Genomic DNA, 72,089 nt, shown 5'->3' on the forward strand with positions numbered 1-72,089 from the left:
AAGTTAAAGATAACAATTAAGTTTTTCACTAACGTAATTAGCTTAAATTTACGTTTTTGTTTCGTCCTTCACATGTTTAGCCAGTGATGTGATAACTTGCAACGGAAGTTTTCTTAGAAGGTTCCAACATACATGAGCACGAATATTCCATTAAGATCTATTATGATTCATTATTTAACAATCACTGATACAACATTATACACGAAATTATTCTTTATTTTAAATGTTCATTACTAAACGTGTTTGTGTCAAATGTTTTATTATATTTATTTGTTTTAAAGGAGCCTGTTCACAGATTTCGTCATTTTTTAACTTATTCATTAAATGCTTTATATCGATAAATGTAAACCTTGGATCGTAAAAGCTCCAGTAAAAAATCAAGACTAAAATTTAAAAAAGGAATAGAACATTGCCCGGACCAGGTTTCGAACCAGTTACCCCTGGAGTCCTGCCAGAGTCCTGAAGTAAAAACGCTTTAGCCAACTGAGCTATTCCGCCGAGTACACGTACGGATCGTTTTTTATACCTTATATAAGCAATCTTCGTAGTTTCACAAAATTTAACGACAAAAACAGAACTCTCCAAATTATTCAATCGTTTCGCGTTGCAACGCTTTATAATTTTTAGGTTTTAAAATCGTCAAAAGATGCATATAACGGCTATATTAGACCATGGTAAATGTTCAGTATTACTGTTTCCTCACAAATATCATAACTAAAACGAAAATGTGCGATTCTGAAACAATTTTTTTCAATTTTGTCAATTTACCAAAGCGTGAAAAGATCCCTTTAAGCGTTTAAACACACCGTTTAGAACTCTATGTTAGCGAATATCTCAAGTTATAAATATACATTTGCAAAATTCGTTAGTGCATACAAGACAGTTTTTCTTGCAGTGTGCGCCGATATATTAAGATTTAAAAATAAATTCTTTTACACGTCTGATATCGGTGCCAAAATTTCAAGTTGCGTGCAAAAAAACCGTGTTCATGAATGCTGTACACATCGAATATTCGGCAAAGAACACTGGCTTATTAAATAAGAAATTATGATTACATGTATTTCACATTTCCCTAAGCAGCATAGAAACTGTCTTTAAGCACTAGTTCAAATTCTTAAGAAAAAAATGCTTTAAAAAAGTTATTTGAACAAAGGCATCACGAATTGGTATGTTTACATCCATTAACGTTTAATTGTGAATCTCACAAAGTCACGTGACCCTTCATTCTGGATATGTTTGAATGATCGACGTCAGCTGGGAACTAGGAAGTCATTTTGATCAATTTACTAGATTTGTCGATTACGATGGAAAGCGATATCTTTATTCGTTGCACCCACATAACATTAAGAATTCACTTAAAACAATATACTGTGAACATTATGAACATATCAGTGAATGAATTCATTATGTGTAGTCTAAACGCATGGGTGTTTAAGCAAAACTTAACGTAATCAAATATCTTGCAAGGAATGCCGCGATGCAATTAGGAAGGGTAAAGATTGAATTTTACATAATGGTTTTCGATTCGTAATAGCGGTTCAAAGTCAGCAATATGCAATTCGATCTATCCTTTTGTATTAAATAAGCGCAACAAATTTGCCCTTTGAAATACTATCCATATATATTGTGGACATGTTTTCAAAATTAACCGGCTGCATACAACGAATTGTTATTGCATCGAGGTGGTAGACTATATAAACATACAAGTCAATATACTTGTGCGTTCATGGAATTTGTTTGGCATAAGAGGATCAAACAAAGAGTAAAATAATGAATTATATTATATGGATTTCTTTTACGTTCGTTATTCTCTCCACGCAAAACTGTTGCTGCTTCGTGCGGACTGATGTGGATATTACTGGATACACGAAATGGAACGGAACAGGTAACTTAGTTTGAACATAATTTCTTTTAAAGTGGATTGAAAGTTGAATAATTTGATTATGTACGCCATTAAATGCATCAAAACTAGATATCGGTAGAGCATATTATTTTAACTTTCGTCCTTAAAAAAATGCATTTTAGATAATCATTTATTTGTATGCGCGTGTGTATTATAAGAGGGAGAATCGCGTGCCAAACAAGATGGTGACGTCCATGCCTAGACAGATATTTTTCGCCGTCTTATACCCTTTATTAATTATATTAATTCTTATCGGCAAGAAAGTAATACGTTTTTATATCGTATAAATAGTCGCTCAATATCACGACTTTACTACTAGCGGAATTTCTGAGCGGGTCACAAAATAACAGCTTCTGCTAAGAAAATTCGCAGCGAGTAAAGACGAGATAAAGAGCGAATATTAATACGAAATAAACGCTAATCATTTTCTTGCTGTTATGGCTGGAAAGTGAGCGGCATTTAAATTATTAATATAAGTAATAAAGGGTATAAAACGGCGAAAAACACCTGTCTCGGAATGGACGTCGCCATCTTTTTTGGCACATGATTATCCCTTTTGATTATCTCGAGTCTAAACAAGCGCAGAAGCCAGCTGTGAATTTGATTAGCGGTTTGATTGTCAGTTGAGACAAGTATATCTGTGATGTCCGACAAATTAACTGTGCACGTTTCGGGTGCAAACTCTAGCTGTTTGACTGTTTGTTGTAGGAGGGTATCTGTTCGTATTTTTTGAAGGTTTGTGACAAGTTTTCAGGTCTGATTCATTTTTTAATATTTTCATAAAATCGGCTTATGATCGTTTGTGGTTCCTTGCCGTGTATCCCTTTGGTCTCTTATCACAAACGTATGTTTTGTTCATTCTATTATAACCGCATTGCTAATTATTCATTACCGTTAATGTTTTCATGATGACTATTTAATTCTTTTTTTTCGGATTAAATGTTTTGCGATTTTATGAGTTTAGCCATGTTTTCTTTACAGTGCAAGGAATCCACTTATCAGGTGAAGTTTGTTTCAGAAACGTAACGCTGAGCCGCTTGGCAATAACATTAGACCATTATTCTAATTTGGTCTTCAAAGTGTTCATTTACTCGTTTATTGGGCAGATGTTTTAATACTGTCACAAAGAGCTTCTTTTAGGGAAATGGTCAGCGCTGATGAGTGTGTGGGTAAGCTGGCGACGATAGTTAAACTCGCTTTATCCTGTCGACGTTTTGTCATAATGCCACTCAATAGCGCTGACAATGTAGTGGCCATCGGAACACTTTTTCTGCGCGGTTGGTTACACGGCTTTAATGATAGATTCATGTTGAATTAATATCGCATTGGTAAACTCGCTTTAATATTTCTTTGTTGAGTTGTGACTAAAACCTACACTACAATACTACAAAATACACTATTATCTTATTACAGGTGGGGTGCACACGTACTTGTACTGCGACGACTTTTGCATAACACCTGACCAAGAAATGGAGCATGAGCAGTGCTGTGCATGTACATCAAAAACATGTTGGGACGTTGCTGCAGATGACCCTTCAGTTAAATGCGGTGTTACGCTTTTAGATTATGTCATAGAACTAACATTACCAACAAAAGGTGTAGTGATTTGCAATGGAATTGATGCACACGTTACCGTCACTGTGTTATATCGATTGCAAAGCAATAATGGCAGGTTATTGTATTTGCCTGAAAATATATGTGCTCAGTCAAATAAATTAATACACATTGATATGTCGGAAAATGGCTTGAGAGAAATTGATGCTTTAAAATGCATGCATAATCTGGATTATTTAAAACTGAGAAATAACAGAATCAATCACGTCGACAACACAACGTTTAACTCCATGAGCTATCTGCGTATCCTGGACCTGCATGGCAACCCCATGTTGAGATAAGAGCCAAACACACTAATGAAAAAGCATGGTAATATTTTAAAGGTCGACCTTTCAAGTATTAATTTTCAAGCTATTCATATAAGCGATCTGCATCGAATCGGAACATACTGTGAAATAGATTTAACGAATTGCGCAATCGCTTCATTATACAGTGACAACTTCATGTTTAACGAAAGCACTGTTTATGGACCAGGTGACTGGCTTTTAAATAATGCAACAGGACTTAATCTGATAAACTACACAGCAACGGGGGTATCTGACTATACAGATTTAGGAAAAATGTTTCATGGTAAAATTTATAACAAAAACTCTGCCTATATCTGTGATTGTTCATTGGTTCCTTTTTTGAAAAAGGCGAAAGATTGGTTTATTGTTTTCAAAGATATGGACAATAGCAAAGATTATTGTGAGGAACCAGCCAATCTTAGAGGTACCTTATTGATTGATTTAGTTCAAAGTGGAGACTATAGCCAACTGACGTGCAACCTTGTAGAATGTCCGCATCCACCAGATCCGAACTGCGATTCAGCAAGTTGTAAAGAACGCCCTGTTTGCACGTGTACTGATAACCAGCTACTGTCCACAGTTGTTGTGAATTGTTCAAATCTAGAAGAAATGCCACCGTTTGTACCATATGGACATTGGGCAAACGCAAATATTGAACTCATCGTTGAAAACGGGAGCATGAAATTATCAAATCCCACAGACTACATCAGCAGGATAAGTAGACTTTCTTAACGATCAACGATCTTAGAAATGCACCCTGCATTTCTTAGTGGCTTAAAATCAGATATTAAAATACAATTTTCCCCACAAGAGATGAGAGAAATACCGATCGAATTTTATTCCCTGGATCCTAATAAATTGAACTTTGGAACGAGTCCGGTAATATGTGATTGTAGCAATCTTTGGGTTGGGGAATGGATTCGCAACAGAGGTCGGGAGAATCAACTGTTTTGTACAACGGATCAAGATGTGTATGACGCAGTTCATGTTACTGAAGAACGGTTAAATTGTCGTGATGAAAACGTTGGCAATGCAACCCAAAAGGCGGTAATTGCAACTGGGATAATTTTGTGTTTAACGTTGTGCCTTGGTATAGTCGGTTTTTATTACCGATATGAGATTTTCATATTGAAGCGCTCATTCAGCAAAAATAATACTCACAATCAAAACATGTTTGCTTTCGATGTATTTCTATCTTATTCATCAAACAGTTCGTATGTGAACAAACTAATAGAACACGAAGTTCGGCCTATGTTAAATGCGTCGAACTATGCAGTGTTTTCAACGTACTTCAATATTTCATATGTAGATGACTTGGAATCGTCGATTCTGAAGGCAATCGATGCGAGTAGGACTTTTGTTGTTTTTGTTTGCGACAATTATCAAACCGACGAACGTTCCGTCATCGAATTCAATGGTATTTGGGCCTGCTTTAAAAAGCAACTCGGACGGAATATCCTGATTGTTAATGTGAACTCTTATGAGTCCAAACGTATGCATGACCGGAGAATTAAAGCCTTCGTTAGACTTGGCCTTGACCTAAATTTCACAGAACGTAACAGCAAACTTGTACAACGACTTAAGACTCGTATAGGTAGACCATCTTGCAAAGCGACAAACATTGGGGGTTCAGATTTTAATCTTGATGACGCCGATATAAAGGTTACACGGAGAGCTGCTATTTATGTCAAAGAATTGTCGGACATTGACATGAATGTACCAGGCACATCCACAACATAAACATGTATACAAGAGACAATGTAGCTTGTTTTCAAACATATTGGGGTATAATGTTTCATACACACATTACTCTGCCACTTGATGATTTTGATAATGCAAATTGTGTTTTATTTATTACCGCATAGCAATTCATTCTGCATTACTTGCTTGTGCTTCCTTTGTCTTAGATCGTAACGATATGTTAAAATTGATTGCTATATTCAAGCCATATATATCGTATTGTATGCTCTGGTTGTAAGGTATTAGTATACCTGAAGGGTATGGTAGTTTTAGACTAAGTCGTATAAGACAATTTATATGTTTATATATATGTGAACACTTGCTCTAATTCAATTAAATATGCGCCAAAGTTAAACCCAAAAGAAAGATCCACAAGAAAAAGAACAAACCCGTTTAATTCAGTAGATCTTTTTCATAAATAGATACCTAAAACGTTGAATTAGGGGGATTACTAAACGTTCTTAATTCTGCATGCACATTTTCAAATACGCTTGATATGCAAGCCTTACTTTACGAGAAAGAGATTCTAATGAAGATTGCAGATATAATAAGAAATTAATAAGATATTCTTTCTTGTATAATCATCTACGTTATGATTTCGAGTAAACAAAACCAAGCATTAAAGTTGCTAAGCATAACATGCCTTTAAGATTTCTCTTAACGACTACATTATGACACCCACCAAGCGTGCATTCATGGTCAAAACGAGTTTATGGAAAAAGGTTATTGCGAGTTGTTGTTCGTGTATCCAGTAATATTCACATCAGTTGTTAATATGATATGTTCGCTTAAACTTAAACTACTAGCTTTATTTATACATGCTTTATTTCAATTGTACAAATTTAATATGATTGACTAGCAGCTTCATTTTACTTTTTTAAAGATAATTATTAAGTAATTTGGTCATCTGTTATGCTGCAGTAGATTGAAATAATTAGAAGTTGCGATTGTGTTTACCAAGTTTGAAACCAACCATTGGTTAGTTTAATATTAAAGCTCGACCTGTCAATTATGAAGTCTAATTAACATAATGTTACTCTTGACTTGTTTTCTTAACTTGCAGTATGTTTCGTTTAATAATGTTTTGCATGAGTTGAAAAGACCATACTATTTTGCATGTACTGATAGAAGTGCGCTTTTTTCGATTTTAATCGCTATTTGTACGGAATGTAATACATTCATCGTAATGGTATTTTGACATATCCATGCATAACGGTTGGTGCCAGGTTAATGTTTGCGCTCCACAAAAAAAACTCTTGGTCGTGTAAAGCTGTTAAGATTAAACACTCATGCTTATTATGTCGATATGTGAATCTCCGTATGTTTTTATAATCAATGATTGGCGAGTAAATTAGCGTTAATCCCCTTGTTTATCAGGGAAAATAAAACACCTCAGCTCTTGTGTTTAGAAGGAAAGTGTACCCTTTCATGAGAGAAAAAAGAAATTCATAATTTGACAGCCAGCTGGGTGTGGGCACGTAAATCTTTCACCGAGTGTGCGTCTTAGGAGTGTGTATATGCCAATATGTACATTGTTTTTATTCATTTTAGGTAATGCTTATTACATTTCGTTTGAAACGTCAAGAGTGTGCACGTGTCATTTCATATCAATATTGTGCAGTGTGACGTTAACCTCTCATGAACCACGTTTAATTTTTAGCTCTGCTTTAGTGGCGGGGTTTTCCGAGTTTGTGTATTTTTGTAATTGCTGTAGGATGTGTACATGTGTTTTGTGCTTGATTGCTTAGCAATGTGCTAAACATTCATTTTTTCCTCCTGTTATTTTTGCATTCCTAAAGATTAAGTTACCGTTTCCTCAAGATCAGTATAAAAAGACCATTCATATAACATTGGCTTATGCATCTTGTTTAGTATTTTATAGCAAAATTGGTATGATTTGTTTGTCTTGTTATTTTTTTGATTTTATTTTCGACAATTGCTACTAGTTTCTGTGCTTAAGCATGGTCTTACCATGATAAAACGCAATGAAAAGATAATTATTTGAATATTTAAGTAAAAACAAATAGTTGTGTTTACCTGTTAGTTTTAATGCTTTATATCAAAAGTGATACAAATAACAACTTTTTTTAACAAAATAAAGACCAAACATAATGATAAGAAACATGCTATAATTCAAGTTGGCTAGTGATTTTGCTTAAATTGATCAGATTTAAAAAAATGTATGATATCAAATTTGGTTCATTCGTTTGTTAGTCTTGATAAATGCTTGAAATAATTGTCATGACATTTTAGGAACTGTAGCGTAATAAATACGACATCTAATTTGTTGTTATAAAATAGTCACAACGATAGCTTGATAAATTTACGAATGTAAATTGTGTTCCTCTTATATAAAGACATCGCGATGTACAATCTATGTGTATTGAATTGTCCTTCATGCATCGGTGAATGAGCCTCATTCAATGAGCCTGTACATACATAAGGAGCTACTACCTCTAACTCTTAACCGACACTTAAGAGTTGTTAATATAATTATTGTTTTTTTTTTTTTAATCAAATCAACGAATGGAATTAGTTCGCATTTGATATTGATTTTATTATTTAATATTAATAATGAATAAATTAAAAGTTCATGAATATACCATAACACAACACATTTTAACGAACACAGCCACATTATTTTAATGATCAGAAAGTACAACTGTTTAGCACCATTATATAGAAACATTTACTAAATTTAAATGGAACACACAATTTCGGCTCGATTTATGTCATAAGAAGAGAAAACGTATTGTTTTTTTGTTTTAAAAAGTGTGTTTATTAATAAAAATTAATCCTCTTTCATTAATGCCTAATGTTTCTTATAAATGTTGCAATTCAGTGTAAGTTTTGCCTTTATAGACGATCACTAATCTTTTTATCGCCTTCTTCTAAAACATTCGCCGGCTTAATGTTGTTTTTAACACTTTATCAGTGATGAAGATCAATTGACTTTGTCACGTGCTCATGCGTTATGCCTGCAGCCAATAAATGCTACTAGTGCACATTGTTATTGTTAATTTCACCTTTTTCATGCAACAAAAATGCAAATTCATCAATAATGGTGAGAAAACTCTGACATATTTTATTTTGAAGATACCCACTTAATTATCCCCGGAAAACAAAACTTCTCAACGCCCTGTTTTTGTTAACTCGCAGCGGGTCGCTATTATCATATCAAAGGCAATTACCGCCATCAGATGCTTTACCTGCAAAATAGATGAACAAATGATGTGCTGTATTTTTACTTTTCGCGACTCGAAACGACTGATGCATGACCGTTGTTACATGTTAAAACAAGACTTGCGGAGTGAAATATACTGGCCGTTGGCCGTTATGGACGATTGACCGTAATTCTCAAGTGTAATATAGAGCGAGTTTCGTCGGTGGGAATCCAAACTGACCTTTGTCTGCAGTTGACCGTTATTCTCAAGTGACCATTAGGTCAGTTTTGACTGTATATGACTTTTGAATGAAAGCGCGCTATGAATTTACTCAAATTACCAATATGATGTCGCGCGGTGATACCATTGCTTAATTGTGTGTACGTATCGTAATCAGTAGTTGAAAATAAATGTTAAGCCCCATAAAGACTCACGATAGATTGGCTTCGAGCAGCGTCGGAATACGACGTAATTCTCATGAGCTGCCCGAAGCCATTCTCGCGTTCGCTCGTAAGTGTTCGGATATCGTCGCGGGAAATTGACATGGAATATATTGGCGAGAGCAGTGACAAACGTGTTCGCTGTGATTTGGAATACAGAGTTCCGAAATACCATCGATGTCGCATAATACTAAAAAGTTTCTTCAAATAAATTCCTGATAAAAGTAATAACTTAAACACAAAAAATAAGTCTACATTTTGCGCATAAAGACCCGTATAATAATACTTTTTTAAAGATAATTCCAAGCGAAATGATTTGCACAATAAAAAGATAGGTCATTTGATACGTATGAAAGATTTCGACCCGAATCAACCAACGGTAACTGTTTTCGGCCATCTATTTACCGGTTGCACTCCAGCTGAAGAATAAACTGCCAAATGTCATCACGTGGTCTAAAACCGTTAAACAAAACTGAATTGGTAGCACACAACAGCGATTTTTCTACCACATGCACACAGGTGTATTCGAAATAATGTATCCGAGTGCATATGCAGAGCATTGTGTCTTCAAATCACTGTTGTTGACTATTTTCAAATTAAAGAGTGCACACCGAAACAATTTAGTATACTGTCCCCTTTACTACGGATAACTATGCGATATACTTCTCTAAATATTGCTTTATACTAATTTACGCCGTGGGAATGCTAAATATTGCTGAGTCAGGTCAGAGAAGTAATTAAATGAAGATGAACGTTTATACTTAGGGAGAGGAGCATAGTTTGTAGTATAGTTGTGCATAGTGCATGCGTATTCACGGCCGTTAACCACGGGCGCCACCTCTTTTTGCGATGCATTAATAAATGAGCCAATGCTACTTTCGAGATGGCGCTAAGGCGTAGCATTTGATATAGTTGAGAATGGTGCATGCGTAAATATGTTGTGGTTTTCACAGCTGAGTGTAGAGTAATACTGTGTATAGAACTATTTTCAGGTGTTTAGCGTATTACGGTTGCGCTTTTTGTTCAATATGTCAACCTCGCTCTTACTATAAGCGATCATACTATTTCCGTATACATGATATACAACGTTTGATTTGAAGCCGATCCGTAATCAAGTGCTAACACGCTTGCGCAAATACTCAAGTGTCGCAGGTTCTAGTCCCCTCCCCCCTCCCTAACCACCCCCGCTAATATTCATTTAACTTCCTTTTCGCGTGGCCGATGCACAAAGTCAAACCGGGAACTAACATACTTGGGTCGTCGTCTTTTGTATCTCGGACTTTACAACGTAGACTGTTTACAAGGCATAGGCTAGCGATTGCCATATTGGAGCATCTATGTAAACTCGAAAAAAAATACAAACAATGTGATAAACGTTATTTTTGTAATAACGCATACGCGAAGCGACGGATTTAATTTAATACAAATCTAGAAAATTAATTCATTTATCAAACATTGATATCGAAAATACACCTCAAGTTATGCCTCAATTTGTGGACCCTTCCTACCCTTCAAATCTATCATTTTGTTGCTGTTTTAAACAGCTGAATTATCAATCCTCGGACATTATCCTACTAAAAAGCGCATCACTTATTGATATTTCTTCTGATAAAGAAACGCTATGCCGTCACCGTTTTAGCAGTCACAGTTAACCGATTCTCTAGTGTTAAGATGTGTTCTTTTAGAAGGCTGTGAATAGAACCGACTTTTGTATGTATCAATTAATTATAGATATCTTGCTAAAATTGCTAATGTCTTTTTTTTCTTGCGATTTTACTTTTTAGGGTTCATCATCTGTATTGTGGATTGATGTTTGTAAAAGATATTACTTTTAAGTTAATTGCAATATTGTAATTAAGAATTTTCTTTAAAAAAAACAACATTAAAACAATCTGTTGTTCAGTAGTTTGTAATTACTTTATATTTGCGCAGAGTAATTGGTTGCTTAAAGATGCTTTTGCAACTTATAAACATGCGTGCTTGTTTTTGTTTGCTGTATTGTTTTTGCAACTGAAAACATTTCTTAAATTACCAAATGGGACGTCCATACTTTTATACTGCAAGTAGAAGACAGTCAGTTAACTGATATTTGTTTGATAAGACGTTTGGCCATTGTGCATTTAACCATTTTGGGAATAAATCGGGTGTGTACGGCACAAACAACGTTGTCATTTTTCAATTAAGGTAAACGTATTATTAAAGTTTAAAAATATGGTAATTACAAAAACTCGACCAAAACTCAGGCTTTTGATAATATAATTATCGTATTCGTGTGTAAATGTAAAGTCGAGTTATGTCTGCTTCTAATTAAATCTAAAATTGTTTTAAAAATTTAAAAACTAAACATTTTTATGAAAATATTTCTTTTTATTTAATGCTTTCCGGTGGTTTATAGAGAAATATCAGTGATTTAAAACTGATAATTTCACTGTTTCAAACAGTGAAAATTATCAGTGAGAATTATCGATAATTTTCATTGTTTACTGTGAAATGACGTCATTTTTTTGACGAAATGACGTCATTATCCCAGCAAAATTCGTTAGCTGAACTCTTGAACAATGTATATAAACTGTGACAAATGCATTAAATAAAAAGAAAATTTGTTGGATTCGGTGGATTATCGATTTTAATTCACCCGTGATCAGAGAAAACAAATATTTTCACTCGTGGCTGCGCCACTCGTGAAAATATTATTTTCTATGATCACTCGTGAATTAAAATCGATAATCCACCGGATCCCACAAATATCCTCTATTTCATGAAACAATAATAGAGCTAACACAATTCGCAAACACAATTGAACTTGTATCACTGTATGATGAATAAGCAGTTCAGAGAAGAGGTTTACGTTTGTGCTAAATAACCTTTATTGTTTTATGATATTTTACAATTAAATAAAATTAGCCTTAGCTAGCAATATATTTTTCATTAAAGTAGAGAGGTTAAAGTACCAACTTCTTAATAAGATTAACTGCAAATGAGCGCCAAACTTTCAATAGCAGAAAAAAACATGAAATGTTTTTCAATTTATGGTTGTCGCTGAAACAAAGTTTGCTGACAGGTTTGTAGATATTGTGTCGAGTTATGTTTGCTTTTTATTATAATTGTTTTAAATATCTAAAAAAAACATTGTCCATTTGTCATACAAAATATCAAAACAACAAAAGCAAATGTTAGTGTTTTTGTACATAAATATATATAACATATATCAGTAAAAAAATCAACTAACTTTTGCTTTTGTTGTTTTTATATTTTGTATAACATATGGTATGATAAATCCAACAAAAACACATATTTTTCTTTCCTTTTTTATCAACGTTTCGGCTTACGCCTTCATCAGGATAATACAAATAATAACAGAAAGCGGATGTTACGTCATTGACTTAACGTACATTAAAATGCGGGAAAATGTACGTCAATAAAATGAACGTTAATTAAATTAAGCTTAACTTTCGGATTCAAGAATACACAATTTCCTATAAAATTATATATAAAAATACTAATAGGAAAAAACAAAAGTAAGCTTAATTAAATTGAAGAGCTAGTCTTTTATGATAAAAAGAACTGTGTTATTCATACCATTAGGATGTAATGTTTTAAGTCTATGTATATAGTAAGTTTCTTTACATAGACGATCTATGTTGTTATTAACAACATCAATTTGCATAAAGGAAAAGTCATTTGCGCTGTGGTGATCTTCATTAAAATGTGATGGGACCAAAGTTGAAAATTCAGGGTTAGAAAAGTTTCTTATGTCAAATCGATGACTGTTCATTCTTTTTGACACCGGTTGCATGGTTTGTCCAACGTACGGTTTCTTACACTATTTACATGTAATGAGGTATATTACATATTTAGATGCACAATTCATATTCTTCTGTAAATTAAATTGCTCGCCCGTTACTGTACTTTTAAATTTTTCTCCAACGTGTATGGATTTACAATTGGAGCAACGTGTTCTTCCACAGGCACTGGACGCACGTGAACTGTTCAAACTGTTCGTAAACTGAGCACGTGTAATGAAGTTTCCTATATTATTAGGCCTTTTAAACGCCAGTATGGGCTTATAAGTTTCATGCACACTTCTCACTTCTTCTTTCTGTGACAGGTTAAGTAAGTCCCAATACTTGTTTATTGCGGCTCCTATGTTTGGCAATGACGGATTATATTCCACTGTAAATGGGATAACGTTTGTTTTTGCTTTATTGCAGGACTGTAATGCGTCTTCTTGAGATAGAGCAGAAACATTTTCTAATGCACAATCGATACTTTTTTCCGGATAATCTCGCTCTTTGAAATGATGCTTGAGGTCTTGAAGTGACGATTTAAAACTGTTGGCATCCGATATAATACGTCTATATCGCTTCGCCTGACTGTATGGTATTCCGTCCTTACACTGTTTAGGGTGGCATGACGTATAGTCAAGATATTGGTGGTTATTGGTCTCCTTTATGTGTATATGTATTTGAAGTGTTAAGTCGTCATTAATAGAAACAGCCACATCGAGAAAAGACACGATTTTCTTAAAAGCTGAATACGTAAACTTCATGTTGGGGTGAAAACGGTTTAATGCTTCAATAAACAATTCAAGCTTCTCTAAAGAGTGGTCCCAAATCATAAATATATCATCTAAAAAGCGAAACCACAGTGTCGGTTTATGTTCACATATTTCAAGGAAGTCTTTTTCAAGTTTTCCCATAAATAGAGAGGCATATGCTGGCGCCATTGGACTACCCATAGCCGTACCCATTTTTTGTAAATAGAAATCATCATCAAATGGAAAATAATTATTTTCAAGTACAAGTCGTAACAATTTAGAAACTATGTTGCTATTAATGTTGCCATTATGTAAAAAATCTTCACAAGCCTTAATTCCATCGTCGTGTGGGATGTTCGTGTAAAGCGATGACACGTCTAGAGTGACGAGATAGGTTTCTTTACTATTAACTGTCTTATTTTTGAGCTTTTTTATGAAGTCTGTTGTATCTTTGATGAAAGACGGCAATTCAAACATGTATGGTTTGAGAATGGAGTCTATATATTTCGAAATATTCTCCGTAGGTGAATTACATGCTGACACAATTGGACGACCGGGGTATTTAAGCGGAAGATTTTCATTTGTTTTTTTGTGAATCTTTGGTAAAATGTAGAAAAATGGAGACCTTATATCCAGTGGTAACGCATCAAATTCGTTTTTAATGCTGGAATGTGATTTTTGTATATCTGCAATTCAATTGTAATACATTTTTTACATTTTCTGATGGGTCGCTGGATAGTTTTTCATAATGAATTACATTGTTTAGTTGACGTAAAACTTCATTTTTGTAATCGATTTTGTTCATAATCACAATAGTGTTAGATTTGTCGGCTTTCTTGATAACAATGCTATCATCTTGGGACAGTTTTCGAAGTGAAGCTAGTTCCTATTTGTGAAGCATATCATGTTTAGCGGAAGTGACGTTATATTATTGAACGTTACATTGCTCGCCATTTTAATTAGTCTTTTGTGTTTAGTCCATATGGTTTGAACGTCCTCAATTTACGCTTCCGGTACTCGTCCGATCCATATAATTTTCCGGTACTTGTCCGATCCATTTAAAAAAAAATTGTATAACATATGGAAAATTTTTAGGGGGTTTGATGGGGTGGGGGTAGAAGCTGGTGGGACGGGGCGTAGCAACTAGTGCCGAGTGCTTGTGGTGTGACGTAGCATCGAACGAATATAAAACATATTTCGAATTATGCTCTTGTCATGGAAAATTGGACACTTCAATAGGAATACAAAAAAATGATCTGACCAGTCATTCAATTTTGTACATCGTGTTTTGGTCATAGTGGATAACATTCGATACAACGCTTCCAAAAATAGATTGGTAAAAATTAAATTAAAATAAATCGAAACAGTAAAAGGATGTGTATGTCATGTGTATGGTTATAGGTTTTCTATTTAATTTGACATTTTCATTTCATTTTGTTTGATGATTTATTCTCAAGCTCAACTATTTTCACCAGTCTAATCCACAGCTTCCGTTGTAATCGATGTTTACATTATTCAAATTGTGTCCTACGCTACATTTGTATTGCTTGTGGTTGTTTTCGTAGATATATTGCTAATTTTTAATCAGCGCTGACCAAGACTAAATGTGCAAGCCTTTATCAGTTAAATTAATCGATTTGGTTTCATTTCGATTATAAACGAAATAGTACCATTTTGTCACCGAGACACCTCGTATTAGCCTCGTATTAACCTCGTATTAGCCTTCTGGTGTTCTGGAAAATTTGCTTTAAGAGTTTGGTACACAGGTGGATAGCGTGTGGCTTTAATTTGAATTAGTGAAAACATCATCTTAAATGAAAGATAATCCAATTATGACAAGAACTCAACTTCTTTGAAAACAAAATTCACTATCAAATATATATATATATATATATATATATATGTGTGTGTAATAAAGTCGCTTTTAGCCGTTTATATAAAATAAAACGCTTTTATTAAATTTGCCGTAGCTTTCGACCTCTCGGTCTTCTTCAGCGGCATTTATTTGTGAAGCATATCATGTTTAGCGGAAGTGACGTTATATTATTGAACGTTACATTGCGCGCCATTTTTATTAGTCTTTTGTGTTTAGTCCATATGGATTGAACGTCCTCAATTTACGCTTCCAAAGTTGTTCGATGGTCTTCCGATACTCGTCCGATCCATTTAATTTTTCGAGTCCCATGACCCGGAAGTTCGCGACGCTGTGGCCGTTCGTGTAAAAGTGCTCGGCAACCGGGTCATTGTGTCGAGTCCGTATGTTTATATAAATATAGTGAAATTAGCACATACTTAATTGTTAAAGAACATAACATTATGACAAATGCCCCTAAGGGAACAGTTTCTCTACATGACAATATAAAGTTTGCAAAAAAACAATTTACAATGATAAATATACGCTAATGACAATATGAAAACAAGAAAAGACAAACGCGGAAAACAAACATGCCAACAAGATTAATGCACGTATACTTATGACGATTTTACTTTATAAAACGACGTGTTTTATACACAACTTAGTTCAAGACGAACAGTTTGGCAAAATAATATAACACATTGTCTTATGGAAATAACGAAATGATGTTTGTACGTAACACAATTACGTCAGTTAGACTGATTAATAGAGGAGACATAATCAAAAATGCACAAACCGTAAAGACATATGCACAAATCGCAAACTACTATGGAAGCTTATGTGTTGACCATGATAATTGTATGGTAAAGAAAAGAAGAAGTATAGCTATTGATGTGTACAGCTCGTGTTGTATATAAATATATTTGAAAGGCAGCGCAATCGTTCCTATACAACACAAGTGGAGAATTTCATCTACTGTATGTTTGTAGATCCAGACACAGCAGCAATGTGCCCGGTTTTCGTGGTGCTACTTTTAGCAATGGTGGGCGGGACGATGTCCCTGTTACACGTTCACCATGGTAACGTAGCAATGGCGTCATATCTCCGGGAAGTGAACAACAAGTACCCAGATATCACCAAGCTGTACAGCATTGGGGAAAGTGTCAAAGGTAGGGTTTGCATTATAGCCATGCTCTAGGGAAAATGGGCTAATTGCAAATGCGTAAAGTGACTTTCCAGAAAAGCCCGTGCTTTCCGCACAGGCTTTAGCATAAACTGGTTCTTAGGTTATGAAAGACTTCTTTTAAACAAGTAACTCCATAAAAGTGAAGCTGCACAGGCTACTCTGGGACGACATTAAGCGCCCATTCATTAAGCCCCATTTTCGAAGATTGTGGCTTATTTTGTTTCGTTTTGAGAGACACTTTGCCTGAATCAGTATCTCATAAAGTATAGAAAAACGAGTCGCAATTTCCTACCATTTAAATACACGCATATTTATTATCGCCAAACATACTTAATATAACTTATACGTACAAATACCGGCTCAAATTTAATATATCGTCGCTGTCGTTCTCAAACCTCGTAGCTACAAAATGCCAAGTTTTCAGGAGAGAGTAAAATCCGTCTCATTTATTTATAGCGATGTTTTAGAAATTGAAATTCTGTAAAAATACCAAACAAATGAAGCTGCAAAATACGGTATAAGCCGTAGACGCGTAAGTCATACTGATAAGTCATACTGATGTTCAGAAATGGTAGCTACGATATTTTGTCACCACAGTTGTGTCGTTTGTATAAGCACGGAGCGTCCGTGGTATGAGGTACGACAATTCGTTTTGATAGGAAACCTCGTAGCTGCAAATATAAAAACGTTTTTGTCAAAATTGTCCAAACGAAATGACGTACCTACAGGTGAAATGACGTCGCTACAAATTTTCGCCGGAAAAAAAGCCAACAATCAAGCTACATCATTTCGTCAAGTGCATTTTTCAAAGGCTCTGACTGGCGTAGAGCTACGAGGTATAGCACAAAACACGCGCCAGACTTCATATATTCGGAAAAGACGAAAAAACATTTTTGAAAAGTTTGGAGCTACGAGGTTTGAGAACGACAGCGACGATATTTGGAATCATTTCCAATTATCGACATGTTAGTGTTCTGTGTTCAAACGTTTTGTGTCTTTTTTGTTTGATATAAGACAAAATTTTCGAAATAAAAAGCGTTACGCTCGAGTCATCTTCAAGAAACATGATTTAACACTGAAATAACGTTTTTATTAAGGCAATAATGTATTTGGTCTTTTGATTCACATGCACATCTGGCTAGTCGGTTATGAGTTTTTAAGAGGATATTCATAATAATAATAATAAAACAAGATGGACAAAATACAATGAAAACAATAATAACTTTATATTATCATAGGTCATAAGGTAAATGAATAAATATGAACCGCGCTCTGTGAAAAGGGGACTTTAATGTATTCTGCACAGGCTAATCATGGACGACACTTTCCGCTTTTATGATATTGTTCATTTAAAGAAAGTCTCTCCTTAGAAAAAATCAAGTTTAGGCGCAAAGTGGGACGACATTTAACGCACTGGCATTAAACCATTTTTACATGGTGCACGGATTGTGTGTTTTCATTTCTGTTTCGTACGTAAAAATCGTTGAACCACAGATATGAAACGAAAACAATCCTTACTAGCGGTCTATTAATATTGCGCACACGAAGTTTAGAATTGCAATCGCAAAATGGTCGCATTTTTAGTATATCGGTCAAGTAAATGGAACTGTTAAATTTTGTCCAATCATGACATCAACTGTATTATCTGACAAATATTTAATAAGTAGTAAATAGTATGTAATTAAATAGTGACTTAGTCAAATAAAAACAAAAACAAAAAAAAATCAAACAAAATGTGTCTTTTCCTGGTATTCGAAGCTTTCACCTTTGGAAGCAATATTATACGCCTAAATATGAAGTCGACCATACCATTTACAATACTAGGTTTATGAAACGACGTATTTCCTTTTTTTAATGAAAAACATTGCATATGATACTTGATTGATGATTTCTCATTCATAATGTTCTCAGTCGGCAGTTACATTTCGCTTCTAAGCATATTATGTCTACGTATTTTTCGTATCCATGAAACCGTTTCAAACATTGAAAAAGTACAGTTAACAAGTTTGAGTCGATCCTTTTTGTGCCTTGTTATGTATATTTATTTATTTCCTGGATCAGGGTCCCCATGGTTTGACTGCAATTCATTAACATTTCAAATCTTTGTTTACTGACCGAATCACAATGGTAAATTGAAAATGTAACTTGAATTCTTTAATTCGCTACAACTATTACAACTCAGTTTAACATAAATTTTATTACGAAGTTAAGCCTTTTTTCATAAACACATGAACACTTTTGAGTTTAATTGGAGTAAGTTACAGCTTTGTCACCATCAAACTTGACATGACTTCAATGCTTTGTAACCACGCATACTATTTACCCTCCAATTGTCATTAGTAGCCCTGTATGCATGTGCGTAAAGTGTCATTCCAGACTGTGCAGTCCGGACAGGCGTATCAGGGACGACACCTTGCGCCATTACTAGATTTTAAAGAGACATCCTTTAAACGACCAATGCCATAAAAAAAGTAAGTTGTCGTCCCTGATCAGCCTCTGCGTTCATCATGGATTTAATCTCAGAGCGCGGCCCGATTCTATTTCTCCCGCCAGGTGAGGACCTGTGGGTACTGGCGATCGGCAGCTCGTTTTCCAATATCGATCTTCGACCGCACGTGAAGTACATCGGAAATATGCACGGCAATGAGGTATTTATGCGTCCAAGGTCATCAGACCTTTCCAAATAAGCTTAAATTATGATCCAAATTATTTCAGCAACGTCGACTTTGTCCAATCTAGAGTTCTGCCGCTGAAAGTTTCCAAATTATCGGATGAATTGTCAGAATCCATTGTCAATGATCCATTTTTATAGGACGTTTTTTAAACACCGTTTAGTTCGGCGGAATAATTTTCTTTTGGAAAATACACAATAATTTATTACAACTGCAAGAATCCAATGTGTTTGTACATATAGCAACTAGTATATGTTGAACGTAATCGTTGATGTTCGCGACTTAATCGGGCGGAAATTCGCTCGTCACACAGGCGAGATACATCAATTTGCTTTGAAAACCTTCACCACGCCAAAACTTTTAAAGGTCTCCACATTTCAAATTGGGTTGTGGATGAATGTTTCTGTACATTTGTTGAAGGGTTAATCTTCGCTGAATCGCACTGCTTTGGCTGCTTTTTTAAATAATGCGAAATATGTTGGAAACAAAAATTTAAAACCAACTCACCCTGAAGAATTATCCGTGAAATTTCACAACAACCGGTCCTTAGCGCCATCTCGGACTAAGCATTGGCTCATGTATTAATGCATCGCAAACAATTGGTGGCGCCTGTGATTTACGGTCATGTATGACATCGACAAGATTTTGTATTAAACCAAAGAATTCATCAATTAAGTTTACATTGTTTAGTTATGTTTTGTGCCGCAAGAAAGTTTGGAATAAATATACAATGTAGTATATCTTCCGTTATATGGCTCAGGCCGTAAGGCGAGAGTTGTTGCTGCACTTGATTGACCTATGCGTGACGTCAAACGGCACAAATTTGACCCTGACTCAGTTCCTTAACACCACAACTGTGCACATCATGCCGTCAATGAACCCCGATGGTTACAACATATCCGTGGAGGGTCAGTGCGTGAATAGCTTAGGCAGGTAGGTGTATGAATTAACAGAGGGAATATTAATTTTAATTATATAGCGTCTTTCATGGGAAAAAAGGGCTTAATGCATGTTTAGTCCGCATGCTAATCTGGGACGAAATTTTATGGATTAACTGATTATTTCTTTGAAGCGACTTCCTTTAAACGACAAATACCATAACAGTGGAAAGTTTCGTCCCGGAATCGCCCATGCGGACTGAACAGGCTAATCCGGGACGCCCTTTTTTTGCACATGCATTAAGATTGATTTGCTATAGCAAGGTTAATACATTTAATGGAAGCGCAATAGGCTCCAATCTCATAGAAGCGAACATTCGCACACCGTCATCGATTGTGTTCGCCAAAATTACCTCGTTAAGTCACGTATCATAATTTTCATCAAACTTTGTCATATCCTTTATCCTCACGACAAATGCGGCAGAGTTCGCAGCTTTTCAAATAGGCTACGCATTCACTTAATTAGATAGGGGAAAACGCTTGCGAACATTTAACAATTTAGTATAAAAATGTCGCAATTGTTCTCGGGACGGATATTATTATTGTATTTTTTTCTAAAAAAAATTATCAGAATCTCCGGTGATGTGTTAACCATGTACTTCCTTTTCAGAAACAACGCCAACGGGAAGGACTTGAACCGAAACTTCCATGATTTAATTCACGACGCGGCAGTGAAACCCGTCCAACCGGAAACGCAGCACGTGATAGACTGGCTGGACGACTACAATTTTGTTCTCTCTGCCAACTTGCACGGCGGTAGTAAATTGGTTGCAAACTACCCCTTCGACTTTTATTTCTTAAGTCGTATGTCTTCGTCAACCTTGATGACTAATAAACACAACGCAAAAACAGAGAATGTGACATTCATCGAATTAGATTTGTTTATTATTGCATCGAATAAGTTGCAATTACTTTATGTGTAATGTCCAACCGGAAACGCAGCACGTGATAGACTGGCTGGACGACTACAATTTTGTTCTCTCTGCCAACTTGCACGGCGGTGGTGAATTGGTTGCAAACTACCCCTTCGACTTTTATTTCTTAAGTCGTATGTCTTCGTCAACCTTGATGACTAATAAACACAACGCAATAACAGAGAATGTGACATTCATCGAATTAGATTTGTTTATTATTGCATCGAATAAGTTGCAATTACTTTATGTGTAATGCCTTACATTAAATTTATTTTAAGCCTCCACCCCAAGTGGTTCCGGACCGTCGATTTGTGTGGATGACGACACTTTCCAGTATTTAGCTCTGACCTATGCAAGGTCACACCACACTATGGCTACAAAAACAATTGACATGGAATGCGGCGGGTACTTTAAGAATGGCATTACAAACGGAGCCGAGTGGTATCCTGTGTTAGGTAACTATATAAGTAACATAGCAGCCATCCAAGTATTGCTTTGAACCGGTCCGTCTTTCGCTCGGGTGGAAGATCAGTCCGTAGACCATTTCGTTACCGCGCGTTATCTTGAGAACACATACACTTACTATCATACCATTGGTTGGCTGTTACAAGGGAGGAAAGACGCAATTCAATTTTTAGATCAACATGCCAATGTCAGAAGGGATGGAAACAAACAATAATGAAAATGCAATAGTAAAATGTACTCATAGCCACCATCCCTTACAGTAGACGTTCAGTGTTCTTAAAACATCTAAACATAACTTTGGCACAGTGTTTTCTAATAATTATGTAAGTTATCGGACCTCCTGTAGTATAGTCTTTCAAGCATGAAATCTTTTTTGAACTGGTGTATTTAAAATCATGTTTAAGCCATTTTAACGCGTATGATTCACACTATACATGATAAAATTCTAATCCGTTTTTACGCTTTTTTCGTATAACGGAAGAATCTTTGATTCGGAAATCCTGTTTTATAGGAAAGTGGGTAGACGTGTGTTGACTGAACAGGCTAATCTTGGACGTCACTTTAAGAATATGCTTTAGGCCCTGTTTTCCCAGAACGATGTTTACATGACTTACATACCGTTAAATGCAATGCAAATTCCTATATTCAATCATGCAGTACATTTTAATTGTAAGTTGCGAGTCCATTGCAGGCGGCATGCAGGTTTACAACTACCTTGCTGAAGGCATATTTGACATCACAATAGAATTGTCCTGCTGCCCCTTTCCGAGTGCGTCATCTCTCACCGATTACTGGGTGAAGAACAAAGACGCGTTGGTCAACTACCTTTTGTTGGCTCACATGGGTAAGACATAGAGACGACTTTCACCGTAAACTACTCAGATACGAATTTTAATCAGCTTGTAGTCCCTTAGAAAATCAAAATAAAATTAAGCACCTTTCTTAATAAATTAAAGTTGTAAAGGCTTTCTTTCTGGCCATAACAGAGGGGCTAATCACGTGACAAACAAGATGACGACGCTCATGCCGAGATAGGTATTTTGCTCTGCTGTATACCCTTTATAACTTGTGTTATTGTTTGTGTAAATTCTGCTTATGTTTTCACCCATAGAAGTAAGAAATGTATTTCGTATAAATATTTGCATTTTATCTCGACCTTACTCACTGCGATTTTTTTTACCGGAAGCTGTTATTTTGTGACCACCTAAGAAATTTCACTGCAAGTAAAATCGAAATCTAGAGCAAATATCAAAACGATATAAACGTGAATAAACGTGAATAACTTTCGTGTCGATATTGCGGCATTTTTACACTTAATACTTAATAATTGGATAAAAATAAACACCATAGTATGAAAAACATAATGTACAAGTATTAAAGGGTATACAACGGCGAAAAATACATGTCTTGGAATGGACGTCGCCATCTTGTTTGTCACACGATGACCCTCTCTGCATAAGATACTGATGACTGACTTAAGCGTTATTCTGTTTGCATCCATTTTCACTTTTATTCCGAGTTTAAAGTCTTAATGGGAAAACAACAGAGTATTATTAATAAATATAAATCCTCTTGTTTTTTGATGTCGAGGTTTTACTTCTAGGTGTAAAGGGATATGTTCGGGACGAAAACAACAACTCGTTGGATGGCGCTGTTTTGAACCTTGAAGGACGAGCATTCCCGACATTCAGGTCTAAACATGGCGGCCAGTACTTCCGGCTCCTTATGCCAGGCACATATACTTTGAATGTGAGTCTTTAGTTTGCATGATTTAAATATCCAAAAGCTTCGGTATTTTTTATTTATTGTAATAAAAACGGTTTTAAACATACACACGAACCCATACATCATAAATGTGTTGTTTGTAATTTGTTGAGCCTATAGACTTACTTATGTAGATTTGTTGTTCAGAGGAGAGATAGCGAAGATAGATTACACCAACACGTTTTTAATCTGGTGTATCGTTTCATCGTTGCTGTATGGATATGGTGTCCGCCAAGGGACAAGGATGTCACATGTTGGATCACCACTGTGTGAGCGTTCTATAGATCTCTTTTAAAGACGCTAAGTAGTTGTGTCAACGAGCTTATGGCTTTCGAGCTAACTTTAAAAGGTTTATACCCAACAGGTGTTCGGTATTACCTTTCTGCGATAAAGTCAAGTCAAGTCAACAGTTTATTAAAGAAACAGAGGCCTCCGGCCCAAAATACATATCATGCAATGTACAGGAATTGCAAAGTTGTGTGCTAGTGGTATTATTCAGATGTAAATGTTAGCACATGTATCTAATCCCTTTTCCAGAATTCATAGGAACGAAAACATACACTGCAGATTTTCTACACACATATCATGTAATATATAGAAATTACAAAGTTACGTCATAGTAATATTATACAGACATAAAGTCTCTAGTCTTTTCCAGAACTCGTAAGACAGAAAAAATACACCACAGATTTTCTACATACACACCTTGTAACATATAGAAATTGCAAAGCTGTGCCACAGCAATATTGTACAGATGCAAAAGTTAATGCATGTATGTATATCTAGTATTTTCTTGAATGTACAAGATAGAAAACATTCATTGTAAATTTTCCACAAACATACCATGTAATATACAGAAATTACAACGTTGTGTCATACCAATATTGTACAGATGTACATGTTAATACATGTATCTAGTCTTTTCTAGAATTCATAAGATAGAAAACATACACTGCTTATCTTCTACATAAATATCATGTAATATACAGAGGCTGCAAAATTGTGTCACACTATTATTGTACTAAAGAAAATGTTGATACATGTATCTAGTCTTTTATAGAATTCATAAGATAGAAAATATACACTGCTAATTTTCTAATAGTTTCAAAATCATTCGTTGACAATAAGTCATAGAAGTTATTAAAGTCAGTACCAGTGTTATACCAGTTGAACAGAAACTGATTTCTAATACTTGTATATTTAGTACAATGAAAAAATGCATGATATTCACAATCCACATATGTCATATTAATATTAATTTGTGAACAAACATTGCACACGCGATTCCGGAAAGCAATATTCAGGTGCACAAATAGTAGCACTGTCCAATGAAATTCTGTTTTCGGATTAATATGCAAATAATCATGTACTTTGTTTATACTTTCAGGTCAGTTACAAGAACCACAAGGAGACCACAAAGTTCATCGTGTCGGCTGGCGTCGTCACACGCGTTGACGTCACTTTGGTCCTTGACAAACCTGAAACTTCAATTGAAACTGAAACTAAAAATGATATTAAAACTGACGTTGTGGACGCTGACCAACCTGAATCTTCAATTGAAACTTCAACTAAAACGGAAACTGAAACTACAATTGAAGCTGTGGACACCGACAACACTGAAACTGAAACTACCACAGCTACTAAAACCACCACAGTTACTGAAACTACCACAGCTACTGAAACTACCACAGCTACTGAAACTACCACAGCTACCACAGCTGTAACTGAAAATAGAGCTAAATCTCAAACTGAAACTGAAGTTAAAACTGTGGACGCTGAAAAACTTGAAAATGAAGCTGATACTGGAATTGAAACCAACAAACGCGGCCTCTCGAACAACGCGCTTAAATGTTCACCCTCTTTGTCAACTACTAGTATAGCCACGTTCTATGTGGTATCGCGTAATCCTATGTATTAAGGCCGATAATAAAAACATTTTATCTTCCGCTATAATTATAGACGTTAACTTTTGAAAGTCTGATCCTTGTTAAATTTTAAAAACTAATGGCATGAGATTTATTGCATAAATCTTATAAATGTCAGTAAAACCGAGAAAACATACCATAGCTCGTCAAGTACAAGCACTGTAATGTTACATGTATCCTCAAAATTGTTTAAATGGTGTCGTCCAAGATTATTTTGTGGAGTCCGGACAGGCAATCAATAACGATATTTTCTGCTTTTCTTGATTTTTTTTTCGTTTTAAATAAGGCCTGTTCAAAACTAAATTCAGACTACGCGGAAAGTGTTATGTATTCGGCTGGGTGTATCAGTTTTGTATCGTTCTTGTGTTTATGTTATTGTTTATTTGTCACATCAGATTGTCAAATCAGATTGTATTGTACGACACGTAGTTGCATGACTATTGAGCAGTCCTTCAAACATATGTATTTTTCAAGGGACACGATACAAGTAAGAAAAAATGACACTTCAAAACAGAATGAATGCATTATATTACAACCAGCAAAATAACACTCCTGATTAAGAAAAGGCGAAAACAGTATGGTCGTTTCTAGACAGTCAAATCAAAATCGGGAAAGCAACGCTTTTCATCGATAATAGTGCAGAAACAAGTATCGACGTCTAAAGTACACGTACTCTTCACATTTGGAAAGCCTGAATAGAGTATGGTCGTTTCTAGACAGTCATCAATCAAAATCGGGAAAGCAACGCTTTTCATCGATAATATTACAGAAACAAGTATCGACGTCTCAAGTGCTTTTTTCAATTGGAAAGCCTGAATGGAGCATGGGTAGCGCGATACGTCAAGAGGACACGTAATGGATAGGCAAATTTTTGTATTTTGTATTTTCTGTTTTATAAGAATTGTTTCAAGCAGATTTGAAAATAAATTCATTTAATGATATTATCTTCACAAACACCACCATATGTGCATTGAAGCCTGATTTAAAATTATTATCTGATAATTACTTTGTTGGATATTGCAATAAAGTGTACACATATGTTATTATATACATATTATAAGCATTTAATGAAAACTTATATTTGAAATAAACTACTGTGATACTATTAAATACTTCACATACAGTTTAAAGCAGAAAAAATGACTGCATGAAATAAATCGAAAGCCTTAAGGTGTTTAAGCATTTTTTTAAAAACATGGGCAGTAGTTTCCTCTTCCTTTCCTTTTCCTCCAGAAATGGGAGTCAATATCTTCACAATCAACGCTTTAACGGAAGGGTGAAAGGGGGCAGATTGCAAAAGACCTTTAAAAGACCTGCGTTTCACTGACGTTACTCTGGACTTACACACGTAGGCGTTAAACTGGCGCCGCTCGCAAACGCCTTTATATATAGTCGCGAACCTGAGCATATTTGTAGAGCTAACTAAGACCCGTCTAATGGCGCCAGCCCGGAATTTACATGGCTTCATACGATCATGCCAGTGACGTCAAAAATTTCAGATATGACGCATTTTAACGTCAATGATGTCATATCGATGGTCGGCGACATTACATGCTTGAAGAGCTCACCGTCACTCGTCGAATGGCGTCATTTTTAATGTCAATGACGTCCCGTGAGGGTTAGCAACACTTGAGACATGCTGAGCTCATTGGGCCAAACAAGTTTGCCAAGTTTTGAGAATGTCTTTCAAATACTTTCCCCCAAGCAACGAGAGAACCGCTTACGTGATAAGAAATGGAAGCCGTTGATGACACTGTGCGTTTAGACGTAAGCGTTAAACGGGCGCCACTGTCAAACGCCTTTCAATGTAGTTCGGAAATTTGGAACGTGTGCAGAGCTTACCAAGATCGTTGAATGACGTCTTTCAGGCAATTTTTTTACGTCTCACCACCGTACCAGTGACGTCATAAGTTTCAATATTGACGTCACTTTTAACGTCAATGGGAGAACTGGCACTTTTGTAAAGCTCATCACGACCCGTCTAAAAATGTAACTCCGGCCGTTACATTCCGTCAAATAGCCGTGCCAGTGACGTCATATTTTTCTAATTTTTTAATTCCCTTATAGGGTCGTTGACCAGGCACATATGTAAAGCTCACCGAGACCCGTCGAATGAATTCACTCCGCTCGTTATATTTCATCATGTGGCCGTACTGATGACATCGTAAGGTTAAATTTTAACGTCATTTGTATCGCCAATGGCGTCACAGCGAAGGTCAGCGACACTTCAGACATGCTTAGCCCTGTTAGCCAAAATGTGTCAAGTTTCGTGAATGTTGGTCACTTAGTTTGCCTCCAGCGACGAGAGAGCTGCTTCCATTATAAAGAAAGGAATCCGGTTACGTCACTATCTAATGACGTTCGACCGGTCATCATGACGGCATATGACCGTGCCGGTGACGTCATAATTTTCAAATATAACGTCAATCGTGTCGTCAATTTCGTCACTGGGAGGATCGGCAATGTGACAAATTTGCAGAGCTTACCAAAACCATTCGATTGACGTAAGCCCAGCCAATATATTCCGTCATATTGCCTTGCCGTAGTCACTATTGACGTTTAAACGTAAGCCTTAAACCATAGATTTGGTCGCGACATTTGGCATGCGTGTAGAGCTCACAAAGATCCGGCCGGCCGTTAAACGACGTCCTATGATCGTGCTTTGACATACATTTTACGAACATAGCGACAGTATGTTAATGGTTTGGAAGTACAGCTGTGCAATGAACAAATGGAATTGCATATTTTGTGTTTAAGCACCATTACATCAACATTAATAAACTTAAATGAAACAAAATATTTGGGCTCGATTTGTGCGACCTGTAAGAAGTGAAAGCGTGTTGAATTATGTTTTAAAAAGTGTGTTTATATGTAAATGACTTTCGAATGAAAGTGAACTATGAATTAACTCAAGTTACCGAAATGATATCTCGCGGTATGACCTCGATTACTTATGTGTGTGTACGTATCGTAAGCAGTAGTCGAAAATAAACTTAAAGCCTCATTAACACTCGCTCGAGATTGGCTTCGAGCAGCGTCCGAATACGACGTACTTCTCATTAGCTGTCCGAAGCCAATCTTGCGTTCGCTCGTAAATGTTCGGATATCATCGCGGGAAATTCACATGGAATATATTGTCCCACACAACCTTAAAACGAGCATTGAACTAGCAAAACATGTATCTCGTTAAAACTCTGTTACCAAACCATAACTAGCGTGGAAATTTTGGCTATTGCTATAGGGAAAACTGACTTTTTACGTGTTTACTTTATTTTTCGAAATATTTTAAGAGATGTGAGTTGAGTATGTGTGTTTATGGGGTTTTAACGCATCTTTATCATGAGTTTCGAATTCTTAAAAATAATCAAGGAAATTGTATTTCATTGAATATCATTTTGTAAGTTTTTAAATAAAGGCATATTTTCCGAGAGTTTTCAATAAATTGATTAGAAAGGTGTTTGTTTAATAAAGTTGACATTCCGGTTATAGGCTTAAAAGTGATATCGCTTAATTCAAATGCACGTGGTGTAAATTCAAGGGGGATAGATATCATATGTACACCATACATTTGTTTGCATGCAATTTGGGTTGACATTTTATTTTACAATACAAACAGGGGCGATGGCAACTTTTTTTAAACTGTTGGTGGGGGACTTATGTAGCCTTTAACTTCAAGATTATGACATGTGATGTGCTGTATGAAAAAAGGGTTAAATGCGTGTGCGTAAAATGTCGTCCCAGATTTGCCTGTAAAGTAAGTAATGAACAACTTCACCAATAAACATAACATTAAAGACACATTTACATAACGAAACGATATGTATTCGTGACATTAGCACAGAACCCCGTAAAAACAAGACTATTGTCAAGCAATATAAGTCCCTTACCGGCTCCACCATTGTCAGAAATTCCAGATTTTTTTAATATATATTTGTTGCCATAGCAACTAACATTTTTTATTTAGGAACAAAATGAAATGACGTGCATAATGTCCATATTGCCATCTATTTATATTTCAAGTTACATGAACAAATATTAAGAACTTTAAAAGTAATCGCAGGATCCAGAAAACCACCATTTTCAGCAGTATGTCTAGTCTATTTGTTGCCATAGCAACCAGAATTGTTTACGTCGGAACGAAATAAAATGACGTGCATAATGTCCATATTGCAATCTATACATGTTTCAAGTTTCATGAATAAATATTAAGAATTTTAAAAGTTATCGCAGCATCCAGAAAAACCACCATTTTCAGCAGTATTTCTAGTCTATTTGTTGCCATAGCAACCATAATTTTTGACGTAGGAACGAAATGAAATGACGTGCATAATGTCCATATTGTCATCTATCCATGTTCCAAGTTTCATGAAAAAATATTAAGAATTTTTAAAGTTATCGCAGGATCCAGAAAAGTGTGACGGACGGACGGACTAAGACAAAACCATAAGTCCCCTCCGGTGAAACCGGTAGGAGACTAATAAAACGAGGTATTAACACGAAATGGCTTGCCAAGCACATAACTATCTGAAAATTTTAAAAGGTCGTGATGACATATTTACAGACCGAAACGAAGTGTTTAAATGAGAAACAATAATCATAGAACAACCTGATAATTAAATATACTATAATGATGGCACAACATGCTTATGACAAACTGCGGTAGTGCAAACAACTGATACGTCCATATAACAGTATGGCAAAATTGCAGATCAAAACGATCAGTCTAATGACAGAGTATACTTTAAACAGAACAACTTAATAAATCAAAATGGAATAATTAGAAATTTGCAGAACGAAACGATGTTTATATAAATAGAATGAAAAAACAAACATACCAACTTCATTTATACACATATACTAATGACGATTTTACTTTATAAAACGACGTGTTTCATACACAATTTATTTCATGACGAACAGTTTGGCGATATAATATAACACATTGTCTTATGGAAAGAACGAAATGATGTTTTCACGTAATAATATTACGTCGGTCGGACTGATTAATAGAGAAGACATATAGAAAAATGTAACGTAGCAATGGCGTCATATCTCCAGGAAGTGAACAACGAGTACCCGGATATCACCAAGCTGTACAGCATTTGGAAAAGTGTCAAAGGTAGGGTTAGCATTTTAGTCATGCTCTGAGAAAAGGGGGCTTATTGCATATGCGTAAAGTGACTTCCCATATAAGCCTGTTCTTTCCATACAGGCTTTTCATTGACGATACTTTGGCCTAGACTGCTTGTTTGTTAATGAGAGATTTCTTAAAACTAAATAATTCCATAAAAGCGAAGCTGTACAGGCTACTCTGGGACGACATCTAACGACCATGCATTAAGCCCCGTTTTCGAAGATTGTGGTTATTTGGTTTTGTTTTGAGAGGCACTTTGCTTTGAATCATTTCTTCTTAAATGAAACAAGAACGATTCGCATTGTTTTCTACTATTTTAATGCACACACAATAATTCTAACAAACCATCCTTAATAAAAACCAATATGTACAAATGCGAGTTTCAAATGCATGTGTAGTTGGAATTATTTCCAATGATCGACATATACAATATACATGTATTTCCAAACCGGCTCCACCATTGTCATATTTTGTTTCAATATTTGTTGCCATAGCACCCATAATTTTTGACGTAGGAACAAAAGGAAGTGACGTGCATAATGTCCATATTGCCATCTATCCATGTTTCAAGTTTCATGAACAAATATAAAGAACTTATACATGTATCTAAGGATCCAGAAAAGTGTGACAGACTGACGGACACACAGAGCGCAAACCATAAATCCCGACTCGTGAAACTGGTAGGGGACAATAAGAAGCGCTTAGCTTAAGGCATCACCAAGAAACATTATTTAAATCTGAAATAACATGTATTACAAGCAATTAAGGCAATAATGTCTGTGGTCATATGATTCACGCACATCTGGCAAGTCCGTTATGAGGTTTTAAGATGATATTAATAATAATCATAAAACTCGAGAGACACCATACAATAAAAGCAATTAAAACTTAATATTATCATAAAGTTAATAAATTACTATGTTTTCATTTCAGTTTCGTACGTAAATCTCGTTGAACTTCCGATATGAAACGAAAACAATCCTTAATAGTTGTCTTATTAATATTGCGTACACGAAGTTATTTTTTTTTATTTCAATCGAAAAATGGTCGCATTATTAAAGTTTGTCGGTCAATTAAAAGGAATTGTGCATTCTTTCCTAGAAATGACATTAACTGTAGTATATAATAAATATTTTATACGTATTTAATAGTATGCATTTAAATTGTCCAATACCGACAATATCAAGAAAACTTAAAACAAAATGTGTCCTTTCCTGGAATTCGAAGCTTTTACCTTTGGAAGCAATATTTTACGCCTGAATATGAAGTCGACCATTACATTTACAAAACTAGGTTGATAATATAATGCTATTAATTAGTTGAATTCATATTGGCTTTGTTATTGAGCTGAAGACAGCCGTATTGGCCTGAGGCCTAAATCTCAATAACAAAGCCGATATGAATTCAACTAATTTATGACAATTTTATTAATTAACTTAATAATATTATTAAGCAAGAAAAGCTTGAATTTCACTTTCGAATTACAGGTTCTTGCTATTAAATTAAGTATGAAGTTTTGAAAATAGCAAAATATCTGTTCTATACACTTTTTCCCCGTTTATATCTTATGCAAAATGCTTTGAAAATGTACACCAAATTACCTTTTGGGACGATTGAACTTTACCAGTACGCACCAAATAATTGAAAGCGTATAATTTTATCTTTGCTAAGTGCGCAACACCTAATAATCCTTTTTATCCCATATATTTTTTTAGTATCGGGGGCTACCGCCCCCAAACCCCCGCTTTGTCGATAGTGGTAACTGCTTACTTGTAAAGTTCAATCTAGCCTACCTTTTATGAGATATCTTGTTAATTTAAATTGGAAATTAAACATTGTTGCAAGCGGAGACAAGTGTCCCATGCATTTAATTTTAGAAGAAAAAATTATTATTTCATTAATATAGTAATATGAAGGCGATTTAACTGATAAAGCACATACCAAATAGCATTTAAACTTGTATATGACGAAAGATGCTTTCTAGACATTACATGATGCAGGAACACAATTTGAAAGGTCGCGAAATTATGCAAAATTTACCTGAATAACATTCCAGCCACACTGGATCCACTACCGTTGTTTTTAATACAACTCAGAAAGGCAATAAGGATTGGAAACTTACTTATTGCATTTGTAATGTATAAATCCTCCATGATTTTGAATTAGTTTTGCTTTAGGCGCTTTCAAGATTGTAGCGTTGTTATTTATGTACGCTCAAATATTGAACCTTACTGTTGTGGTTACACTGCACTATTCTTATTGTCGAAAAAGGGAGCGGAAAATATTAGGGGCTGAGTTCTTAAAGTATATTTTAAAGGTTTAAACTTTTGCAACAAAACTAAGCATACAAATTCAAATGGCGTCCACAATTGTCGAAATTTTAGATTCTCATATAGACGAGTTAACGCGTGACGTCACACGCACCTGCAAAATTTAGACTCCTCCCACTGGTTGGCACAAAGAGGTGGAATTCATTTAAGCGCATATAGAGAAGGTTGACAAAATCATCGTTTTAAATGATAATCATGCGCAATATCAAATATAATTTTATTAATTATGTCTGAATAAAACATTAGCATGCAAGGAAATGCATTTTTGGAACGATTATATTGTTGTTATTATTTGTTTTTACTAACAATGAACTCGGGAGTAGAACACAATGTAAGAGCTCGGTATGTGGTAACGACAAAAATCTCCATACTTGGCACTTCGTCGCGACCATTTTTAGTTAAACAATTCTCATAAATTGAAATTATTTCAGAATAAATTATATTTAATTAACGAAAACAAATAAGGATGTAAACAAACATCAAATAGATCGATTTTATGTACGCAACATACCGGTAGTACCTGATTTACACCCTTATTTGTCCGAAAAAACTTACGTTGTTACACATTAAATAAATTCTCTTGATTAAGGTAATTGTTTGATTTAATTGTTCACACCAATCTTGACATTCTTTGTTGTAGCATTTTCATCTCGGTGTTTTATTGCACCTTTGTTCATCACAACCCGATTATCTCGTTATGATCGGATACTGTCCAGACAATTACAAAGAAAACAAGGTGTCATAAACCCAGGGACCTATACTTGGGTCCCTGCATTAACCACATGTTGCAGACAAGTGTCTTGTCATTAAACACAATTTATGATACCTCCATGTCATCCCTTGGCATATTAAGCAGTCGTTTAAGCCAAATTTAAAGCCAAATTACCGAACAGTTGCTTCAATAAAATATTTTAACATTTAAAAAATGACATTTTTGGAAATGGATTCACAGGAACTAGTAGACAGTTTAATCATAATGATACAGTGTTTAATAACTACAAATCAATTAAAAATATTGTGCAATTTTACTGCTATGCAATTGAGGTATTTCACGGGTACCGGCAAATGTAAACTCCGCTTTTACGTGTATAGATTGTACGTTATTGCAGTGTACGAAACACCGTCATGAAAACAAGCAATCGCAATAGGGTAAAAAATACTTGCGTTGAATAAATTAAATATATAGATTTATTGATCATAAAATGCTAGATTTTTATCACTCCTTATCACTAGTAAAGCGATTTTAATATACATGCAAAGACAGTTTAATTTGCATAACATGCAGAGTTCTTTTCCGTATGTATGCTAACATTTAATAATAGTGTGATTAAATGTAAACGAAACGAATATTCATTCAATGGAAAAGAAAATTACCACAGCATTAAAAAGTGTAATGTATTCAGCTTTTTATTGCTTTATTTTATAATTAAAATGCACTTTCGATCGCTGATAAAAAATAACACTATATACACCACTAAATCAAATTATATGATGTTTTGTTATCGTTTAAATATCATATTTTTAAGTCTTACTATCAGAAAGAATACGGCTAATTTATTGTTTTGTTTTGTGGAATTGTCAGTATTTAGTCTTCCGACCATGTTTACTCCATGCTTATAACTACTTCGTATTTTTATGAAGAGGAAATTATATTTGTGAATATACATTTAGTGGTACTAAATATGATATATTTGCACTATTTTAAAGAGTTTTAATGATTTATTTGGATTTGTTACCAATTTATTGACTAAACAAAAGCCCTTTTTACATGTTTTACGTTACAGTAACTAGTGTTTTTTGCCAACCAGTCAGTGCGCATGCGCGGCAAATCCCGAATGCAAACAATAACAGTTAACTCGTCTATAAGGCCGAGTTTTTCCTGGTTTCTGATTGGCTGAATCTCATATTGGCCGACCTTTTTCCGTATTGGCCGTATTTTTTCCATATTGGCCGCCTTTTTCTCGTATAAGGCGAGTTTCGATCTTTATTGGCGAGGATCAACTTGTATAGGGCGAACAAATTGAACACATTATCGTCTAAGTTAATTAATAAAACGACGTATTCCTTTTTTCAATGAAAGGCACTACACACGATAATTGATTGAAGATTTCCAATTCACCCATTGCTATTTTGATAACATTGTTTCAGTTGGCAGTGACGTTTCGCTTGTAAGCATATTATGCCTACATTATTTTGGTATCCATGAAACTTTCTTTCAAACAGTTACAGAGTCCATTTAACAAGATTGCGTCGTGTTTGGTGTCTTGTTATTTTTATTTTTATGGATCATGGTCGCCTGGTTTGACAGCTTTGCATTAACATGTTAAATCTTTGTTGACTTAACGAAATGCAATGGTAAATTGAATATAGTACTTTTAATCTTAAATTCGCTAAACTATTAAACCTCAGAACGGTTTAACGTCAATTTCAGTACGAAGTAATGCCTATTAGTTTTGCGTTAACACTTGAGCTTTTTCAGTTTAATTGGAGTAAGTTACAGCTTTGTCACCATCAAACTTTATATGACTTCGATGCTTGGTAACCACGCATACTATTTACCTTCCAATTGTCATTAGTAGCACTGCATGCATGTGCGTTAAGAGTCATTCCCGACTGTGCATTCCGGACAGGCTAATAAGGGGCGACACTTTCCGCCTTTACTGGATTTTCTTGGCGAAGAGACTTCCTTTAAACGAAAAATTATATGCAAGGTGAAGGTGTCGTCCCTGATCAGCCACAGCGTTCATCATGTATTAAATTTTATTTTAAGCCATCTTTATTTAAATTCCACAAGCTATTAGTATCATGTGATAGATTAGTAATTTCTAATTTATGTACTTTAAATATATTTAAAAAAACTTTGGTTATAAAAGATGCCATCCTTAATATTACCGTTAAATAGATTTATCACCTCCTAGATAGAAATTCCGTGTTCTTACTATCGATTGTGTTTATTTGTATTTATATTTTAAATTGACTGTTTACGTTATATAATGCTTTGTTGTTATTCGTAGTCAGGTGACAGAAAATAATGTGTTTATTTGTGTATTAAGACGATGTACTTTTGTTTATGTCTGAATAAAGTGTCTGTCTGTCTGTCTGTCTGTCTGTCTGTCTGTCTGTCTGTCTGTCTGTCTGTCTGTCTGTCTGACTGTCTGTCTGTCTGTCTGTCTGTCTGTCTGTCTGTCTGTCTGTCTGTCTGTCTGTCTGTCTGTCTGTCTGTCTGTCTGTCTGTCTGTCTGTCTGTCTGTCTGTCTGTCTGTCTGTCTGTCTGTCTGTCTGTCTGTCTGTCTGTCTGTCTGTCTGTCTGTCTGTCTGTCTGTCTGTCTGTCTGTCTGTCTGTCTGTCTGTCTGTCTGTCTGTCTGTCTGTCTGTCTGTCTGTCTGTCTGTCTGTCTGTCTGTCTGTCTGTCTGTCGGTCGGTCGGTCGGTCGGTCGGTCGGTCGGTCGGCAGGCCGGCCTGCCTGCCTGCCTGCCAGCCTGCCTGCCTGCCTGCCTGCCTGCCAGCCTGCCAGCCTGCCTGCCTGCCTGCATGCCTGCCTGCCTGTCTGTCCGCTGTACGTTCGTCCGTCTGTCTGTCTGTCCGTCTGCTAAGGGTATTACGTTTAAACGTTTAAACGATGGCGTTTCGTGTTTTGCTAAAAAACGATTACAAAAACAGTAAACGTTTAAACGACAGTCAATGTCAGCAGAATCCATTTTAGTTCATTACATTACGATGTTTCAAAATTCTTTAAAAGCTGCTGAAAAAGACTCGTATGTGTATCACGTGCGCCAGATGGCCCTTATTCACAGTACCGTAGACATAACAATACACCTGTACGACCTAGACGTCTTGAATATTTAACCCGCATCGGCACGAAGTGCTCGGGAAAAGTTTTCCGCTACTTCCTGCATGATCATGCCCCTAATTGTCTTGAACATTCAACGCGTGTCGGCATGAAGTGCATGAGGAAAATTTCCCGCCGTTTATTCATCGGCATTCATTTTTAATTTAATGAACAGATAATGAACATATTTATGTCACGCTATAAATCAAAGAAAGCTCATTTTCTTGGATACATTTCTACATATATTGGTGAATGAATATAAATTACTGCATCGAGGAATATTTTAAGGTTCAAATGTTTCAAATGCATCTTACAAAAGATGAAAATAACTCTCATCAGTCTGAAATTCACAAATTTGACGACATTGTCGCTTTGTCACGTGACGAGTTTTCATTTGGATACTTTCGGATCGACCTTGACATTTTATGCTGAAATTGTAAACATTACTTTCGTTTTTCGGAAATCTATTATTTGTGATTAACAACTTACGTCTGGTGGATTATAAGACTGATTTCATTGTGAATCAGGTAGTTTTATACAATATTTACTTTGACTTTGTATTGACACTACAATTTGTTTACAAAATAAGCCAGAATAATTAAAATACCGGGAAATGTCATTCTGAATTTGAAAACACTTGAGCACATGGTTTGTTACTAAAAATAGAAATAACGTCATATGACCGTGAAATCTCGGGAGATTCTCATTTCAAGAAAGTCAGTCACATCGCTGTTTTCTCGATATGTAAGAGCAGAATAGATACATTTTAAATGTCTAAGATAGTATTTTGTGAAAGAATATATCCGTTAAATGTGAAAAATGTCAATCTTTCCAATCAAGTGGTTGATTTGGGCCAAAAACTGCATTTAAAAGCTGTTTTGGACCGGTCTTTGTTAACTGTCCACTTTTCGGGAATTTCTGGTTGACTTTCCTAATGGGGTTGGTCCATAACTATAATGTCGCGCCAGTCAAAAATCATAAAAAGCGACATTTAAAGTTATGGTAGCCAGACCTACTTGTTAAGTAAAACAATAAAAAAAAAATAACACCGGTGTACTCTTATTGAAGAAATATGGGTTAAATATTAATTCATCTTTGTTACAAAATATAACGGCATGTAAGTAGAAAACGCGTTACCCAATAGTTAGACAACGACGAGAACAGTTGGTTTTAATATGACGTCATTGTGCAAATGGGTTATTAACTAAATAAAACTTCCGGAAATAATCATTACTTTCAGTTTGGAAATGTGATGGCACTGATGCTTTTAAAAATGACGTATGGATACCGTTTAAACGGTATCGTTTCGTTCATTTCATTTCGTTTAAACGTTTAGAAAAATCTGTAAACGTGATACCCTTACCGTCTGCTAAAATCTCAGAGCGCGGTCCGCTGACTTGTGGGTACTGGCGATCGGCAGCTCATTTTCCAATATCGATCTTCGACCGCACGTGAAGTACATCGGAAATATGCGCAACAATGAGGTATCTATGCGTCACAGGTCATCAGACCTTTCCCTGAGGTATTTCATCCTTTTGGACCAATAAATATGCTTCTATTATAATCCTAATTATTCAGCTCCGTTGACTTTCTATATTCTAGAGTAATACTACTGATCGGTGCCGAGTTATTGCATGAAGGGTCAGAATTCATAGTCCATAGTTCTTTATTTATGTTAATATTAATTTGTATAGGGCGTTGTTTAGATACCTTTTAGTTCAGACTAATTCTTTATCCGTTTAAGTCGTTTCTATTCATCACGAAATTAAGTTACAAACGAGCAGAGATAAGCGCAAGTGATTTAGCATGTTTATAAAAATACGTTAATGCATTTTGTAAACATTATTTGTGTAAATAATTGGAACTTAATACTTACACCTAACGTGAAGTATTTGCCTATGAATATTTAGTTGAGCAATAGTTTTTGATATGTATAATATCGATAAAGGAAAAAGATCTTGTAGATATCGCTTTGATATACCAGTATCCACTGATTGAGCATTACACTGATGAACTGTTACCCAGAGGGGGTAGTCACGTGACAAACAAGATGGCGACGTCAGGAAATTCGCAGCGAGTTAAGTCGAGATAAGAGCGGTTATTATTACAAAATGAACGCATTACACGGCGATAAGACCTGTCTCTGCATGTAATTCGCCATCCTGTTTGTCACGTGATTACCCCCTCTGGTAACCTAAATTTTAATACGCCATTAAGGGTCAACAAAGTCAAAAAGTTTGATTAATTCATAATATTTGTCCATTTTTGTGAAACGTATGTTTATCTGACGTAATTATTTTCGTTTCCCTGGGGACAACAACACATACGATCAGTAAAAATGAACGGTGTATTCGTATAGTGGATCAAAGAAATAAATAAGTAGCCACCACAACACTATACCCTTGGTTTGTATGTTTGAACATGCCAATCCAAACTGCCTTGAGCTTGTTGGATGCCATTAAAAACCAAACGACGGAAGCTGTATAACACGGCCGTTAATCACGAGCGCCACCTCTTATTTTTGCGATGCATTGATAAATGAACCAATGCTACTTCAGATGTGGCGATAAGGACCGATTTTTTTGGAAGTCAATGATAATATTGCAAAGTGAGTAGGTTTTCAAAAAAATCAAAATATTTCGCTTTTTTTAATCCGGCAATTAAGTGCGATTCAGCGAGGATTAGTTCATCCAAACATGTTCAGAAACATATAATAACAACCCATTTTGAAACGTGATGACCTTTATAAGTTGTTGCATGGAGATGTTTTTAACAGAAAATCAGTGTATTTTGCCTGTGTTAGGAGGAAAGTTCCAACCAATGAAATCGATCACAACATAAAAAAATAGCGTTGAACATGTATAAACTGTTCCATGCACAAAATCATGGCTTCTTGACGATCTGATAGATAATGTGCTAGTTTTCCAATAGAGATGGATCCAATCCCAGTGAGAGGCGATAATTACAGGAGAGGAGTTGGCGCCAATGCACATGTTCAACTTTTTTAATTTTCGGTGCCGACCATGCACTTTTTGTGTCGTATTCCAGATTGAGTGTTCGAGTTTTACTTAATTCGATCATAAAGAAATATAATGAAAACAGTTTAGTCTACATATTTATGAAGAAACATTTGTTTCAAATAGTTTTTACAGATTTCTGTCATTGAATACACTATACAACTGGAAATAAACTTGAGTATAATTAAAAAAGGTTAACGATTAAAGCCTGAGCAATTCTATTTATTTGCAAATGTTTTAGAAAACAAACGACATATTTTAGCATATTTAAGGTTCGTTGACCATTGCATTTTAGTGAATTAAGAAATTGTAATAGGGTACAAAACTTATCGTTTCAAGCAGAAGTAACGTCTTTTTAATTATTTCGTGAATTATGTTGCTGTATAAACACATTTCTTGTATAAAAATTCTTGAGATAATTTTGAACATGAAGTTATTGCATTTACTGAATATAACATATTTTGGGTTTATATGGTGCAATAAGTGATTATTTTCAGGTTATTGACTTCTTAATATAGTCTGTTACTTATATTTATATTTTTACATCGTTTTATATAATGTGTATATGTTCTGTATAGACTTGAATTTAAATATTTACGTTGAAAATGGAATGAAATACGAAAATGGAACATGTCTATCAAATGTAAGTCATGTGAAGATTCACATATCGCGCACTGGCTGCACCTCCTCTCATTAGCACCACCTCTTTGGAATTGGATCCATCTCTTTTGGAAAATACAAAATTAATTATAAGATCTGCAAGAACCCAATGTGTGTATACATGCAGCAAGTAATATATGTTGAACGCAATTGTTGACGTTCGCGAAATAATCGGGTAGAAATTCGCTCGTCACACAAGCAAAATACTTCGAGTTGCTTTATAAAACTCCACCACGCCACAACTTATAAAGGTTTCCACGTTTCCAAATGGGTTGTGATTGTATGTTTCTGTACATTTGTGGATAAGTTAATCTTCGCGGAATCGCACTACATTGCCCGATTTTCAAAATAATGCGACATATGTTTGAAAGAAAAACACCTAGAAGAATTATCCGTGCCATTTCAGAACATCCGGTCATTAGCGCAACCTCGAAAGATGCATTGGCTCATTTATTAATGCATCGCAAAAAAGTGGCGGCGCCTGTTATTTACGGTCGTGTATGACATCGACAAGGTTTTGGAAATGGGATTAAAACAAAGAATTCATCAATTAAGTTTACATTGTTAAGTTATGTTTTGTGCCGCGAAAAGGTTTGTAATAAATATATAATGTGGAATGCCATACGTTAAATTCTCAGGCCATAAGTCGAGAGTTATTGCTGCACTTGATTGACCTGTACGTGACGTTATACGGCACAAATATGACTCTGACTCAGTTTCTTAACACGACCACTGTGCACATCATGCCTTTAATGAACCCCGATGGTTATAGCATATCCGTGGAGGGTCGGTGCGAGGGTATCTTAGGCAGGTAGGTGTATGCATTAAAAGAGGTAATAGTAATTATTTTATTTATGAGCCTCGTTCATGGAAAACAAGGGCTTAATATATGTGCAGTCCGCACAGGCTCATCGGGGACGACATTTTCTGGATTAACTAGATTTTTGTGTTGAAGTGACTTCGTTTTAACGATAACTACCAGAACAGAGGAAAATATCGTCTCGGATGAGCCTGTGCGGACTGAATAGTCTAATGCGAGACGCCCCTTTACGCATATGCATTAAGCTCGATTTTACCAGAGCAATTTTAATATATTTAATGGAAGCGCAATAGGCTCCAATCTCATAGAGGCGCAAATTCGCCCACCCTGATCGTTTGTGTTCGCTAAAATTACCTCATGAAGTCACATATCATAATTTTTATCAAACTCTATCAGATCTTATATCACTTCGTTACCTGCGACCGAGTTCGCATTTTTGTCAAATAGGAAACGAATTCACTTAGTCAGATACAAAAAAAAACGCTTGCGAACACTTAAAAGTGTGGTATAAAAACGTCGCATTTGTTATTGTGACAGATATTAAAATTAAAGGTTTTGTATATTTTTTATCAGAAACACCGGTGATGTGTTAATCATGCCAGTTCCTATTCAGATACAACGCCAACGAGACGGACTTGAAGAAAAACTTCTCCGATTTAGTTCACGACGCGGCAGAGAAACCCGTTCAACCGGAAACGCAACACGTTTTAGACTGGCTGGACAACTACAATTTTGTACTCTCTGCCAGCTTGCACGCCTTGGCTTTGGTTGCAAGATACCCTTACGACTTTAATTTCTCAAGCCGTATGTCTTCGTAACCCTTGATGACTTATAATCAGAACGCAATGACAGAGAATGAGCCATTAATTGAATTAGATTTGTTTACTATTGCATCGAATTAATTTTAATTACTTGATGTGTAATGCCTTACGTTAAATTCATTTTAAGCCTGGTGGGGCCAAATTCCTCGCGAACCATCGATTTGTGTGGATGACGACACTTTCCAGTATTTAGCTCTGACCTTCGCAAGGTCACATCACTCTATGGCTAAAACAGATGACTACAAATGCGACTGGAACTTTAAGAATGGCATTACAAACGGAGCCAATATGTATCCTTTAATAGGTAAGAATGAAAGTAACATAGCAAGCATACAACTATTTCTTTGAACCGGTCCGTCTTCCGCTCGGTTGGAAGGTCAGTCCGAAGACCATTTCGTTACCGCGCGATATCTTGATAACGCATTTACTTACCATCATCCCGTTGGTAGGCTAGTTACCATCATCCCGTTGGCAGGCTGGTTACCATCATCTCGTTGGTTGGTCGGTTACCATCATCCCGTTGGTATGCTGGTTACCATCAACCCCTTTTTGGGCTGGTTACCATCATCCAGTTAGTGAGCTGATTACCATCATCCCGTTGGTATGCTGATTACCATCATCCCGTTGGTATGCTGGTTACCATCATCCCGTGGGTTGGCTGGTTACCATCATCCCGTTGGTGGGCTGGTTACCATCATCCCGTTGGTGAGCTGATTACCATCATCCCGTTGGTATGCTGGTTACCATCATCCCGTTGGTATGCTTGTTATCATCATCCCGTTGAAGGGCTGGTAACCATCATCCCGTTGGTAGGCTGGTTACCATCATCACGTTGGTGGGCTGGTTACCATCATCCCGTTGGTGGTCTGGTTATCATCATCCTGTTTGTAAGCTGGTTACTTGGGAGGAAAGGCGCCGTTCAATTTTGAGATCAACGTGGGACGACACTTTAAGAACATGCGTTAAGCCCAGTTTTGCCAAAACGATGCTTACATGACTTAAATACCGTTAAATGCAGTGTAAATCCCTATATTGAAACATGCAGTACATTTTAATTTTAAGTTGCGAGTCCAATCAGGCGGCATGCAGGATTACAACTACCTTGCTGAAGGCATATTTGAAGTCACAATAGAATTGACCTGCTGCCCTTTTCCGACTTCCTCATCTCTCCTCGATTACTGGGTGAAGAACAAAGGCGCGTTGGTCAACTACCTTTTGTTGGCTCACATGGGTAAGACATAGAGACGACTTTCACCGAAAACTACTCAGATACGAATTTTAATCAGCTTGTAGTTCTTTAGAAAATCAAAATAAAATTAAGCACCTTTCTTAATGAATTAAAGTTTACAGGCATTCTTTCTGGTCATAACAGAGGGGCTAATCACGTGACAAACAAGATGGCGACGCACATGCCGAGATAGGTATTTTGCTCTGCTTTATACCCTTTATAACTTGTGTTTTTTGGTGTGAAAATTCCGCTCATTTGCTAAGCCATAGCAGTAAGAAATGTATTTCGTATAAATATTTGCTTTTTACCTCGACCTTACTCACTGCGAATTTTTTTAGCGGATGCTGTAATTTTGTGACCCGCTAAGAAATTTCACTGCAAGTAAAATCGAAATCTAGAGCCAATATTAATACGACGTTAACGTGAATACACGAAAATAACTTTCGAGTCGATATTGCGTAATTTTTACACTTTATACTTAATAATTGTATAGAAATAAACAACATAGTGTGACTACCATAATATTTAAGTAATAAAGAGTTTACAACGGCGAAAAATACATGTCTTGAAATGGACGTCGCCATTTTGTTTGTCACACGATGACTCTCTGCATAAGATACTGATGACTGACTGAAGCGTTATTCTGTTTGCATCTATTTTCACTTTTATTCCGAGTTTAAAGGCTTAATAAGTAAACACATACGTTTGGTTTATCAACAAAGTATTACGAATAAATATAAATCCTCGTGTTTTTTATGTCGCGATTTCATTTCTTGGTGTAAAGGGATATATTCGGGACCAAAACAACAACTCGTTGGATGGCGCTGTGTTGAACCATAAAGAACGAGCATTCCCGACATTCAGGTCAAAGCATGGCGGCCAGTACTTGATTTAAATATCCAATAGCTTCGGTATTTTTTTATTTATTGAACTAAAGACGGTTTTTAAACATTCACATGAACCCATATTTATTTTATTTTTTCCGGATATTTAAAGAGAAATATCAGTGAATTAAAACTGATAACTTCACTGTTTCAAACAGTGAAAATTATCAGTCATAAGTATCGATACTTTTCACTGTTTACTGTGAAATAACGTCATTTTTTGACAAAATGACGTCATTATCCCAGCGAAATTCTTTAGTTAAACTCTTTAACAATGTATATAAACTGTAAAAAAACATAAAATAAATAGAAAAGTTGTTGGATTCGGTGGAATATCGATTTTAATTCATTCGTGATCATAGAAAATGTATATTTTCTTTGATCACTCGTGAATTAAAATCGATAATCCACCGAATCCAACAAATAACCCCTTTATCATTAATGTGTTGTTTGTAAATTGTTGATTCCTATAAGCTTACTTAAGTAGATGTGTTGTTCGGGGGGGGGGGGGGAGATAGCAAAGATAGCTTACACCAACACGTTTTTAATCTGGTGAAATGTTTCACCGTGGCTGAGTGTATATGGTGTCCGCCTAAGGATCAGGATGTCACATGTTGGATCAACACTGTGTGAGTGTTCTTCAGATCTCATTTAAAGACGTACAGTATGTGTGCCTACCATGGAACCGACTTAAAAGCGGTTCAATAAGCGTTAGGCTTTCGATGCGATCGAGCTACGTTTAAAAGCTTAAAACCCGACAGGTGTACGTTAGTACCTTTTCTACGATAACAAATAGTTGCCCTGTCCAATGAAATGCTGTTCTCGGATTTATAGGCAAATACAAATGTACTTTGTTTATTCTTTCAGGTCAGTAACAAGAACCACAAGGAGACCAAAAAGTTCATCGTGTCGAAAGGCGTCGTCACACACGATGACGTCACGTTGGTCCTTGACAAACCTGAAACTTCAATTGAAACTGAAAATGAAACTAAAACTGACGATGTGGACGCTGACAAACTGAAACTAACACAGCTACTGAAACCACCACAGGTACTGAAAGTACCACAACTACTGAATCTACAATAGCAACTGAAACTGCCACCACTACTGAAGCTACCACAGCTACTGAAACTTCCACAGCTACCACAACTACCACAGCTACCACAGCTGCCACAGCTGGCGCTGTGGACGCTAACAAACCTGAAACTTCCATTGAAACTGAAAATGAAACTAAAACTGACGCTGTGAACGCTGAAAAAACTAAAACTGAAACTACCACAGCTACTGAAACCACCACAACTGAAACTGAAAATACAGCTGATCCTCAAATTGAAACTAAAGATAAAACTGTGGACGCTGACAAATCTGAAAACGGAGCTTAGACAGGAATTGTAACCAACAAACGCGGCCCCTCTAACAACGCTTAAATGTGCTCCCTCTTTGTCAATTATAGCCACGTTCTGTGTGGTATCGCGTGCTTAAATGTATTAAGCCCGATAATAAAAACATTTTTTCTTCCGCTATCATTTTAGACGTTTCCTTTTGAAAGCGTGATCCTGGTTAAATTTTACAAACTAAAGGCATGAGATTTGATGTAAAACCGAGAAAAACGAGAAAACATCTCGTCAAGTAATAGCTCTGTTTTACTACATGCATAATCAAAATTGTTTAAATTTTGTCGTCCTAGATTATCATGTCGACTCCAGAGTGGTATTTCGTGATATTATATCACACTCTTGATAACGATATATTTTCAATTGTTTCCTTTTATTAAAAAAAAAGTATTTCAAAAGTATGTTATGATTTTGTATTACGTTTTCCATAGAATCAACCAAATTATATCAATATACTCCGGACAGGCAATCAGAGACGACTTTTACTGCTTTTCTTGACTTTTTCGTTTAAAATAAGGCCTCTTCAAAACAAGCTTCAGACTATCCGGAAAGTGTTATTGTATTTGGCTGGGTGTATCAGTTTTGTATCGTTCTTATGTTTATGTAATTGTTTATTTGTCAAATCATATTGTCATATCAGATTGTATTGTACGACCCATAGTTGCATGACTATTGACCAGTCCTTCAAACAAATGTATTTTTCAAGGGACACGATAAAAGTAACAGATAATGACACTTCAAAACAGAATGTATGAATTATATTAAAACCAACAAAGTAACACTCCTGATTAAGAAAAGGCGAAAACAGTATGGTCGTTTACAGACAGTCATCAATCAAAATCGGGAAAACAACGCTTTTCATCGATAATATAACATAAACATGTATCGACGTCTAAAGTACTCTTCACATTTTGAAAGCCTGATTAGAACCTTGGTTGCGCAATACTTTAAGAGAACACACAACACCCCAGGAAACCCGATACCTTGCGGGTCGTGTAATACCATAGGGAACAGTGCTGTGCATTTTGGAATGAACTTACAAAGGGTAAGTAAATTGGACAAATTAAAATTCCAATTTAAAGCAACTGTGTATTAACATTGATAACAAACGTATTGGCCTCCATGTAGAAAAAATCCTGATAAATTTTCTTTAACAAATGAGCGAAATGTGGCTCCCTGAAGTAGAAGATCGGGCAAAACGGGCCATGTTCAGGCATTTAGGGGAGAAAAAACTGCTTTAATTTGCAAGCCACTACAATAATTAAAGGATTTATACAAACTTTCACATGTCTGCCATAACCTCTCAGCAGGGTTTATCCAGAAAACTATTTATTGTGGAGAAATTTGCGTCTTTAATGACCATGTTGGGAAAACATTGATACCATCTGGGCTTGACCAGGAAACCATATGTGGGCAGTGACTTTATAATTCTTTTTCAGCCATTTTGTTGCAATTTCTTTGCTTTGTAGAGGCCTACAGTAAGTGTATGTGGGCACATATGCATTCAATTGTACTTTTAATGCCTTATATATTATCAATAGTGCCTTTTCAACATTCTCGAGTTTTATTTCTTTTTACCAACACTATTTTGGAAAATATAAAGAAAGACTTGACTGCTTTGTCGCATAACATTAATTGGTTAGGTACATAAAAATGATGTCTTAATAAGTGTATATGGGGTTTTTATGAAAAATATTTATGTGGCGTGTTCTGAGACTTTTGGTGATAATTCGGCAAGTGTCATAATGAGAAAAACTCATGTGAAATGAAGTCGCTAAACTTGCCCTTAATTTTGTTTAGATTGCCTTAAGTTTTCTGTGATTTTACTTTTAAGCGTATTTAAGTTACATTAAAATCGGCACAGACTGGCCTTGGAAAGAATTGTCTATCAAACAAAATATTAGTTGAATTTGACCTTTTAATTTCAATGAGCTGACTTGTAACTCCCCTTTTAACGAATTTGGCCACTGCTTGTTTATAGCCACAAACAAGACTTCAACACATGACGTTGATACCAATTTTATACATTTAACCACACAAAGTACAGTTGATTAAAAGAATAAGACCTTGTTCACAGACAAGTTTAATCATTGTTATGAATTCTTGAAGAATATTTGCTAGAAAACTTTACAGATAAGTTATTAAATGATTAAACGTTTAGTCATTTGTTAAAACATAATGTTTTTGTTATTTTAAGTGTTTAAATTCAAACGTAATTCCCTTTGTGTTCGATAACTGGTTCGTCCACCCTATTGTCAATAATAACCGCAAGGGAAGTTTGACAGTATAGATAGATAGATATCTGACCTTCTTGAGAAGAAGTTTGATAAGTTATTAATACCACACCGCCAGAAAAGACTAAGCATGTTTGCTTAATGCATGTGATATATTAAGAGGATGAAATGGAACACTGTGCAATGCAAAAGCAACTTGTCCTGTCTATCCCACTTACAGATGTAATAATGTTAGTTGCCAATCAAAATGGGACTAATAAAAGCTCATTTTACAGCTAGTTGCTGTAACAAATTTACAATCACAAGCAGTCTTTGATTTTGTGCAATGACAATGATAGATTTTAGAGTAACAATAGCTCTCATGTTGATATAATATGTTTGAATGTTGAAGACATTTTACCTATACTCACTTTATTACAGTATGCATTTTTAATAATTTATATTCCATTGAGAGGTTATGGCAGACATGTGAAAGTTTGTATAAATCCTTTAATTATTGTAGTGGCTTGCAAATAAAAGAAGTTTTTTCTCCCCTTAATGCCTGAACATGGCCCGTTTCCCGATCTTCTACTTCAGGGAGCCACATTTCGATCATTTTTTAAGAAAATTTGTCAGGATTTGTCCTACATGTAGGCCGATACTTTTGTGATCAATGTTAATACACAGTTGTTTCAATTTGGACTTTAAAAAATTTAATTTTTCCAATTTACTTACCCTATGTAAGTTCATGCAAAATACACAACACTGTCCCCTATGGTATTACACGACCCGCAAGGTATCGGGTTTGCTATGGTGCACAATAGATAGGCACATTTTGTGTAGTTTTTATTTTCTGTTTAATTAGAATGGTTTCAAACAGATTAAAAAATAAATTCATTTAATGATATTATCTTCACAAACAACAACCATCTGTTCCTTGAAACCTGTTTTAAAATTATTACCTGATAATTACTTTGTTGGATATTGCAATACATTTTACACATACGTTATTATATACATATTATAAGCATTTAATGGAAACTTATATTTGAAATAAGCTACTTAGATACGATGAAATACTTCACATAAAGTTTAAAGCAGAAAAAAATGACTGCATGAAATAAAATACTTTAGTCAATTAATCTGAAAGCCTTAAAGTGTTTAAGCATTTTTTAGAAATCATTGTCAGTAGTTTCCTCTTCCTTTCCTTTTCCCCAAGGGATGAAAGAACCGCTACCATTATAAGGGATAGGTGTCTATCACCTCACAATGGAAATCACGGAAGGGTTAAAGGGCGCGGATCGCAAAAGACTTTTAAATAGAGATGACGTTACTATGGACATACACACGTAGGCGTTAAACGTGCGCCGCTCGCAAAAGGCCTTTGAATATAGTCGCGAACTTGTGCATGTTTGTAGAGCTAACTGAGGACCGCCATATGACGCCAGTCCGGCCTTTAAATTGCGTCATTTGCTTCATATGTACATGCCGGTGACGTCACAAATTTCAAATATGACGCATTTTAACGTCAATGACGTCATTTCGATGGTCGGAGACGTGGCATGCTTGGAGAGCTCAGCGAGACTCGTCGAATGGCATCTTTTTTACGTCAATGACGTCCCGTGAGGATTAGCAACACTTGAGACATGCTGAGCTTATTGAGCCAAACAAGTTTGCCAAGTTTTAAGAATGTCTTTCGAATACTTTCTCGCCCGCCAGCAACGAGAGAACCGGAACATGATTAGAAATGGAAGCCGTTGACGACGCTGTGCGCGTTTATACGTAATCGTAAAACGGGCGCCAATCGCAAATGCCTTTCAATGTAGAAGGAAAAATTCGGCACGTGTGTAGGGATTTAAGAGACCGTTAAATGGCCTCTTTCCGGCAGTTTTTTGACGTCATATCACAGTTCCGGTGACGTCATAAGTTTCAATGTTTACGTCACCTTTGACGTCAAGAGGAGGGTAAACGACCTTACACAGTTAGTAAAGCTCACCAAGACCCGTCTAATAACGTCAGTCCGGTCGATATATTCCGTCAAATAGCCGTGTCAGTGACGTCATATTTTTCAATTGTGAAATCATTTTACGTCCATTACGTCACCGGAAGGGTCGGCGACACTTCAGACACATTATGGATCTATTGAAAAAAACACACGTTTGCAAAGTCTCATAAACGTCGTTCAAATACCTTGCTTTCAGCAACAAGAGAACCGCTACCAGTATAAGGAATGGCAGCCGATGACGTCACTATGGACGTTTAAACGGGCGCAGCTCGCAAACACATCTAATTATATTCGCGCAATTTGGCACTCGCGTAGAGCTAATCGAGAACCGTCAAATAATGTTAGTCCGGTCGTTATAGGGAGTCATATGACCGTGCCTGTTACGTCATACATTTCAACTTTGACGTCATTTATAACGTCAATGTCTTCCCTTTGAGGGTCGGGCGTATTTGTAGAGCTCACCGAGACCCGTCGAATGAAGTCAATCCGGTTGTTATTTTTCATCATTTGGCCGTGACGAAGACGTCGTTAGGTTAAACATTTAAGTCATTTGTATCGTCAATGACGTTACTGAAGGTCAGCGACACTTCAGACATGCTAAGCGCAGTAAGCCAAATCAAGTGTGTCAAGTTTCGTGAATATTGGTTACATAGTTTGCCTCCAGCAACGAGAGAGCTGCTTCAATTATAAAGAATGGAGTCCGGTGATTTCACTATGAACGTTTACATGTAAGCGTTAAATAGGCGCCGCTCGCAAACGGCTTTTAATATAATCGCGGTATTGGACTCGTTTATAGAGCTCACCAGGACTCGTTTAATGGCGTGCGACCGGTCATTATGACGGCATATGACCGGGCCGTTGATGTCATTATTTTCAAATATAACGTCAATTTAGTCGTCCACTTCATAACTAGGAGGATCGGCGAGGTGACACTTTTGCAGAGCTTACCAAAATCGTTCGAATGACGTCAACCTGCCCATTATATTCCGTCATATGGCCATGTCGTAGACGTGATAAGTTGTATTTTTGACTTTTTTTTTTATTCAATTGCGTCAACGAGAGGGTCGGCGACACTTAAGAAATGCTGGGACTATCAAGCCAAATAAGTATGAAAACGTTTATGAATTTCGTTTAAATAGTTTGCCTCAAGGGACGTGAGAACTACTTCCATTAAACAGACTTGCAGCATTGTACGTCACTATGGACGTTTAAACTTAAGCCTTAAACCATAGATATCGTCGCAAAATTCGTGCAGGTGTGTAGAGTTTACAGAGATCCGTCCGATCGTTATACGACGTCCTATAATCGTGCTTTGACATACATTTTACGAACATAGCGACAGTATGTGAATGGTCTGGAAGTACAGCTGTGAAATGAACAAATAGAATTGCATATTGTGTGTTTAAGAACCATAATAGAAACATTTAAAAAATCAAATGAAACACAATATTTGGGCTCGATTTGTGTGACCTGTACGAAGAGAAATTGTGTTAAATTATGTTTAAAAAAGTGTGTTAATATGTAAGTGACTATCGAATGAAAGTGAACTATGAATTGACTTAAGTTACCGAAATGATATCGCGCGGCATTACCTTGATTATATAAAGTCCCCGTTCGCGGAGATATGTATAGGCAGAATCGTAAGAAAACGTGTTTTTATTGAGGATATCACTGATAATCCGATTGAAATCGGTTAAAAACGAACAATATAGCGATTTTTATTTTGGCATCGAGTACGGTTAAGTACAAACTCGACCTTATTAATAATCATGATTATACGCGAACGTATCGTAGGCAGTAGTCGAAAATAAACTAACATCCTCATAAGACTTACGCGAGATTGGCTTCGAGCAGCGTCGGAAAACGAAGTAGTTCTCATGAGCTGCCCGAAGCCAATCTCGCGTTCGCTTGAAAATGTTCGGTTATTATCGCGGGGAATTCACATGGAATATATTGTCACACACCAAATCAAAACGAGCATTAAACGAGTAGAACATGCATCTCGTTAAAACTATGATACTAGACCACAACTATCGTGGAAATTCTGTCTATTTCTATAGGGAATACTGACTTTTTATGTGTTATCTTTCTTTTACCAAAATATTAAACGAGATATTCGTTGATTTTGAGTGATTATGGGGTTTTACGCATCTTTATCGTGAGTTCCGAATGCTTAAAAATAATAAAGGTAATTTTATATAATTAAATATCATTTCCTCAGTTTAATACAGGCATGTTTTCCGAACCTAATCAATACATTGATTAGAATGGTTTATGTTTCATAAGGTTGACATTTTGGTAATAAGCTTTACATGTGATATCGTTTAATTCAAATGCACGTTGTTTAAAATCAAAGGGGTACATATGCTTTTTCTACTAAAAGTCAAATTTAGGGTTGTCTCTCGTAATTACAATATTGATAACGGTATATTATCAGTTGTTTCCTTGAATCATCAATAAAGCATTACAAAAGAATGCTATGATTTATTTTAAATTACGTTTTTATAGAAGTAACCAAACCATATTGAACAGAGACAATACTCATGCATATGTTCGACGAGAGCAATATATGATAATAACAAAAGCAGAACAAACGCTCGTCTCGCATCATTACAAAAGTGAACTTGGATAAAAATAATTAAACACACCTTTAATAGGTGTGTGCGTTTAGAGCACTTTTATGAAATCTCGTTATTCGTATTTTACAAACCGAAAACTAATTAGTCTCATTGATATTCAGACCAGAAGCGTACGTCAAAAGTCACCCATATTGAAGGCAAAGAAAGAGGAGGAAGTTCGCAGACTGAAGAACAGGGGCTATTCTAAACTGATGTTTTTAGCAAAGAGGCGAGACAACGACTGCAGCTATAAATGCACTTTGCAAGATGATCTGGAAGTAAAAACATTGATCCAATAAGTGAACACTAACTCTTTTGACCTTGTTCTGAAAACGTCAACCTGATGGTGAACTTGACTTAACTCACTTTCAGCCGTATCTGCTATCCGCGCAAAGTCATGCGACGCATCATCCTTAACCGACTGAAAAGTAATGCCTAATCTAATGCAGAGGAACTGCTGGAGGAAAAAGCAGGATTTGATTATACCTGTTCGGAGCACAGTTTAAAATATTATCAACTGCAAAGTGTCCACATGCAACATCAACGTGAGATTTTCACCAACTTCATTGACTTTAAGAAAGGATGACAATAGCCCCGCTGACGTCCGGAAAATATACCAATTCGACCGTAGGCAAGACCAGACTGAGCAGATTGTGGACAAACAGCTTCTCAACAACGTACAGGCTCCACAAGACACTCGTTATCCTAATCCATCTGTTCGACTGCAACCCCTGCCGCTCCAGGCGGACACAAAACGCATGATATGACAGCTAAGCGTATTCGGAAACTGCTCCGCATATCTTACATAAAGAACAAGACCAACGAATACGTCCGGGACATGACCGCACTATAGCAACCTTCATGAACGCCGTCAAACAATGAAATATGGTTCGGGTTTGACACGTCAATAGGCACGAAACACCGTGCAAAATTGTTCTTCAGGAAACGCTAAATGGAGGTCACCGACAAGGCTGTCAGAAAACAATGTTCAATCGACAAATTGGAACGAGTTGACGTCACTAACTGTGGATTAGCCACTCGAGGCACCTCAGAAAATATCTTTGTGGAGGAGGATCTCTGTGTCGTTATCCCACCTCTCCAACTAACGATCACACAGGCCAAGACTCTCCCCCAAAACTGGCTGTCAAGTTATAAAAGTTAAAAATAATAGGTCCGCAGCAATTGTTCTCTCGTAAGAGAGCCCCCTGTACATTTTCCTATAATACAAAAGAGCATATGTAATTATTTGGTCCTGATAAACAATAGTATTAGCGCTTAGTTACATACCAGTGGATAGTAAACCCATATGAAATGTTGTCTTATCCACTTGTTCAAAAATCTCAAAACAGGGTATGGTCTTTTGCACCTTAGGGCTTCATCAATCGATAATGAAACGTCGTTTCATTTGTGAAGAAAAGAAAAGCAGCAAATGGCTGAGACTTATACATGAGCTTATAGGCGATGGTTTAAAAATTGGTAATAATTGGTAAAAACCAAGTAATGTTTGGAGAAAAATTGAAGAGGTGTTTTAAAAAACAAGAAAATACACCTTGAAGTGTGTCAAATTAAAACAGTCATTGCAAGTTATGTAGGGGACACATTGAGATCAGACACTTGAATGAAAAAAATACCGTCCGATAAGACTCGTTATTATAGATTCATTATACTTTTATTATTATAAAACTAGAACACTCATTCATGCATTAATGTTAACTTTTATATAATAAATGGTAATTCGATAAATCAGTAACTACCTAATTAACTTCAAACACTGATTGATTTTTAATCTTCCCAACCAATAATTACACCCTTTGTTGTGCAAATACACATTATACCGTTACGGTTGGAATCATCCGTTCATGGTCAAAAGCGTTCTAGCTCTAGGCGTTGTCCATTCCGAGTAAGTAGCGCCTTACGCTGTTTTATATTTTGTACACAAATAACGTAATGTCATGTAACATAGAAAGGCATTCCGAATTGAATGAATCACTCCCATTAAAGCGGTAGATTTATTTGTACGTTTTCGTATAATACAATTTTAAAACTTGATCCTATCCATGTCTTTCATCTTATGCAGTGGAACACGTTTTTATGCCTGATGTTTAAGACGGTGTGTTAATACCTAAACATCTGGGCCTAGGAATCACAAGTATGTTACTATCTAAAGCAATGTTATGCAAGAATATGAATCTATTAGTAAGACTCCTTTAATACCAAACTGAAACGCATGTTTTCGGAAGTGTTCATCTCTTTAATTATGGTACATTTTGAAGATAGTCATATTGACTTTATGTAAACCGCAAATATGAAAAACATAATTTATCGCAATTTACTTACATCAACTCCAATTAGTGAAATTGTTTTTTTTTTATCTTAATGCAGTTGTGCTACAGAAAAGTATTTTTGTTCATAGTTCACATAAAGCATGATATATACATATATTCAGACAACAGGTGAGCATATATTTTACAACAAATACAAAGCAACAAAGCAAAAGTTCGAATAAAACAAAAATTAAGTCATTATTTGATGTATGATGACGATTCCTAAATTGAAGGACAATGAAAGCTCGAATTTACGTCGAAAATCATTAGAGATATATTGAGGACTGTCATTTCAAACATTAACAGATGTGGACTGTGCCTTCGATTATGGGGCCCACATTGAAAAAGAGAAAAGTTGAGGGTGACTTTGAATATATCACCATCCATTTAGTTGCATTCAATTTAAGTTTTAAGTGTATTTCACTGTAGTTACAAGGGCGACGGCAACTTTTTCTGACATTGTATGGCGGGAGGTGGGGGACTGGTGTACCGTTTAACTTCGAGTTATGATATCTATTTGCATGCGTATGCAATGCGACAATACAATCAAAGTTGATGGATTAGGAGATATTCTAGATGTGGCTATATAATTAAATATAGATAAGCTAGATAAGGACACATGGCATTTACAGAAAAGTTTTAAATGATTTATTTCCTTTAAATTCGTGTTATTTGATATATTGAAAGCAATCTTGTGTTATCATCATAAGGCGTTTATTGATAGTGCATTATGTCTTCCCTTGACGATTTTCTGACCCAGCACTGACCTTGACACTCTTGTGAATGGAACACAGCGGACATGCGTAACTTGTCACTCGGCTGAAATGTGTATCTATGTTCTATATGAACAAAAAAGAGTAGTCCGCATTTCCCTACACTAACAGTGTTTTATCCCATTTTCAATGCGACATTGACGGTATAACACGTTGTGGAATATACTAGCCTGTTTTCGACATTGTGAAATATACCTGTCGCGTGCACGGACTAATTTTCATGCGATATGCGCTAAAATGCGAGAAAACTTTAGCTTAAAAAAAAACGACCTTCAACCTTTAAATCTTGTCATATTACATACTTTTTCGCCATCTTTATAATGATAAATCATCTGAAAATGACACTTATTGCATCATTTCCCCCCCCCCCCCCCAAGTTGACGAATTATTATAAACGCAACTTATTTCACATGTACATGTACTGTATATCGACACATTTGAATTGTCAATTTATCACATTTTCCTTATTTCGTGTAATGTGCATTGTTTATAACCCATGCGTATACTTTTGAGGTTTAAGAATGTACAACAAGCCATACAAATATCGCACAATTCATAACTAATCTGCAATATTTGCTTTCCGATTTAATTAACGTTAGGCATAGAGCTGTGTAAAGTATAAGATGGTCAAAATAGCACCACACTTGAATTCGGAACGTCCCATTATGTACACGGGTATTATACACTCATTTATTTGCTGTGTAATGGAATGTGTTTCATTCCTTGTGTATTTATATATTAAATTATTTTCTTGTACAATAAGCGCATTTACCTTAGACAAATAAAAAATTGTGCAAGTTTAAACATAATTATGTTTGAATGCTAGTCTTCAAATTCAACCGAGTTTACCAACGGCTATTATTTGATAAACTGCTCCGGTTCATTTTAACAGCAGTAATGTAGAGTACATGACGTAGCGTGTAACGAAGAAGAAAGTTTAATGAGTTCGTAAACTCATTTGAATATAGTGATAGGACGGCATTAGTACGGTGGCATTAAGGTGACATCACTAGAAGTAGTAGTAGTAGTAGTAGTAGTAGTAGTAGTAGTAGTAGTAGTAGTAGTAGTACTACTACTACTAGTAGTAGTAGTAGTAGTAGAAGTAGTAGTAGAAGTAGTAGTAGTAGTAGTAGTAGTAGTAGTAGTAGTAGTAGTAGTAGTAGTAGTAGTAGTAGTAGTAGTAGTAGTAATAGTAGTAGTAGTAGTAGTAGTAGTAGTAGTAGTAGTAGTAGTAGTAGTAGTAGTAGTAGTAGCAGTAGTAGAAGTAGTAGTAGTAGTAGTAGTAGTAGTAGTAGTAGTAGTAGAAGTAGTAGAAGTAGTATGTTTTGTTATATCAGAACTTGCCTTTAGGACGTTTTCAAATGTTCCCTCCATATAATCCGCGTCTGTGATTGGCCCATTATCTTGTGCGCACAATATAGCGATTGTGTTTTCAAGTCTCAAAAAAAACAAGAGACGGGAAAACAGAACTTGTGTTTTCCGCTCCAAAAAATAAAAGACGTGAAAACAGAACTTTTGTTTTCCCATCGCCAAAAAAATAACACCTGAAAACATACTTATTTTGTGTTTCCCCGAGTTAATTTTTTTTTTGCGACGGGAAAACATAACTTGTGTTATCCCGACTTTTTTTTTTGGAGCGGTGATGTCACCTTAGTGCCACCGTACATAAGGGTCTTTATTTCACTATGCTAAAATAATTATCAAAGACCCTAGATGCAAAATCGTCAATTATTGAGTTAAATGGATTATTAGATGGATTTGAAAGGATAATTAAAGGTAAGATACTAGTTCGAACGTGTTTTGCTTTTTTTTGTACTTTTGTCGTTCCCTGTTCTCGGGAAAATGATTTGACCATGGACGCCAACATCATTTTGTCAGGAGGCAATCGCCGCCATATTGGATTTTGATCATTTTCTTTCGAAAATAAAATGAATTATAGCAAAGTAAAATCTTCTTTTTGCGGTCGTGATGTGTTACAATTCGGATACTGCGTAAAATTGAATCGAGGCATATGGTGATATTTTTAGTTGTTTTACAGTTTGTGTGTGAATTTTTTTAAGACTATTTTGCGTAACAGAACAAATACATTTACATCACTACGCATGGTTACATTCGTTAGATTTAAAGCGCTTTTAAGACTGAATTAACATTATTGTTAAGGTTATTAGATCTATTTATGTTAAATGTCACGTTACAAAAAAAATCAAATGGGATAAATAGAATACTAGGATTAGCGTTGAATACAGAGAAGTTTATGTTGCTCGGCTCGAACACCGAAAGCGCTCGCCAGGGCTCGCGCTCACGGCGTTCTAAGCCTCGCAACATAAACTTCTCTGTATTCAACGCTAACCTAGTATTCTCTATATATCCTATTCTAAAACGACGCGGTGATTTTGCCTATATAAGGCGAGATTATGCTCAGATTAGCGAATGGGATCAATGTAGTGTATTCGTTCGGGTCTGCAAGCGTTATGTAAAGGTCACCTAAGCTAAAAAGCTTGGTTAAACAGCTAAGCCGAACAAATTAAACCATACGCTAAGCGCAAACTCAAATTATTATAGCCTTATCTAAACATACGGTGATAAAGTGAGCAGGCGCGAGTAGTGCAAAACGTCTGCGCTGTAATTTAGAAGAGTTCCGGAACACCATCGAAGTCCCATAATACTCAAAGTGTTCTGCAACAAATTCCTTATTAAATCCTTATATGAAACAAAAAATAAATATACGCCTTGTGCTGTTACGAAGTCTTTGACCTCAATAAACGTCCACAATTTCATTTCTGTGTTTAAAGACATTTATTTCTCATTATTACATTCTGACCCGATGTTCATACAATATTTTGACTACAAGATACTTTCCGCGCAACAGCCAGAGCCGCCGCGCTATAAAACACATTGTGCGCCTTATATCCGGCTGTTTGCGTGATACTGTCTAGTTACAAAAGTCAAATATAAACGATGAAACAGTTAAGTGTAACATGTGCACATTCTGACGGGCCGTGAGCAAAGTCACTTGTCTAACAATTGCAAAGTTAATATGACATATGCAACGGACATATAACGAATACATACGGAACTGGCCGATGTTTTAATAGTTTTATACCCGAGGCAATGAAATGCTGGTTTAGGCATTATTTCCTTTTGAAGAGTGTATGCTGATAAAGATTTCACTTATTATTTTTACTCAATGATACCATAAATGTTCCTTACGTTACACAACCTTCCCCCTTAATTTCATGTTTTATATAATGATTTAAAAAGATCTTTAATTTAACTATTGTATTACGAAGTACTTAAAAACATCGATATAAACACACATATGATGACAAATATTCGGATTACGATTAGATTTTGACGAACATCTCTGCTAAAATAAATAGCATTAGGTATTGTTATACAATGTAAATGTCAATCGAAATGAAGTGGAGCACATCGATGGATCGATGATGTTGATCGTTTGCCATCTGCACATCTGGTGTCGCCCATGAAGTATTGAAGATGTCGCTCACGGCAATACGATGTTTCTTTTAAGTCGGGTTTCTTTTAAGTCGGGTTTGTCACTGCCGCCCTCAAGAACTTTAGCCGATTGCCAACACGTCTTTGGCGATTTGCATGCGTTTTGTGTTTCAGATCTGCTTTCCGGAGTTATATTGCGTCGTCCATTGTCGTTTTCGTTGCAATCATCGTTGTTGTTGTTAGCGTTGTTGTTTGTGTTGTTGTTTTTAGTTCCAGATTTATCATTTCTCTCAGAACATTCAGATCTCTTATTGGTCATAATGTATAAGAACCTACGCTCTTATGTTTCTGTTAACGCCGTTCGGGAAATTTAATTATAACGTTGGCGCGAAATATATATAAACGCATCCGACGTCATACGTTGGCGCGAAATATATATATACGCATCCGACGTCATTTATCCATTGTTATTCTTCGTAAATATCGGTTAAGTTTAAATTGTTTTAAGAGTGTGGCATTTTGTGTGGCATTTTGTGTATGGAAGAATTAATATCGGTAAATATATTGTTGGTACTTATATTGTGTATGTATTTCTGTATGTTTTATCATTATTACATACGCGCAATCGTTTGAATTATTTATTTAAATATTATGTTAATAATTTAGTATGTTTGATTGTATATATTATAAATGTATTGTATTTATTTTTAGAGAATCGTCAGCAAATAAAAATAATGACGCATATCTCGTGCCTTCGTATTGAATTGGCCAACTCTTAACATAATGCTTACAAGGTAATAACCATATCAGCTTTCCCTTTAATGGCTTAGTGTGCCTAAGATATAGTTGACTTTGGATGCGCTATCCACGCACGTCAATAAGATGAACCACGGTATCCACTCTATAGTGTTTAACGTCATTAGTATTGTCCTTCGAAATCTTCTGGCGTTGGGTTTTCTGTACGCAAGAGAACCATGCGTTTACTTTGAGAGTAAAACACAGTGATGCCCCCATGATATTCGCGTAGTATGGTCTTCAATGTGTGGTGGAAGGCGTTGTTTCGCGGCGTCGATCTTCATTTGCGTAGCCTTCAAATCTCAGTCTTTCATTTGCGTTGTGTTGATACATGCATCAGTTGTTCAAAATAATTGCAAACATTTATAAATAACCCATTTCGTTTTTCCTAAATATCGTCATGGCAACTTCCTAGAACGTCTTAGTAAATACAACCTTTATTACATCAATTTATATCTAAACGCTTCCTCAAAACAAGTTATATGCCAGCTTGATATCTTGACACTTATGTTCGTGCAACCAGGACATTTTAGACATGTACATGTATTTGCAACTTTATTGCCCTATGAAATTATACAATGACAGACGCATTATGTTCATATCGTGATTTCATAAACCTCATGCGTACAAATATACTTTGCCTTAAGGCTGTGTTCTATTGACAGGTTCGACCTGTTAATTCTTAGATATTCTTAGATATTCGTAAAACTGTACAAACTACGACAAGGCAGATTTGTATATATATGCATTCATTATATCAGAACTGTTATCGGCAGATCTCAAAATTAGGCCTTGTTCTTAGACCTGAACTTATCCCATAAATCTAATGCAATATGCATTCTTCCACGCATGTAAATGGTAGGCTCTAATTAACTAATCCCATAAATCTAATGCAGTATGCATTGAATAAATCCAGACACAAACGCTTTTCAATGTCCATAAAATATTATACAAGATACTTGCGACGCAACTGCTGGAGCCGCCCCGCTATAACACACATTGTGTGCCTGATATCCGGCTTTTTACGTGATACTGTCTAGTTACTAAATTCAAAATACAGATATAAATCGATGAAACAGTTGATTGTTAAGTGTTCAAATTCTGACGGGCCATGTGCAAAGAAGTCACGTGTCTAACAATTGCAACTTTAATATGACCTTTGCAACGGATACATAGCGAATACATATGGAATTGACCGATGTTTATATACTTTTTCCTAAGCTTGACTGCCTTTTGAAGATAGTATATTGATACAACTTTGGAATATTATTTTTTATCAATGGTGCCCCAAATATTCGTTACGTTTCTGTGCAGTACGACCCATACAACAATACTTTTTTTCTCATAGATAACTCCCAGCCGAAATGATTTTCACAAAATTAAACGATAGGTCATTTGATATGTATGAAAAACTCGATCCGAATCACAAACGGTCACTGTGTTCGGCCTTCTTTTAACCGGCTGCTTTCAAGTTGAAAACTATAATGCCAAATGCCAATGTCTCATCATGCAGTCTCATTCAATCAAAACTGTGGATTTGTAGCACACAACGTATTTCTCCTACCACATACACACAGATTATAAAAAATAAAGTCATTCCAGTTGCACAAAGAGGGAATAGTGTCTTCAAATAAATGTTGTTGATGATTTTAGAGAGTGAACAACGAAAAAATCTCATTTAATGTCCTCTCTACTACGGAGAACTCTGCGATATACTTATCTAAATATGGCTGTATACTGTTTTACGCCGTTGAAATGCTGTATATAGCTGAGAAGTCATTAAATAAAGCATATATTGTATACTTAGGAAGAAGTGTTTAGTTTTTGGTATAGTTGAGATGCGTATTTCTGTTGTGGTTTTCACAGCTAAGTATAGAGTACTAATGCGTATATAACTTTTTATTTATGTGCTTAGAGTATTACTGTGGCGCTTTTGGTTCAAAATTTTGGCCTCGCTCTAACTATATTCGATCATAATATTTCCGTATAAACGATAAACATTGTTTGATCCGTAATTAAGTTCTATCACTCTTGCGCAAATACTAAAGTGTCACAGGTTCGAGCCCCCACCCCGCTTATATTTATTTAACTTCCTTTTCGTATGACGCAGTTCACAAAGTCACACAGGGCATTAAAATACGTGGGTCGTCGTCTTTTGTATCCCGCACTTAATAACATAGACTTTTTTACAACTAATAGGCCAGCGATGGCCACATGGTGGCAACGCGGTCCACTCGAAAAGAAAATTTGATACACGTAAAGTTTGATATAAATCATACGCGAAGCGACGGAATTAATTAAATGAACTTGTTGTCTTTTTCTTTCTTGAATTCTAGGTTTGAGGTTCATGAGCTTAACAGATCCGTTGTGTAAGTCTGAACAATTAATGCATTTATTGAAACACCTCAAAGCATGCTTCGATATGTGCACACGTTCCTTCAAATCTATAATTGTGTTACTGTTTTAAAGATCTAAAACTTTGATTTAATGTCTATCTCTATGAAAACAAGCTACATTAATATCATTGAACATAATACTATAAAAAAGAACATCAATTATTGATATTTCTTCTGATAAGGAAAAACCATGCCGTCATCGTTTTAGCAGTGTCAGATAACCGATTCTCTAGTGTTTAGATGTGTTGTTCTACGTGTGATAGAAGGCTGTGAATAGCACCGACTTTTGTATGTATCAATTAATTGTACAGATTTAGGTAAAGTTGCGTATTTCTGTATTTTTTTGCATATTGATGGTTTATAATCTGTAGTGTGGGTTGATGTTGGTAAACGATATTACTTCAAAGTTAATTGTAATATTGTAATTAAGCATGTTCGAAAAAAAGTATTGTGTTCAGCAATGTATAATTATGTTATATTTGCGCTTTATAATTGGTTCATAACAGATGCCGACGCAACTTATAAATATGCGTATTTGGTTTTGTTTGTTTGATTGTTTTTGCAAGTGAAAATATTATTTAAATTACCAAATGAGAAGTCAACACTTTTATACTCGAAGTAATGGACAGTCAGTTACCTGATATTTGGTTGATTATTACTGCATGTTGTTGACCGTGCTATATGCATTAGACAGCAATAAAAAAACGACGTCTGGCCATTGTGCAATCAACCGATTTGGGAATATACCAGATGTGTACGGCGCTTACAACATTTTCATTTTTCAATCAAGGTAAACTTATTGTTAAAGTTTTATAATATGATAATTACCAAAACTCGACCAATAGTGATGTTATTAATAATATAATTATCGCATTCGTGTGTAAAAGTGAAGTCGAGTTATGTTGCCTCTGAAATAAATTATAATTGTTTTAAAGATCTAAAAACATTTTTGGATGCTATTCAACTAACCCTTGAGTTTAACTTCAGCTTTATGAAAATTATAATCTTTCATAAAACAATAAAAACAATATTCGAGAAAACGATTGAACTAGTGTCAATGTATCATGAGTATGCCGTTCAGAGAAGTGGTTTACGTTTGTGTTAAATAACCTTTATTGGTTTATGAAATTTTACAACAAAATAAGCTAGTTTTAGCTGAATATGGATTTTTTTTATTAAAGTGGAGTTATTAAATACCAACTTCTTAATAACATATGCTGCAAATGTTCGCCAAACTTTAAATAGCAGAAAAAAAAAGAAATGTTTTTCAATTCCGCTGAAACAAAGTTTGCTTACCGGTTTGTAAGTTTTCATGAAACGTTGTCAAATGTTCGTTAAAAATATCTGGTTAAAATATGAGCCGTACTCTGTTAAAAAAACGGGTTAAATGCATGTGCGGAAAGTATCGTCATAGATTAGCCTGTGCAGTTCGCAAGTTTTAATGAACTATGTCATGTTTTATTTAACGATACATTTATTTATTTTTCATCTAAGAATGCCCCCACAACTACTTCATATTTCTTCGAAATATTGTCTAAGTGCGGTTTGATAAATAGTATGTTACCGTCTTGAAAGAGTCCTTTCTTCATGAACGAACACTTAGCTGTGGTGAGGTAACTTAGTGTGTAACTATTTTAGCTTGGAATAAAAACTTCATAATTACCTGGTTATCAATATGTAGGGGGAGGTCTGTTACTATGCTGGCCTGAAATCTATACACGAAGATACCTAGATTGTTGAGAGGCAACGGGTTTGTTGCTGTGTAGATTTAAAACCATATGCATTGATACTTACTAACAGTTAGGGGGGTAAGAGTAGGCTGATAATGTGTTGGTCTTAAAGGGACCTTTTCACGTTTTGGTAAATTGACAACATTATTTAAAAACCTTGTTTCAGATTCGCAAATTTTCTTTGATATTTGTGATGAGACAGTAATACTGAACAATAACTATGCTCTAAAATATCCATTATATGCATGTTTTGAAGATTTGAGAACCTGAAAATTATTAATTGTTGAAACGTAAAACGATTGAATAATTGTGTTTGTTTTGTCACTGGAGCTTTTTAGATCCATTGCTTACATTAATCAACATAAAGCATTTACTGACAACTTCAATACATGCCAAAATCTGTGAAAACGTCCCTTTTAGTCCATGCTTAATAAATACTGAGCTCTGATGAATAAATATAATTTTTTACCATATTGGCTTCATATGAATACTCATAAAAACATAGTACGAAATTGTATTGGCTTTGCTGCATAGTAATGGAGAGGAAGAGGGGTATGCTTCTTCGAAAATAAAATACGCCAGAGCTGGGCCGGGCGCCTATAATCCGTCAGAGTTCCATTATACGGTAAGGGTTGATTTAGAAGTCAGACATAGTTATGTGATGCATTTTATCTTTAATATTGCATTTCCTCCTATTTGGTCGTTCTCCAAAACAGAACCTGTTGTCCATTCTTCTGTTTTCATCGAACTGATTACGCATATGACGTAGATCGCGTGTGACGTAGCTCCGAACGAATCTAAAACATATTTCGCATTATGATATTGTCATGAATATTTGGTAACTTCAATAGGAATACAATAAAATGCTCTGACCAGTCATTCAATTGTGTACATCGTGTTTTGGTCATAGTGGTTTACATTCGATACAAACGCATCCAAAAATAGATAGATAAAAAATAAAGAGGATGTACATATCGTTTTAATGGTTATAACCTTCCCATTTAATTTGGCATAGAGATGAGCTTGTTGCTCATTTCATTTTGTTTGATGATTCATTCTCAAGCCCAAATAGTTGCATCTGTCTAATCTACAGCTTCAGTTGTAATCGATGTTAACATTATTAAAATTGTGTCGTACAATACCTTATTATTCTTTGTGATTGTTTTCGTAGATATGTTGCATAATTGTAATCACCAGTTACCAAGGCTCAATGTGGAAGCCTTTATCAGTTAATTTTATCACTTTGTTTTCATTTCGATTATATACGAAATAGTCCCATTTTGTCGCTGAGACACCTCGTATAAACGTCGTGGTGTTTTGGAAAATTCGCTTCAGGTGTGTGGTGGATCGAAAGTCCTGGAAACGCCTCTGGAACGAGTATATTTACCTGATTATAAAAAAAAGTTTGTACGACACCAATTAAGCAATACTGTGTTATTCTGTGTAACGTCAAGTATGCCATGGATGACATTGGTCTGCACGTTCTATACATTTGCCAATTTGTTCTGTGTTATCTACATGTTTTCATATAGAAAATTGTATCGTCCTGTCATGTTATTTTATTTGCATATACAAAAAAGTTTTGTACATATATAAGTTTTTTGTATCATGTAGTAAGGTCGTCTCTTATAAACGTTAATCCTGATATATGTAAAATTGAAATGTATTTATTCGTTTTCTTGTTGAAACATCCTTTCGATATTTCAATATTTAAAACAGTTTTGTGAATTTATTTAGTTGTTCTGTCCTTACTTCATCATTTTTAGTTAGATCAAATTGTACAGTATTTTACTAATTTAGATTATAAGAACGAAACATATTTAATACAAATTAATGAAATTGACTTGTTTCCAAACAAGCCAAACCCTTAAATATTTATAAAAAAAATGGATTGACAAAGGTTTTAATAAAAATGTTTTCGCAACGGGTTTTCGAAGCCTTTGGAATCAGATTTTATAATACCTTGGGCGATCAAACAAGAAATGCCGGAGAAAATGTACACAGCGAGCAAAATGTGCGAGCAAAATGTGTCGCAATATAATACAAGGATAGATCTTCTTGTTCATCATTATTGGACCAAAACTATGGCCTATAGTGTGTTTGCAAGGTTTTATGACTTACTCTGTCATCCATCCAAAAGGGAACTGGTCTGAAATTCGCACATTTGGCTAGAAAGTTATTCATCCGGCTACATTTTTTGTGTTTGGATGAGCACTATTCTTAACTTGTAAAAAGTAAAAAGTGACCTTGCAGACAAAAATATCTTATACAAATCAGTTGAAAATATGATAACATTGGTTTTGTTCAATTAATAAAAAAACAGTCTCATGTGCGAAATGAAATTATTCCCTTTTGAAACACTTAGATATAAAACTAATAAATGCAACTAATAAACTAATAAAATAAACTAATAATGTGATTTATGGGTTTTATACTTTTAATAGTTGACCAAACATGTTTCTTTTTTATGGAGATTTATTCTGAAAACAAATTAAGTAAATACCTATAGTGGTTTCCTTTGAGTCCAAACTAATAAAACTGTCCATGCGACAAACAACTTACAAGTTCCTTCATTTAATAGATATATTTGTATTGTGTTTATTTCTGAATGAAATATAAAATAAAAATTTAAGTATAAATAAATATAGAACATAAATTCCACTCAACATGAACTCAAAAGCCATTTTCCATATAAATGGATAATTGGATTTATTTTTTATTAAAACAAAAACAACCATCATTATAATGTATAATTACCCATAAATCGTGCGTTTATCATTGTTGGTGTCAATGTAGGTTTTGTCAATTATAAATGATCCTACTCATGGATCATTCACACAACATGTAAAGATGAGCACTTAACGAAATCATGCACATAACATAATGAAACATGCAAAGAACGATTATGTACACAACACATATTGTTGCAAGTACAGTGCAGGTACAAATCACTTTGGCATATATACACGCCATACCGGTCACGTTAAATACACTGAACAGAAAGTTGATTCGACATGATATTATGAAGTTAGTAATGAACAACTTCACCAATGCACATAACATAAAGACAACTTTACATAACGAAACGATATGTATCCGTGACATTAGCATAGAACCCCATGAAAAATAGACATATGAATGGCAAGATGCGCGTATTGTTGATCGACTGGATAAATGTACACATCATTATGACAAAATAATGAATGTACAAAATAAACCGAGGTTTTAACACGAAATGGCATACCAAGCACATAACTATCTACAAATTAAAAAAGGTCGTGATGACACATTTACAGAACGAAACGAAGGGTTTAAATGTGAGAAAAAAAGAACAACCTCATGATTAAACTATATATAATTATGGTACAGCATGCTTATGGTAAACTGTGCTTGGTGTAAACAACGGATATGTCCATATAACAGTATGGCAAAAATACAGAACAAAACGATCAGTCTAATGACAGAATATGCTTTGAACAGAACAACTTAATAAATCAAAGTGAAATAATTACAAATTTACAGAACGAAACGATGCATATATAAATTAAGTGAAATTAGCAAATATTTCATTGTTAAACAACATAACATTATGACAAATACACATAAGGACGCGATGTCTCTACTGGACAGTATAAAGTAAGCAACAACAACAACAACAACAAAAACAACATTTATTAGCTTTTAGGCATACATTTTCTGTTTAGCCAAATGCAGAATACGCAAGTGTGATGGCATGGAAATAAACATGCACTAATGATAAAGCATAGACAAACGCTGAAAACAAACATACCAACTTGACTTATGCACATACAACATGTATACAAATGACGATTTTACTTTATTAAACGACGTGTTTTATACACAAGTTAGTTCATGACGAACAATTTGGCAAAATAATATTACACATTGTCTTTTGGAAAGAACGAAATGATATTGCACGTAAAAAAATTATGTCTTTTAGACTGATAAATATAGAAGATGATGAAAAAAGCACAAAACGAAACGACATATGCACAGATCAATGTAGGCCGACACTTTCCACTTAAACTGGATTTTCGCTAAAAATATATTTCTTTGAAACTAAAACTACTATGGAAGCGTAAGTGTTGCCCCTGGTTATTGTACGGAAACGAAAAGCAGAAGTATGGTTATTGATGCGCAAAGCTCTGTGTGTGTATACATGTATGTAAAAGGCAGCGCCATCGTTCCTATACATCACAAATGGAGCATTTCATTTGATGTTTGTTTGTAGATCCGGACAGAGCAGCAATGTGTCCGTTTTTCTCGGCGCTACTTTTAACAATGGTTGGCGGGACTATGTCCCTGTTACACGTTCACCATGGTAACGTAGCAATGGCGTCATATCTCCGGGAAGTGAACAACAAGTACCCGGATATCACCAAGCTGTACAGCATTGAGAAAAGTGTTCATGGTAGGGTTAGCATTTAAACTCTGGAAAAAAGGGCCTTATTGCATATGCGTAAAGAGACTTCACAGATAAGCCTGTTCTTTCCACACAGGCTAATCATTGACGATACTTTGTTTGTTTAGCAGAGACCTCTTTAAAACTACTTATTCTATAAAAGCGGAGATGCCCAGGCTACTTTTGGACGACATTTAACGCACATGCATAAAGACCCGGTTTCGAAGATTGTGTCTTGTTTTGGTTTGTTTAAATGATAGAAGAACGAGTCGCCATTTTCTATCATTTTATTGCACACACATGTATTTTCACCAAACATCCTTTATATAACTAATACGTACAAATACCTGCTCAAGTTTAATACATTATGAATCATTTTTAATTAAATCATAGGTCATAAGGTTTATGAATTAATTTGAGCCGCGCTCTGTGAAAATGTGGCTTAATGCATGTGCGTTTAGTGTCGTCCCAGATTAGCCTGTGAAGTCCACACAGGCTTATCATGGACGACACTTTTCGCTTTTCTGAAATTTTCAATTTAAAGAAAAGTCTCTCCTTAGCAAAAATCTAGGTAAGTCGTAAAGTGTCGTCCACGCGCAAATATTAAGCCGACCATTACATGCAGAAAAATACGTTTTTAAAACGAAAAATTTCCTTTTTTCAATGAAAAGCACTGCATACGAAAATTGATTGACGATTTCCCATTCACCAACTGCCTTTTTGATAACTGTATTAGTCGGTAGTGACGTTTCGCTTATTATATTATTCCTACATTATTTTTTGGTATCCATGAAACTTTCTTTCAAACAGTTACATGTCCATTTAACAAGATTGCGACGTGCTTGGTGTCTTATTATTATTACTTGTGTGGATCAGGGTCCCCTTGTTTGACAGCTATGCATTTACATTTCAAATCTTTGTGACCTAAACTATATACAATGGTTAATTGAATGTAGTACTTTAATTCTTTAATTCGCTAAACTATTAAAACGGTTACGGTTTAACGTAAATTTCAGTATGAAGTAATGCTATTAAGTTTTGCATAAACACATGAGCACTTTTGAGTTTCATTGAAGTGAGTTTCTGCTTTGTCACCATAAAACTTTATATGACTTCGATGGTTGGTAACCACACATACTATTTACCTACCAATTGTCATTAGTAGCTCTGTATGCATGTGCGTAAAGTGTCATTCCAGTCTGTCCATTTCGGACAGGCTAATAAGGGACGACACTTTCCGCCTTTACTGGATTTTCTTGGCCAAGAGACTTCCTTTAAACGAACAATTCTATAAAAGGGGAAGGTTTCGCCCCCGATCAGCCACAGCGCTAATCACGGCTTAAATTCTGTCTTAAGCCATCTGTATTTAAATTCCAAAAGTTATTAGTATTATGTGATAAATTAATTATTTCTAATTTATGTACGGTAAATATATTAAAAAAACTTTGGTTATAAGAAATACCATTCGTAATCATTCCGTTTAATAGATTGCATCACCACCTATATAGAAATTCCGTGTTCTAACTATCGATTGTGTTTATTTGTGTTTATTTGTTTTTATATTTTAGATTGACTATTTATGTTATATAACGCTTTGTTGTCATACGTAGTCAGGTAACAGAAAATAATGTGTTTATTTGTGTATTAAGACAATGTACTTTTGTATACGTCTGAATTAAGAGTCTGTCTGTCTGTCTGTCTGTAAATCTGTAAGTCTGTCTGTCTGTAAGTCTGTCCGTCTGTAAATCTGTCTGTCTGTCTGTCTGCCTGCCTGTGTGCCTGCCTGCCTGCCTGCCTGCCTGCCTGCCTGTCCGTCCGTCCGTCCGTCCGTTCGTCCGTCCGTCCGTCCGTCTGTCTGTCTGTCTGTCTGTCTGTCTGTCTGTCTGTCTGTCTGTCTGTCTGTCTGTCTGTCTGTCTGTCTGTCTGTCTGTCTGTCTGTCTGTCTGTCTGTCTGTCTGTCTGTCTGTCTGTCTGTCTGTCTGTCTGTCAGTCTGTCAGTCTGTCTGTCTGTCTGTCTGTCTGTCTGTCTGTCTGTCTGTCTGTCTGTCTGTATGTCTGTATGTCTGTATGTCTGTCTGTCTGTCTGTCTGTCTGTCTGTCTGTCTGTCTGTCTGTCTGTCTGTCTGTCTGTCTGTCTGTCTGTCTGTCTATCTGCTTAAATCTCAGAGCGCGGCCCGATTCTGTTTGTCCTTCTAGGCGAGGACTTGTGGGTACTGGCGATCTGCAGCTCGTTTTCCAATATCGATCTTCGACCGCACGTGAAGTACATCGGAAATATGCACGGCAATGAGGTATTTATGCGTCAAAGGTCATGAGACCTTTCTCTGGGGTATTTCATCCTATTGGGCCTACAAATATGCTTCTATTATAATCTAAATTATATCAGCTCCGTTTTCTTTGTCTTATCTAGAGTACAACTAATGATTATTTGTTTCCGAATTATTCGATTAAATGTCAGAATCCATGGTCAATGATCCTTTATTTTTTATTTAATTTTTTATTTGTTGTAGGGCGTTGTTTATAAACCTTTTAGTTCAGAATAATTCTTTATCCGTTTAACTGGTTTCTGTTCATCACGAAATTAAGTTACACACGAACAGAGCTTAGCGCAATTGATTAAAGATAGAAATAAAAATTTGTTAATGCATTCTGTTAACATTATTAGTGAAAATAATTGTACCTTATTGCTTACACCTAACGTGAAGCGTTTGAATATTTAGTTGAGCAATATTGTTTGAAACTATTTAAGATATGATCAATATTGATAAAAAATAATAGCTCTTGTCGATATCGCTTTGATAAAGCAGTACCCACTAACTGAGTATTACACTGATGAACTGTTACCAAGAGGGGGTAGTCACGTGACAAACAAGATAGCGACGTCAGGAAATTCGCAGCGAGTAGAGTCGAGCTACAGAGCGGATATTATTACAAAATGAACGGCCATTACTTTCTTGGTTATATGGCTGAAATGTGAGGGGCATTTTAAACATTTAATACCAGTAATAAAACGCACTGCACAACGAAAATGACCTGTCCTGGCATTTACGTCGCCATCCCGTTTGTCACGCGATTACCCCCTCTGGTAACCTAACCTTGAATAATGACTTTAAGGGTCGACAAAGTTAAGAAGTATGATAAACACTTAATATTGGTCCATTTCTGTGAAACGTATGTTTATCTGACGTAATTAGTTTCGTTTCCCTGGCGACAACTACACATACAAACAGAAAGAATGAGCGGTGTATTCGTGTTATGGATCAGAGAAATGTATAAGAAGCTACCACAGCACTATACCTTTGTGTTGTATGTTGGAACATTAAAATTCAAACTGCATTGAGATTGTCGGATGCCATTAAAAACCAAACGACGGAAGCTGTATAACACGGCCGTTAGTCACGAGCGCCACCTTTTTATGCGATGCATTGATAAATGAGCTAATGCTACTTCCGAAATGGCGCTAATGACCGGATTTTTTAAAAGTCAATGATAATTTCTGCAAAGTGAGCAGCTTTTTTTAAAAAATCAAAAAATTTCGCATTATTTTAAAAATCCAGCAATTAAGTGCGATTCAGCGATGCTTAATTTATCCACATTTTATAACAATCCAATAGGAAACGTGATGACCTTAATAAATTGTGGCATGGAGACGTTTTAAAAAGAAAATCGATGTATTTTCCTGTGAGAGGAGCAAAGTTCCGCCCTATGAAATCGCTAACAACATCAATCAAATCCGTTGAACATGTATAAGTTGTTCCATGCACGATAACATGGCTTCTTGACGATCTGATAGATAATGTGTTATTTTTCCAATAAAGATGAAGCCAATGCCAAT

The 72,089-nt window shown here is 35.6% G+C and overlaps 2 protein-coding genes across 2 annotated transcripts in view; both read left to right on the forward strand.

Moving 5' to 3' along the window:
• The first annotated feature begins 16,630 nt into the window (after window positions 1–16,630).
• LOC127831513 (carboxypeptidase D-like) lies at window positions 16,631–45,375 on the forward strand. The gene is made up of 11 exons (XM_052356497.1): window positions 16,631–16,709; window positions 19,280–19,374; window positions 20,159–20,331; window positions 20,947–21,140; window positions 22,407–22,559; window positions 23,319–23,464; window positions 24,867–25,373; window positions 41,013–41,185; window positions 41,808–41,961; window positions 44,995–45,177; window positions 45,268–45,375. Exons 1-11 carry the CDS (start codon window positions 16,631–16,633, stop codon window positions 45,373–45,375), a joined length of 1,965 nt encoding a protein of 654 aa, XP_052212457.1.
• Window positions 45,376–70,450: 25,075 nt separating this feature from the next.
• The window catches only part of LOC127831765 (carboxypeptidase M-like), an 8,412-nt gene continuing 6,773 nt past the window's right edge, over window positions 70,451–72,089 (forward strand). The window contains exon 1 of the mRNA XM_052356807.1: window positions 70,451–70,545. Coding sequence (XP_052212767.1) covers window positions 70,531–70,545 — 15 coding nt within the window. The 5' untranslated portion in view covers window positions 70,451–70,530. The remainder of the gene's footprint in view (window positions 70,546–72,089) is intronic.

This window comes from Dreissena polymorpha, chromosome 5 (genome assembly GCF_020536995.1).
Source record: "Dreissena polymorpha isolate Duluth1 chromosome 5, UMN_Dpol_1.0, whole genome shotgun sequence".
Taxonomy (NCBI): Eukaryota; Metazoa; Mollusca; class Bivalvia; order Myida; family Dreissenidae; genus Dreissena; species Dreissena polymorpha.

Bases quoted from the DNA above. Each gene is read 5' to 3' on its own strand.
- LOC127831513 (XM_052356497.1), top strand. From the start codon at position 16,631: ATGGCGTCATATCTCCGGGAAGTGAACAACAAGTACCCAGATATCACC. The intron at 25,374-41,012 runs GTATCGCGTAAT...TTAAATTCTCAG, and splicing joins GTATAGCCACGTTCTATGTG to GCCATAAGTCGAGAGTTATT. The intron at 45,178-45,267 runs GTACTGAAAGTA...AAACTTCCACAG, and splicing joins AGCTACTGAAACCACCACAG to CTACCACAACTACCACAGCT.